This window comes from Cydia amplana, chromosome 22 (genome assembly GCF_948474715.1).
Source record: "Cydia amplana chromosome 22, ilCydAmpl1.1, whole genome shotgun sequence".
NCBI classification, from domain to species: Eukaryota; Metazoa; Arthropoda; class Insecta; order Lepidoptera; family Tortricidae; genus Cydia; species Cydia amplana.
In genome coordinates, this window is record NC_086090.1 from 238,336 (window position 1) to 310,424 (window position 72,089).

A 72,089-nucleotide genomic window follows, 5' to 3' on the forward strand; every position below is an offset into this window, starting at 1 on the left:
ACCCAAATCCAATATCCCCGCGTTTAACTGCGAAAACAAAAGGAAAAACACAAAAAAGAACCCATCTCACTTACAAGCCAATGAAGCGAGCAAATAAGCGAAAAATCCAATGTGGAAAAAGAGATAAATTGGAAAAAAGGGAAAAACGGCGCTGGGAAAGGTTGCGGCGGCCCGCGCCGGCCGCCGGGTTCTGTAACACATTGGTTGTAGTTTATTTAGGAGAAATATTTTCTATAAATAATGTTGTGGTTTAGTAAATAAATCATCAAATATTGATTTCTTTCGAATAACTATATTTTTATGACGATATTAGACAGAAGTTATTCAAGTTAATATAATAACTTTAATAGTTCATATAGTAATAAAATAAAATACGTAGGTTACTATAAATAAACTCTTATTAGAAGCCGTGTCCATGACCTAGTGTGTAGAAACATACATTAAACCTTCAAATCAAATCTTATAATCATGTCGTTTATAAGAGACTGATTTAAAACATAATATATAGTGAATAAAACAAAAAAAAAAACACTAGATTTGATTGCTTAATTCAATAATTTGACAGTTATACATTAACATAAAAACATTCATACAGAAAAAACACTTTAATTTAATTTTTACTCACGTTAAAAACGCGGTGTCCTGCCTGCGTATCCCCAAAGCAGAGAAAAACATAAAAAAGGAAATGAAACCTTTTCAGAGGGGCTTTTGTAAAAAACCTGCGCGTCGCGATTGAGGGATTACATTCGATATTCGGTGTTTGCCGTCGCGATACGTTTTGTATTGTTTTTTTGATCTATCAAGCGATACATGATGGACAGGAGTGACATTGCTGGCATAACAATGTTTTTTTTGTCTATTTTTAAAGTATCTACAAGGTCCTCGCTTCTAGTGCAATGTTACTATATAGCCTTTCGCGAAATGTGTCAAAACTAACATGCGAATTATTATTGAATAATTTTACGGTTTAGACTCACTCGCGCGACATGTTTTGGAGAGCCTAGGTCTCCTTTCTCAAGCACTAACAGTGCGAGCAGCGTTCACGACGGCCGTGTATCGCGTAATACACAGTACACAGCACGCGAAACATGCAGGCTCCACATACATGACATACAGGCTCTCCGAAACATGTCGCGCGAGTGACTTAAAACAAGTGAGTCTAAACCGTAAAATTATTCAATGTTAGTATGTCTCACAACAGTTTAAATTCGATTATGCGAATATTCTTATATGTGACCATGGAGAAATATGATTGTGACCAAAGAAGGCGCATTTCTTTGGGGTACATTAAGAAACGGACTAATGTTGTATACAGTGTGTAAATCCAATACGGGCGAATATTTAAACGGTGGTTAGCATAGGACCTAAAAAGTATATTGAGATAGATTTTACTTAGAAATGCATTGAAAATTATAACCATACAAAATAATTCGGCCCGCAATGTAATACACCACACACGTTACGGGATACGAGCTTTTTAAAGTAACTGTCAACGCTTGTTGGCAGTTACTATGAAAAGCTCGTATCTCGTAATGTCATTATCATCTTGTTTCTTAATGTTTACAGTACATTGCTGCTCGGTACATGTGGAAAAAATTAATCACGGGGTTATAATTAAGTGTAACTTAAAAAAACATTTTAATTAATGATAAGACGGGTAAATTCTATATCTGGTTTAATTTATTGCCCGTATTTGACTTACACACTGTATTATAAATATCTTCCTACTAAATTAGAAGCACTATATACTTTGGAAAAGTACCAAGGATTTTATTAAACAAGTTGTAGATGACACTATGTAAGGTAAAATTCTATGTACTTATGCATATTTTATTTTTTATTTCACTGCCAGTGTGAGCTAGGCGCTACCAGGCGTGGCTCACTCCGCGATTTCGTCGCTTTGCTACGTAGCTAAAAGTACATCCGTTCCGGCCCCAATTTTGGGGAAAGCCATAAGCCGCGCGTGGCGCTGTCGCCACCTAGCGGCCATATCTGTGCTGATCGTAATAGACGCGTTTTGTTAGAGAGTGAGTCTTCAGTCTGTACTTAGTACTATTATTTATTCTGTGGTGCGGGCGTAAATTGATTTTAACAAATAGGTACCAAAAAAAGCGGCTCCTACACTAAAAGAAAGGGTAGGGGTGCACTTTTCCTTAAAAATATATCTTAGGTCTTACTTTTAAAGGATATGTTATTTCTCACCATTATTCACCCAGTGAAATAATTATTGGAGGAGCTGGGAAAGTTCACTTCACAAATCTTAAAAATGTTAGTTTGGCTACTAGTCAACAGATGTCAAATAGGTAATATCATCATTATTTATACAAATAATCAGAAAACATTACAAATAAAACGATTTACGTTTACAAGCATAAACTTCTTCGAATATTCAATGACAATAAAGCAGTAAGTTTTTAACATTAGAAAGAATAGGAAATAATATATTGTAACGTTTGATTTTGAGTTTCCGCTACTCGCCAATAGGTGGCGCTAGCAGCTTATAAAATTGTTTCCTATTAAAGTGCTTCAATCGTTTTTCAACTATAATCTGAGTTTTTTAACATGTTATTTATATGTATAAATAGTACTTTAAATTTTTAGTTGTGAAATGATAATAGTGAAAACGCGTTATCACTTATCACTGAGGCGATACGAAAAACTAGGCTTACTTAACTAGGAAAAACGGGTTTTTACGCTGTAAGTTTAAGGAATAAGTTTGTTAGTACTTACATAATATACCGACGAGTGTGGTATCAAATTAAGACGTTCGTTATTTCTTCCAGGTTTTTTAGGTATATTTATTAAGTATTTATATAAAAACCAGTAATTTTCTAAAAATCTGAAATAATAATGGTCCAATAAGAAATTAAAAAGTTTCAATAGTAATAAGCATTCCCATGAATATTTTTGTATTATAAAAACAAAAGTGCTTGAAACTTGCCAAACTGCACAGCAAGGAGGTGTTTGCTACCCACCACGTAAAATGGCTTATAATATATGTTTCTAGCTTAGTGCAACAGCTGAAAACATGATCGTTGGGTTAAGAGCCCATCAATGTGCACACTAGCGCCACTACTAAATAATCGTGATTATTTCAATTTAACAAAAGATATTTAAAAAAAGAGGGCCGCTACCGACTGTATCTTGTATTAAAGTACCTTTTGAATATATCAAACTAGTTTCTATGTTGCTGGATTCGTCAATCTATAAATTCAAAACAAAAACTGCCGTTTTAACTTTGGACGCATGGTACTTTAATACAAGATACAGTCCGTAGCGGCCCCCTTTTTTTAAAATATTTCGTTAAATTTAAATAATCACGATTATTTAGCAGTGGCGCTAGTGTGCACATTGATGGGCTCTTAAGCTTATCCTCTCTGCTTTTCATGCCTCTGGTGACTCTGGTATACAAACAGTTTTTTAATGAAAATAATCATAAAGGTCACATTTTGATACAATGCTGTGTTATTACCGCATTTAACACACATGTGACATCGGTAACTGCAGGGTATAGGCTAAAATTACCAAACATAAATTAATAGAAAAATCGTACTATAAAATGTCAGATTATTTGGAAGAATAAGATGTATTTGTTAATTATATTAGTCAAATTAAAAATAATATATAATAGTTTTAAGGAAAAATGTGCAATAATTGACGGACATAAGTGTATCTTTGTATACATACCTACTTGGCAAAATAAAATTGAAATGGAATGGAATGAGTTGCCTCCTGAGTTATTTCCTTTGCACTACGACATGGGGTTTTTCAAGAAGCGGGTACTTAGGGTTCTCAAGGGTCGGCAACGGTTATGTGGCTGCTGTGATGTGGCTTATGTCCATGGGCGACGATGACCGCTTCCCATCAGGCGGCTCGTCTGCTAGTTTGCTGACTATCACATAAAAAAACGCAAGAGTTAGAAACGACGAACGAGTATGTACCTACCTAGACGATCTTACCTGATAGGTCTTACCTATTAATTTTATAATATTCGGAGCATAAAAAAATAAAAACAAGCAGCAAAACAAAGTCGCTGAGACGGAAGTAAGCGGGTATCGCGGACAGACAGACGCAAACAAATTAATTTTAATACTCACCTGCGATCACGAAAAAAGGGCTTTTCGGGGCTCACGAGGTTCCGTGAACTCATTAACTCGTTTATTAAGAGGAGAGAGTAAATCATTGCGGAAATAAAAAAATAATATCTTTTGCCAGCAACTTTGACCGACTGCGTGCGATGATGATAAACAGAAACTTAATAAATACTACCCAAATATTACTTTTTAATTAAAACCAAATTGATCAACATTGTAATTATCCTTAAAAAGTTAAACCATCGAGTTAAAAAAAAAATATATATATCGAATGCAGACGCATATATTATTATATTTTTAAATACCCACTTAAAGACTCCCCTCACTAAATATGCCTTAACGTTAAATCATAACCCGTACGGAACCCCACAACCTCCGCACGGAACCCCGCCACCTCCGTACGGAACCCGCGAGCTTCCTTCCCGGCAGAACGGGAACTCCGAAAATAATTAGGGACCCGGATACTTTTCCATTAATATTAAAAACTTTAATGAAAAAAATATTAAAAGGTTCCGAATTTTATCCTTTTTTCCATTAGGGATGATACCTTTCGTGGGCCGTCCTGTTGCATTCGTATGGTAGACTTATAATATATGTCGATGTTTAAAAATAGTAGGTAAATACGAGTACCTACCTAGAGGAGGTAAGTACTCGTATTTATCTAACTTGGTACAGTGGCTTAAGCGTGAAGAGGTAACAGACAGATAGTAGTAGATACTTTCGCATCATAATACCTACTCGTACGTATGTATGATCAAAAATTCAGTGTCAAATTTATTTTCGTCGTCTTGTTTTTGTCCCCAAAAATGTGACGGAGTGGAGCTTTTTATAAGTATGAGATAAAATGTAGTTTTTAATATTTCTCATAAGTACAAAATATAATTTACGTACAGCTAGAAAGCCTAACAATAGCACTCACTTTTTTTTTTAATAAATAAAATACATAAATAAAAGCATGACAGAGTGGTCATAAACAAGACAACTAAGAGAATTTTAACCCATTTCTGACAATAAATTTCTTATTACCTATCTTATAAGTAGATGTGTATCCTCCTTGGCAGAAAAATATAAATCTGAATAGGTTTGCGAGTGACACGGCCATTACAGCTCCCCCAGGGGCGGGGGCGGGTAATTGCACCCGAGGATTATTATTTTTACGGGGGAAGGAAAAACGAGGGGTGGCAAGACTCGCCGCGGAAGACGGGCTCGGGAGAGAAGGAAAATATACGTTTTGTTTCCTACCTTAGTTAGTGCTTCTGGGCATTTTCCGCAAATCGACAACCATTGTGGCTATTTTGCGTGAAACGAGGTAGCGCTACTCTAACCACCCCAGTTAAGAAGTCTAGCAATGTTTTTAGGTTTCCTACCTTATGACAATACCTACTAATATTTGGGCTTAAACCTGCGTTTACACCAGAGCTGTGCAGCCCAAATATAAAAAACGTAACTTTACGCGATTAAGTCCCGTATTGTTTTAAAATTATAAGCCTTAAAAGATACTAAAATTTTGTATTACAATTATCTCGTGTAATAGTGTAATCGCCACTTTTTGAACCATTAGGAGTTAGCTACAAACATTCTTAGAATATATATTCTAGTACCTATCAGTGTATTCAAATACCTAATAGGTATCAATCCATATCCCATCAAATATTTGACTGGAATCTACTACAGTGTCTATGCCTGATACCTACTCCCATACAATATACTTTCAAACACAAACCAAAACCACTACATATCTCATAAAACATCATTCTTCAAACCAACATCCAAATATAAAATTCTTCCAACCCCCAGTTCATTAAACCATATTCCCCCGCGCAAAAAAGCCCCTAATCCGAAATTACCTATCTCCGAAATTCACTTAGAAATTCGCAAAAACTGAACAAAACCACCCTGTGAGAAAAGTCCACCCTCCGCCCGTGGGGTGTATTTTTAGGGCCTTTCTTTTACCTGCACTGCCCAAGTCGCTTCGCTGGTTTTTATTTTTAAGCGTAAGGGATATGATACCGGCCGGTATTAGGTATGAAATTATGTTTCCTGTTCACATAATTAGCGTTTTTTTCGTCTCGTATATTAATTGTACGTTTGCTAACATGCAATACAAGGATTGTTGATAATAATTTAAGACCTAAAATTAGGTGCTGTATACTTGATGATATAAAGAATGTAGTTTTATCTTCTATATACCCGTACTTCGTTATTTTAGCATGATGAAAACAATCTTGACTCGTCTTTTTATCGAAAATTACTGACAAACGCTTAAAAAAATTAGTTTAGAAAGCAAATAATATAAAAGATTGTATATGATTTATAATTGTAACATATTTGCTGTGGCTATTTTTCAAAAGTGGTTTTTAATTTAAAAAAAAACATGTCAAAAACGCTTACCTTCTTTCTAATGCAAAAAAAAAAGAACTATAGTTTTTGTGATGATTTACTCCATTCAGGACGTGTTTTGTGAATGTAAATGATCTGACAGTAAGCAGGGGCATATGTTATAGATTGTTAAATGTGGTACAATTCTATATTCAAGATTAGGAAAGTCAGACTCTAACTAACGTAGCTACAAGAAAACCTGTCCCATACGTATACGAGTATGTAATGTCTATTGAAAACGGGGTATCTACCTATCCTGTCCGAAGGATGTTTACTCTATTAAGTACAAACAAAATCTTCCGGTTTTCGAACATTATTAGGTATTTACATATTATATTGGTCGCCAAAAAAACGCAATTGTACTATGAAAGGATCATTATAATAAGGCTATACTTAATATCTGCCTGAATATTTACACAGATTTAGGAAAATCCTTATTTTTTTAATACATTCCAAAGACAAGAAGCGCAGAACCATAATAATCCATATCAACGCAACGTGAACGTATAAAAACGTAAGAGAACGCGCGCTATCGCGGGGGTCGAGTAGGTGCGAGTATTTTATAAATAAAGAAGGGTATATTTTTGAGATAAGGCAGATTTATAGAAACGAGTCTTCGCCAGCGGCGCGTCTACCCGCCGCCGCCCACGGCGGCCACCTTAGCATGGAGGCGGACTTTTCATTTCTCTTCTGTCATAACCTCCGTGTCCGTGATGGAATTATAAGTAAGAGAGTTTTCACGTTATCCGATCCGATGTCGGATTGGACAATGTGAAAACACTCTATGAATACAGTCCGGTAAAACGGATAAAATAAGGGTTAGATCTGTGGTGAGCTCGTAGCACATCGTATTACAACCGAAGGTTTCCTTTACGATGGCTCTTGAAGTTGAAACAGTACTGAGATAGCAGGAAATCACAAAAACAAATGTAGAACTACTATAGAACCTTGTCGCTTTGTCTACTAGATGCAAAACATACATCACTCAATAAGCACGTACAGTTGCCGTATTAGAATATAAACAAATGGATTAATTATGAGTATCATGACATGGTTCTAAAGTAGCCTAGGAATTAAATTGGTTGGCTGTATATGGGAACTGTCCCGTTTAAATACCTATGGCGTTCATAAACGGCTGCTAACTTAATCAGTTGAAGACCGTCGTGTGTCCCTATCTGTCGTTATGCCATAGAGAGGGACAAACGACGATCATCAGCTGATTAACTTAGCAGACGTTTATGAATAACACCATAGTCGTTATACTCGTAATGATTAATTTGTGCCAAAAGTCCGTCTCCACACCGCCTGCCCCCATTCCCTTTGTCTTGCCGGGCGTATTTTTTCCCCATTACATTTTCATTTTATTTCATATTTCTCCTTTGGGGTGGGGATAATAAAAATTTTCCCTTTATTTATGGCCCGGTTAAGGCTACGAATATGTTTTCCCTACATTTTGTAATGAGCCAAATGATTGGGGTGCGTTTCGCAGATTGTGTTTTTTTCTTTATGTTTTTTTTTAGAAGCTTATTGGTGCGGCTTTGATAAGGTTAAAAGCGCATTTTGTTTTAAGGGATGAATAATGAAATGAATATATTACGTTTTGAAAGGGTTTTATATAACTTAATGCAAAGATTTTTAGGACAAAGGTTTGAAAAAAAGGAAGAATACGGATGGTAGATTACTTCTTAATATTAAATAATGTATACTTATTTTTGTTCGAATTAAAGTTGTTTCAATGTCGTATTATGTCGTATTTTTAAATCAACTACCTCCGTTACCAATTAATATTCTATTTATGCGGTTTGAATTTTCAAGTTATTATATTAGTATACAAATTTTTATATTAATGTATATAGGTACATATACGTTAATATAAAAATTTCTAGGTTTCTAACGTACGTGAAACAATCAATGAAATTAACTAACCAAGAGTGTCTGTAAGATATCGCTTAAAGCGACAAGACCGCCTATTGTTTCAAGTTGATATATACGTACTTGCATACGTTTTGTGTATTATTCTACTATAGGTACAACGAAATCGAACTATAACTGTCATCGGCCATACTTTAAATTATGATCAATTAAGAAACCTGTAACTTAAAACAACAACTATAAGTAATGAACTATCCCAACGCTTACACAACACATAATTGATAAGTAAAATCGAACCTACGACCTTTAATTATAGGCGCACTCGTTAACAACTACACCATATTAGAAACTATTCAACTTGGAGACAAACTTCATAACTCCTTTCTCAGCTACATCTTAACTTTGTGCAAATGAATATCATGAGCAATTGACTATAATACTATCAAATATTACGCATGTGTGGCATCTTTGTAATAACTCTACAGCATAGGCTACAGTGTTCAGGGACCATTAGGCGAATAGTATATTTATTGACAATCATTGTGGTATAAAACAATGTAGGAATATTTTATAATATACATAGGCAAAGTGTCATTCTATGGAACTTGCTAACTATGTAAACGAACCGCCATATTGAAACTGTCAAAAAATATGAATTTACTAGTGACTTTTCTTTACATAAGTAGTTAGCAAGTTCTATAGAATAACACTTTAGGTAGCTAACGTTCTTAAGGTCTGGTACTATCTTGAAAGATTTGAGATTTTTTTCACAAAAGCTATCTTTAATGTCATCAGAAATATACTAATGTGTTATTTTGATGAAGTTGCCTGTATATAAGTATATTTACGCAAAACACAATCAAAAATAATGGCGAAACAACGGCTCCGCTTAAAAACGCATCAGCAAAAACGCCTAAACATTAACGGCGAAAATTACGGCTTAAAAACATTAATAACCGTCTTCCCCCAAACTCGTCCTTCATTAAAACTGTAGAAAAACACCCCCTCCCTCCCCCCTCCCCGAGGGGGCCGAGGCCAGTCTAAAGAACAAGAAATATGGATCAATAAAGAAATAGCTCTGTGCCCAATGGAGACCGGCACTCACACTTTTACACGTTGTCTGAACAGGGGTCGGTATGCACACATGGACAGGATTTACGGCACACAGGCTTGGAGAGAAAAATGTTTGTTTGTGTGGGTACTGCGTCGGGCGGCCGCAAGAAAAATACGGGAGACGCGGAAGGATTTTTGAATTTGAAACGCGATGCGTTTGTTTTGGAATTGTAACGGCTTTAAGTATTGATATAACCTTATTAATGTTTATATTTTTAAACTGGGTTTCCATAACATTAATGGATGAGAAGTTAATTTATGTTACTGGAGTAATTTGGAAATATGACAAATAAATCTACAGATAGTTTTGCAATCAACTTCTCAATAGGTAACACACTGGGTTATAATAATATATTAATTCCTTTTTTTCATATCTATAATTTGTTTATATTATTTATAGAAATAATTATGTAGGTACATATTATATGTTTTATTGCTTATACATAATTGATTATTTTTTACTGCCATATATTGATTTCTGAGGCACCAAAATATTCTATAGTTCCCATTTTTGTTATTAGTAAAATGATTACTTATAATATATTTTTAGTCCAAATACTGGTTATCTAACTAAGTTATCTAACAGTATTATTACATTTCACTGTTACGTAATACAACGCAAAGCACCAAGCAGGCAAATGTTTCATAAAAGCAGGCAAAATTCCAGGCAGGATTGTCCTATCCTATCTCCCAAAAATAGCGTTTATTTGTTCCATTACGGAGATAGTTCGCAAAAAACATTAATTCTGCCGTCATGTTGGCACACGTTCCGTGGCACAGTGCGAGCGAAGATAACCAAACAGAAGATAACCTAGCCTGGTAAACTGCTGACTTGTCACTCTTGTCAAAAAAATCTTGTGAAAAATGCAGGCGCAAAGGTTGGATCTTCCATAAAAAAAATAATTTCACGCTTTTCTACAGACATATTGATTTGTCAGACTATGCTTTGGACTCTTTGGAGCATTCCACAAAATTGTCCATGGTTGTCCCATACAAACGCGAATGTTTCGATGCTTTGCAGGTATAGGAGCTTTTTTGTCACAATGAATGTAAAAAATGCTAATACTAACCTAACCCAATATAAGATATAAAATGCGTTTGTACGGAATAGTTCATGCAGTATCCCTTTACTTGAAGGACTTGTATACTCTAAAAGATATGTAAAAAACATTAATTATGCCGTCGTGTTGGCACACTTTATGGTCAGGGGCCGGTTTCTCAAGAGCTTGTAATACAAGTGGAAGTCCCTTTCTAACAAAAGCTGTTAAAAAAGTGACATCCACTTATATTAGAAGTTACAAGCATTTGAGAAACGGGCCCCAGGTCGTCGGTGGGATATTGAGAGCGAAACAATACCATATTAGCTTACGTTTATTTCAAAGGAATATTGCATAGAAATATCGCTTGGTGACTGACGAGACGAAGATAAGCTCTCAGAGATTACTTTACTGCATTTTCTTAACATTTAGGTTTAAAGTAGCCACAGGATTTGAGTTTGACAAAACATACTGATAAGCCACTAAAAGAAAGTCTAAAGCGATAAATATACCATAGGGTAACAGGTAATAGAGATACACAGCCATATTCGAACTTTAAGGTACCTACGTCAAATATTAGATATAGTAACGGATTGGATAGGCATGTGTGATGTGACGTGCTTACACCAAATTTTAACCGAAAACTTTAGGATGCATTCGCTCCAAACGCTCGGACTTTTAGTGATAAAATACCTTCGGCGATGGCTACTCGTATCGTAGTAGGTACGAATACCTAAAATTTTACCAAGAAATATCCAAACCAGACTTTACTTGTACTCCTAAGTAAATCACCTCATTATATTTTATTTATTAAAAACGCAAGATAATCCTAAATTACGTCACGTTCCTTCAGCCAAATGTGTCAGCATATATCTGACCACCACACCCTGACCCTTCTACCAGTAACTTTCATACAAGCCGAGGACTCAAGATATAATGGACGAGTTTGAATGTGAATGTTTTGTTTGCCTCAGCTTAAATGAAGCAAAAAGCTTTAAGAAATTATGACGGTTAGAGTAAGGGGGGGGCATATTGTTCGGGCAAGATGGATGGGGAGACATTATGTAGGTTTATGCGTTTGGCTGGTTATGTATTCTGTAATGTGCTAGGTCATATCTTGGTCTGGTGAGTAAGGAAGAGTCAGCTTAATGTCTTTATTTTGAAAACAGAAGCTTTTCCCGCGGTTTCGTCTGGGTAGAATTCACTGATCGTACGCAGAATCATCGTTATATTAAATGTCAATCCTCTGTCTTTTAAACTGACGAGTTTTTTGCAGCGGGTTTATTAGCCACAGCAATAGAGCTGTCACATTCAAAATTTACTTCAGCTTCTTGGGAAACAAGTTCACTACTCCTGATAATTATAGGTTCTTAAATATTTAACAAAGCTTTGATTAAAAGCAACAGTAGTAACACTGATGTTAATAGTAAATTAATAGTACATTTTTCGATGGCAAAGACGTAACTCAGCAGTTTCGTTTCTGAAGCCGAATACCTTACCTCCGTATAATTTAGTTTTCGATAGTGGGCTAGTTAACTTCGGCCACTTTCTGGCAAAGGACAGCTCCGATGCCTGTGCTGGTGGCGTCACACTGAAAGACGAACGGCTTTGTGTAGTCGGGACACGTCATCACCGGTGTCGATGTCAACAGGGTCTTTAAATTTAACCAGCGGGCTAAGCACGGTCGCATTTTTATCGCCTGTCACCATATATGTGTGTCACGTTCTAACAAGTATGTAAGTGCTAAAGTGACAGGAATAGTGACAAGCGATAAAAATGCAACCATGCTGCCACCGCAGTGTGCTATTATTGGGCATTAAGGATATATCCTTTAATATATTAAACTTTAATATATTAAAGTTTGTCTGATTTTTGTGCAGTAATTAAAGCAAGACGGGAACAAAGACAGTACATAGCGAGTTGATTCAATACACAATGGAGGCAGCGAAGAAATATGTAAAACGCGGGACCCGCGGCGATGCGGGACGGACTCGGCGGGGCCGCAGCTTCCCGGCGGCTTATTTATTTATTTACAGGTCTAGAGTACGTCTAAGCTAATGCTGCACCGAATTGAACAGAAAAATGAGGGATAGTCACGATACACGTCATATTTTAATAGACACTTTACATTTATTGCTACACTTCGTTATTGCAAATGCAATTCAGAGTTCTCGGTTTCGAGAGACTTAAAAGGAGATCCAGGGATCGAATCTAGGCAAGGAAATTTATTTTTGTATTTATCAGGGACATTTTATTCCCGAAATGTGGATCTTTTTCTATGTATAAAATTGACAATTGTTTATTCATATAAAAGTTTGTATTATGGATAAAAAAATCTATAAAAATATGCAATACCTTTCCAATATACTACCTACTTTACAAGAATTACATGCTTCACAAATTGCAAACGTTTTAAATTATTATGTACCTTGTCTGTTTTCTGCAGAAATATTAATATAATTTCAATTACTAATCAATCAGCACACTGAACCGTTACTTAAGTGCTAGTCTGTTGATACCACCAAACTGAACAACTTTAGTCTTTTAGTTTATTCAAATTTATAAACTGGCTTTATAATTTAATTTTTAATGACACATCTTACATCTTTCCTTATATCATAAATAAATCCATTGACCTAAAACTTCGATACATAATAAACCCGTAATGTAAAAATAATAAAAATGTAGCAACGAACGTAACATCGAGGATATTTACGACAGTTTTACGAGTGACATAAAATTCAAGCGCGGGTGCCGATCGATCTTACGAACATTGTCTATGGCTACTCATAAACTTGAGTAGATATGTCATAGTTTCAGTAATGTATGTAAACATAATCATATAGGATAAGTACATGATTTACTTCTGTCATATAACAAATTGTAAGTCAAAAAAGGAAACTCCGTCCGCCGGACGATATCGGCCTGTCAGTTGTTCGGAGCTGTAATTTTTTTGTTCTAACTGACAGGCCGATATTGTCCGACGGACTGTTAATCAGTGGGCCCCTTTAAAATCGGTCCTTTCACTTAGAAATAAAAACTCGTTTGGAGTTATTAATATTATGGGCACAGTCATATTGATTAAATTTAAGAGCATAATTCTCTACAATAATATAACAAAATATGAGTAATACCTATCAAAGAGAATTTAAATAAAAAAAATATCTTTGCTAATATTATTTACCTAAGTATATGTTCTGTTGTATTGTCATTTAATATTGTTTATTTTTAATCAACTAAATAAGAGTAAACTCCACTCAAATTTTTACCAAAACCATTATCTACATAGGTTCATTTTAGTTGCTTGAAATTCTAAGGGGTCTGTGATGGGATCTTGGTCCTAACATAAAATTATTCACATTAAGAACGGTAATTATATAAAAATAAACACTGCCCGAGTCCGTGCCCCTGAAAGTGTCCGGAGCGGTGGGGGTGGGGTCGGGGGGGTCCGACAGCGTTCCTTTTTACGAGCCGCGCCGCCCCAGCGGAAACCAACCTTTTCTTACAATATATTTTCTTAATGTTTTTAGACTGCACTTTTATAGCTGAACTTTCAGTTGGTTGAATTTGCACTAATATACTCAGTTGTATGTAATACGACATATTCATTGAAAGAGGTTATAATGAAATTCCCGAATATTAAAAAAGATTTCAATTCCTAAACTTTCCAAATCGGAACAATATTTTTTTTTTGTGTATTAGTGTGCTTTGTTTGCCTTCGATATCGATAATATATCATCTTGAGGCGAATTCAAACCTTATTATCTTGGGGTGAGTATGCTTTCGGTTAAATTCGACAATGTTTATATTAGTGTCCGACCGAAGGTTCGGTTTCGGTTTCGGTTTCGGCCAGTTTCGGCCAAAAAATCATGTTTCGGCCGTAGTTTCGGTTTCGGCCAAAAAACGGCCGAACCTTTCGGCCGGGCCGAAACATACGCAATGGTACTTCGTTCTATGAAACTAAACTATGTGACAAAGACCAAAAGTTGTGAAACAAGTAGGACAACAATATTAATACATATACTGATTTATGTATACAGGACATTAATCGGTTTATTATTAAACACAATTCCACTAATGATGGGGCCACTGAACGGTCGACGCAGTCTTAAGAGGCTGTCAATACCTAAAACGCGCACACTGTCTAATTGTATCGTAGTAAATGAGATAGTACTGTCGCATGTTACTGGGCCTGGGCAAGGGAATAATAAGAAAACTCATCATCTTCCTCGCGTTATCCCAGCATTTTGGCCACGGCTCATGGGAGCATGGGGTCCACTTGGCGTCGGCACTAGTTTTTACGAAAGCGACTGCCATCAGACTGTGATCCAGAGGGTAAACTAGGCTTTATCGGGCTAGTCCGGCTTCCTCAGTGGTAAATATCAAATGATATTTCGTACATAAGTTCCGAAAAACTCATTGGTACGAGCCGGGGTTTATAGTGTTTGTACCTGCGACCTTTGGATTGAAAGTCGCACGCTCTTACTCACCGCTAGAGGCCACCAGCGCTCAAAGGATTATTTGTGTAATATTACTCGTTAGCGGTTTAGGTATAAGTAAATGTTTTGACAAATTGATTTTAATTTCAGACACATAAGTCAAGAAATAAAGACATTAGAACCGTTTAATGGTGATTTTAAGACCAATCTTTGCAATTAATTTCTATCGAGCCGATGTCGTTCAATCATGTATCGAGTGCGGCCACGGTCTTAAAATATAATAAATATTAACATAGTATAAAATATATTTTTTGCTTTACTAAATCAAATAGTTTTTCTTAAAAGGGGCTACCTGCGGTTTTCATCTATTTTTGACAAGTTTTGAATCGTATCTCCTACTTTTGCACTACAGATAGATTTTTATAAGACAAACGGCTATCGGTTCTTCAATCTTTATCTCCATTTTTGTCTACCGGATTTTGAAAGAAATTGATACTATTTTATGATTTTATTTAAACGTTGTCTAAAAGAACACTTTTTTCCTATCTAGATTGCTGTGAAGGATATTACTTATACGAAATCTACATATTTGGGTTCGTCTTTGACGTGTCGTGAAACGTGTCTAAGGTTTTTATTTTAAACTAATTAACACAAAAGTTATGGTCAGAAAACCAGTTTTTTGGCCTTCAATTGTTCAACTTTGATGCCAAATATCTCGAAGACAATGAACTTTGAAGTAAATATGGAATACTATATCGCTTAAAGCCGTTGCTGTTAATATGATAAGCTACAAAACACAAGAAAACTAAGGGATTCAGATAGAAGGTCATTGGCGTGACGGAGCCCCTTAAGTAACATCAATTTCAAGGACATTGGGTGTTGACAGCCCCTTAATATGAGTTTAAAAGCGGTTTTATGACATTTTTTCAACGATTTTAACAAGTCTTCAAAAGTTTCGGTTTCGGTTTCGGTTTCGGCCGAAACTAGAGCCAAAGCCGAACATTCGGTTTCGGTTTCGGTTTCGGCAAAAAAACATGTTTCGGTCGGACACTAGTTTATATATAGGTACCTATTCATAACAAACGAAGACCCATAGCTGTGGCTAATATTCATCAAAGGAAACATATTTTCTATACCTAATATTCTGCCGTGCTAACAACATACGCAGTAATCGCAGTTGAAAAGTTATGCAATTGTTTATCTTGTTCTCTTTGAATAAGTTCCTTATTTAAACGATGATTTTCATGCAAGTACTGCACTTACTATTAGCAGGGCAGTATTAATATCCAGAGAGGAGAACAGGGACTACATTTGTATTGAGAAACGGTCACGTCACGTGACTTTATCCCCTTTCCTCTTAAAAATATTTTTTTTTTATAAATTGTGCCTTTTGTTGCCAACCCCTGCCGCAAGAAGGTGTGAGCGCGGCGTCGCCTCAAGAATGCTACAATTTTCCCGAGTTTTCCATTTCTCGCCCCCCCCCCCCCCCCCCCCCGGTGGGGGAAAAAAGAAGTGGTCTCGCGTTGCCTGGCAACCGGCGGGAGGGGATTTTTACCCTTTTTATAAGTCTTAGGGTTTCATTTAATAAAGAGTTCTTCTTATATTTATAAATAATTATATCTATAAATATGGAGTGGTATTATTAGGTATATGTGTATTACGTTAATGTATAGAACAGAATTCTGAAGAGATTCTATAATGATAGGGCTTTACTTAAGACTATCATTTTCCTAATGCTTCGATGTACGAGTACTTAATATAAATAGTAATAAAATAATATGCTTTGAAGATACATGTAGGTATAATATATTTTTAATATCCTGTGGGAGATAGTAGAAATTAATTTAAATTAAGTATATAAGTTCCATATTAGTTCTTCGTATTTTCTCGCAAATAATTATTAAATTTGCTACTTAAAACATCAAAATATTAAGTACTTAAGTCAAGTACTTACGCGTGTTTAGGGGTTTAACAAAATAACACCCTCATTTTTGCAAACGACGATTAAAAAAGAATCATTAAGGCCGCGATTAATCTCTTTACAATCTCCACAGTATCCAGCATTCCTGTGTTGGTAAGAAATTTAAAAATTATAACATCAGCCTATATACAACGCTATCCTACCATCCAAAACGCAACCTTATTCGTAACGATTTAAAGCACAATTTAAATTGCAGAAACGAATCGCTTACGCTCTTTCATAATCAAAATTACTCTATCGCTTCTCACGTAAGGATCAGTTCATGTTTAAACGAAATTGAACTTTATATAGAGGTAGTTAAGGTGTGAAAAAGATTGTATCAAAGTAAGTATAAGATTTTGCGAAATTAGCAGATTATACGGGGTGTTCCAAGACAGTGTTGGTGCAGAATTTCCCAAGTGTTAGTGGCCTCCCTACTTCTTTGCCGTGTTAATTTACATTTTAAATTGCACTTACATAGCTGAGCGGACGCTGTTTTGTAGCGGCCTGTATTATGGAGCACGCTGTATAAGATGGATGTACAATGAAACTGCTGAGTAACAAGTTATTATGGTTATTTATAATGCTGAGGAAGTTTGATGAGTTTCGTGATTTTACGAGGAATTTTAGGTTATTTATTGTTGATCTTTCTTTCTTGATACTTATCTGTTAATAAATGTTTAAGAATTATTTTAGTAAGAGTGTCGATAAAACTTACTAGAATACAGGAATCTAAGAGTCGTTACATAATTTCAAAAGGATGATTCACGCTAGAGCGGTCCGGGTTCGGGCCGAGGCGTCTGACACTTCAGTTTTCTAAAGAAGCATCACGTGATCACCGAAAACCTACTAAAGAAAACAAAGTGTTTTAAACCCTCGGCCCGGGTCCGGACGGTTCTAGCGTGACTGGTGGTGTTTTCGCTTGACCACCATTATGTATCTCACCTGAAACATAATAAGTGTTTTATTTTGTTTTCATTTGATTTTAGTTTCTCCTTCATTTTCTTTCGATTTGATCATGTTCTATGGATTCATAGCTTATAATATGCTTATATGTAGGTATGCTTGGTTATTTACAGTCAGTAACAACAAATAATCATTTTTTACATCGTGTGTATCTAAGATATCATACCGATGATATCACAGAGGGCGTCGCGGTTGACGGTCGAGTTACTAATTCAAGTTACTCGTACTTGCCAGTAAGTGGAACTTAATGTATATTATCGGTATTGTTAGGTACCAATATGTATAATTTTACATGTATTATGTATATACATCATAGATATATATGGGTACAATAGAAGTGATCAAATGTGAAGATGACTCGAGTGAAGACAACTCGCCAAGGATTCCGTAAGTTGACTTTTTCTTTTGTTATTCATAATGATCACCTACCTAAAGTTAATATAAATTATAATATGCATATTTTCCTTATCTTAATTACTAACACTGAATACAATCTTAAATACAATATATGAATGAAAAACTGAATTCTTTTTGAACAAAAGACTCGTTAGATATTTGGAAAAAAGGTAACCTACGGTAAACGAAATAATAGGTAACCTTAAAATAGGTAACGATTTTTCTTCCTTAAAAAACCTATACAATTACGTATGTGTACAGAACCATAAAAACGTTTCAACATGCACTTTCGTCATAAAACTGCAATCGAACGCAGCCAACGGAACATTGCCCAGAAAAATGACAAGTTTCAAAATAGCAGTGCGCGCCGAAATGACAGTGGTCACAAAAATGACACAGCCCGCGCAATGGGCACGCCTGGCGAGCACAAATCGCTGCGAAAAAATTATAGGAAAAGTTGAAATTATAGGGAATTAGGCAGAGAAAGACACACATACATTAATGGTTACCTTGTTTTATTATATTTAATAGCTTTGTTGGTTATTTATTCAGGTATAAGTTGTGGATATGGGAGGGACCTAGTTGCAAGGAATAAACTTTTATGCAAGAATGACTTCATATAAATGACTAGTTATAAATAGAAATTTAAATCTGCTTTTTGAGAAAAATTATAGAACAGTTGAAATTATAGGGCATTAGGCAGACATGTAGGTTATGTAGCTTATGTTTAACGTATGGGAGGGACCTAGTTGCAACATAATACCTAAGTAGTACATGCAAATAAGTGTTACAGAAAAAAGGGTCAAATAGGACATAGCTTAGTTTGAAGTTTGAGGATTTTTGTGTAGCAAACAAGTACACTAACCACCTGGTACTTAACTGATAAGTTACTGCTGCATGCTGCTTGTGGTTGCTTGCAACTCCACAAGAGTCACATGCGCGTTGCCAACTTATAAATACTATAACTACGGTCCTCTTTGTATATATAGCCATGAGGCAAGAGTATGAACTCTACCTACCTATAATATTTAAAGTCATTACTATGGACTTCCACAAAATAACACCTGATTAAATAAATTATTTGTACATCAACAATAGTTTTTAACGAAAACAAATGATTACGATTAACAGAAAGGTCACAAATCCTCTAAATCAAACTCGGATTAGACAAGGCTTACAACTGTCACTTTCACTAAAAATAACAACCCCAAACCCAAAATACCATATATATCACGTCATGCCCATCATAATTTCTAATCACTATCAATAAATATCGACAAAAACATCTAAACCATCATAAAAGAAATCGCTTCCTTCCGTCCGAAGCAAAAAAGGGTTAGAATCAATACAAAAATCGAAAGTGTTAAATTACAAATTACAATGGAATTCAGACCTTATCTAAAGGTTGTTAGAGTTTCAAATTCTTTGATAGTTTGAACAGTAGCGACTTTCGATTTCTTAAGTCTGTCTTGACATATGTCACAGCATTATGTTTGCCTTAAGTATCGGACTAAATAAGGGTGGTTTGATTTTAAATCCTAAGTTAAAGTAGTAAGGTGGATAATAGTTTGGGAGGCGAAATGGCCAGAAAGGAAATGTTTTAAATTTCAATAAGTTGCGTTCGATAAATAACAGATCGACACCTAGTTTGGGTCAAAGATTATTTGGTTATTGGTCAGAAGGGACAATTGATAGTTGGTGAAATTGTCCCAGCCCAGCCATCACACCTCTTATTAAGTCTAGTTTATAATTTGATGGTCATTTTGAAAGAGCTCAACGAGGAACCCCCATGTAACACCTCTAGATCCATAGGTTACGGAGACTGCTTACCATCAGGCGGGCCGTATGTTTGTTTGCCACCGACGTAGTATTAAACAGATACTCTATTAAAGTTATCAATTGTCTAGTTCAGTTATTTCCTACTGCGGAACCCTACACTAACTAAGCATGGTCCGACATGCTCCTGGCCAATTTTTAAAGTTTAAAATTGCCATGTGCTTCAGTTCACTCTATAGAAAACGAGCTCGATTCAGATTTAAACATATGTAATGGTTTTGATACGAGCTTGAAATTAAACGAAAGTCATGAGATGTTCGCCAATCACCAAGACGATCAAAAATATATCAAAACCCGTAACCAATTACTAAATATGAAGGCCTACCGCGAACACCGAAATTCGCAACATCTTTCTCTGACACTCCAATTACACCTTAATTGCAGTAAACGCGAAAGATGCCCGTAATTTGCGAATGGTAGGCCCTCTGAATCGGGCTCAAGCAACGTTAGGGCTCATTTAGACGGTGCGAGAACTCGCATGCGAGTTTCATTACATTGCGTCGTTTGATCAGTCGGCTGAATTGATGTCACCTTGAATGGTCCGCAATGTAACTAAAATCGTATACCTACGAGTTCGCGCGCCGTCTAAATGAGCCCTTATTTTTTGTCGCTTCTGCGTATAATAATCTACATAGTCTACTCGTCGTGCGACCGTAGCGTCCGGTGCCGTGGCGCGGACAACTGTCGACACCTGTTGGAGTGTGACACAACATCATGAATACAATTTAGAGTATTGGATAATATAAGTACTTCTGGGTCTACCACGAGTTTGGCACTGACATAAACGCCATCGAGAACGTAATTTACTTTCTATGCATATCGCTGCAAGCGAGATATATAGAAAGAAAATTACGTTCTCGATAGCGTATATGTCAGTTTTGACAATGTCAGTGACTCATGGTACGGGCTCTTATAGGGGAAGAAGTCACGTGACCGAGAGAGAGCAAAATGGGGACTACATTTGTATGGAAAATATACAAATGTAGTCCCCATTTTGCTCTCTGGGTATTAACATTATAAAAAATATTTTTAAGCAGTTTGATGAATAGGTTTACCACAGCTATGCCTCTGCGCTCTTTGACTGAAATTAGTTTTCCAAATACATATTGCTAAAGATTTAAAAACATCGTTCATTCTCACTCAACCACTCAAAATGGCTGCGAATTTACAGCAAATCTTTTTGATTAATATTAATAGTAGGTACCTATACTTTTTTGTTTCTTCAAAAAGATTATCTTTAAAATAAAAAACCGGCCAAGTGCGAGTCGGACTCGCGCACGGAGGGTTCCGCACCATCAACAAAAAATAGAGCAAAACAAGCAAAAAAACGGTTACCCATCCAAGTACTGACCCCGCCCGACGTTGCTTAACTTCGGCCAAAAATCACGTTTGTTGTATGGGAGCCACACTTAAATCTTTATTTTAATCTGTTTTTAGTATTTGTTGTTATAGCGGCAACAAAAATACATCATCTGTGAAAATTTCAACTGTCTAGCTATCACGGTTCGTGAGATACAGCCTGGTGACAGACGGGCGGACGGGCGGACGGACGGACGGACGGACGGACGGACAGCGGAGTCTTAGTAATAGTTTTTACCCTTTGGGTACGGAACCCTAAAAATAGTTTAAATGCTTCGACAATTAATAGTCAACGGACAGGATACACCCAACTAGACACCATAACTAAACCTTCGAAAACCATAAAATCAACGGTCCGATAACCAGCAATAACCGATAGACAACCATGACCAACCCTTTGCCATATGGCTACCATAAGGTAACGAAACGAAGACCAGTGTGGCAAACAAGGGAAATATGACTTTAAAAAGAAAATTTTTAGACAGTCGCCATCAGATAAATCGGAGCGGCTAAGGCACTCACAAATATATGAACACGCCTCTATCGTCAAGGCGTTTAGAGTGCGTGTTCTGATAAAGATAAGATAAGATGAGATAAAAGATAGTTTATTCAAGTAGGCATAATTACAATGCGCTTATGAACGTCAAATAAAGCTAGGTAGATAACCCTACACCTCTGCCCCGAGAAGATTTAAATCCCCCCTCAATGGGATTGGATTGGATATTGTGAACACTTTGGCCGCTCCGATATATCTGATGGCGACTGTAGTACTATCTACGTTAAACTCTGTCTCTGAGAAAAACGCATTTAACTGATTTGCAAGACTGAAGTGATCCCAGTGTTCCGTGAACAAAGTTTTGTACGGAACACTAAAAATGGTCCAATACAACGATGCTCGTCATTTAGAAACTAATATTTAATGTTTTTTAATATTTAACCTGAGTTACTGAGTCAACTGTATACATTCTCGATACCTAAAATGACATCATTAACTTTTTATTTTAAGTTGTATAAAACGTGACTTTACAAAGAGACGGTCAAAGTTAAGCTGAATTGTCGTCATATGGACACTTTTTGTGCGATTTGGGTTCCGTTGAATAATTCAAACGTCTATCCATTAGATCAATTAGAATATAAACTAATAAATATATTCTAACGACATGTAAGCATCATGCATGGCAACTAAAACCCCAGCAGCAGGCGTTCTTTATTTACGGTGACTGCTTAGGTGGGCCGTGTGTTTGTTTGCCACCGGCGTGGTATTAAAAAAATTGGGTCGTCTGATACTGTTCCAATTGATGAAACTTTCTGAAGTTTTTAATAAATAAATATATTCATGTATTTAATTAAAATTATAAAGCTAACTAAAATAACAAATTAAGTACCTACTGTACCTAGGCTAGGTAATTTTAAGTATTATTTATGATGTCTATAAATTACGTATTTCACGTTATTTTATATAACGAATACTTACATGAAAAAATCGTATTATAAATAATCTTCAATGATAACTCTTAATTAAAGATAAATACAAAAAAAGTATACGAAACCTCGCTGTAAGCCCTCCCAAAATCATCAAAAGAAAGTTGCGCGTGCGCCGGTCAGCTAGGGTCATCACATTGTTAACGCTAGGGCTGCCGAGGGCTATCACCTGTTTGTGGTTTGGTTAGAAAAGGGCCATTGTAAGTACGTCTTGATATAAAAACTTTGTTTGTTAAAGTTATCGTCAAGGGTTGAAAAGGATTGTATTTTTTGTAAGCAAATGGTTTTGTAAGCACCGCACTTGAGGCACGTATCAAATTATTATAATTAAGGACTTGAATCGTATTATCAAGGTTTTTGTTTATTGTAAATTGTAAGTAAGCTCTTTTGAGCCCATAAGAATCCTCTATTGGGTGGAAAACTTTATTTTTGTTTTATTTGTGTCCTGTTAAACGCGATTTGTTAAAATAAAATATTGTAGGTATGTACGAGTATACAGCTGAAAGGAAATATTCGGTCAAAAAATAAAACTATGGTGAATAAAAATCCTATAAATCTACGATTAATAAAAATAATTCGTAGACATAAATGGACAAATTAACGCTTTATAAAATGTACAAAAATCCTGTCATAAATATTTAACTATTAAATCACAGCTCAATCAATGCTACAAATAATAAAGTTAATAGTTATACGCTAATATTCAATAAAACTCTAAAAAGCTCTTTTTAACCCTTATAGCCAACGTGTTCTATGCCGGAAGCGCCTGAAACCGGTTATCGCTGGCTAGATCCGGTTCTGGGTCCGGTTCTGGACTATTGTCCACGCTGGGGTGTCCATTTGTCCACTCGCTAAATAAAGGGCGAGCTATTATAGGTGAGCTGACCAGTGTAAGTCAGTATAAAGAACACGAGTTGGAAAGATCTCTTTTTCATAGATTTCTGTTATAGTAAGTAAGCATCTGTCCGCAACTTTGTCTGCGTGAAATGATCACCAATCAGAGTTATTGACCATAATTCAACGAGTGGACCTTTAATTAGTATCTACCGACATTACGATACAAGTGCGAAAAATTAAAACACGATCGAAGGGAGTGTTTTAAATCGATACGAGTTGCGAATTACCTATTCGCACATGTATCGTACAACGTTTTACGGTACATATATATGGCCCTTTAAATTTTCGATATAGTGACGTAATGTGCTAATTATCGCACTAGGGCGGTAAAATAGCACCATATGTACTGTAAAATTTGTTTATTACCAATAAAAATTTGTATTCCACAGACTTCGAGGTCTCATTACACTGGTTCTCGACTCATACACCATTACCCAATATGAATACTATATCAAACTATACTGACCCTACAGCATTGACCAGCAGATGTTGCATTTGCATACGACAATAGTTTGGTCAGCCATAAGGGATTAGCTGCGACAAAAGAATTCCACAATAAACTGACCAACCGGTTTTCTAGACAATAATATCAATAATCGCATTCAGACATTCATGGGGTATGCAGGAGCTACACCAAAAACATTTTTATAAAGGAATTTAATAGTAGTTTATGCAACAGTGATATAATAAGGGTTCTTAAAATTCAAGGGTCGAAGTTACAAAACGAGACGTAGTCGAGTTTTGTAAAAAAAGACCCGAGAATTTTAAGAACCAATTATGAGCTGTTGTATACATTACTTTTTCTATGACAGCTGCAGCAAAAAAAAAAAAAAAAAGAGTTATTATTAAAAAAAAAGAGTTATTATTAAAAAAAAGAGTTATTATTTAAAAAAAATTGAGTTATTATTTAAAAAAAAAAGAGTTATTATTTAAAAAAAAAAAGAGTTATTATTGTAAATGAAAACATACCTCTTTCAATCAAGATGATCGGAACTTGTATCTTTAAAAAAAATAAAGCAGTTGTATTATACTCATAAGATGACTGCTAGCAGTCATCTTATGAGCCTATAGACAAAGCATTCAAATGACATTGCTTTAGATATCACTGTCAGTCATTTAATTGACATATTTAAGTGCTGGAGTAGAAAAAAGAAATTTAATTATTGTGGTAGTTCATTTATTTTTTTAATTGTTATAATGTAAAATTTATCCTGGTATTTAATTGTTACCTATATCTATCGATGTTGATACTTTCATTTAAATATTTTATTGACATCTGAAGGACCCGTTAAATTCTACTCACAGAATAAATAAATCTATGTATTGAATTTGAAATTTTTGAAGATTAGAATGCAAAATACATATATATATATATATGCATATAAGTGATATAACATGGTTTCATCTTTGGTAAACTTTAAATTCTTAGTGATTGATACGAGAGCAGTTGTATAATAGTAAGTAGCTTTCCTTATAAATATAAAAATACTTACTTTCTTGGCTAACGTGATGACCCAAAATGAGTCTTGGCCTCAACACAAGAGCACGACACTTTACTTTGCCCAGAGCGGTATCACGCCAGCTTGCTCCGACGCCAAGTTCACTGAAATCTACAAAAATATCTAAGCATAATACATGAAGCAAATTTTTAAGTAGTAACTAGGTTATTTGCTAACGTAAAATAAACAAAACTTATGTGTAATCTCAAGGAACCGTAATCTAAATTTCGTTGTTTACGTTTTGCATGTCTGAATTTATAAAACAATCGATAAAAAGCGACTTTCGTTTGATTGGAGTTTTATCGAGTATTTGCGTGATTACTGCCTTTTGTATTGCCGATGTACACAGGGGTAGACTTGGGGTTCGTTTACTACATGCTTTTCTTGGCTTTCCTCTTTTATTTCCAACAGTTTTGCCTTTTTAACCCTTTGAACGCTGCCACTCTGTCGTGTGCGGCGCGTCATAGGGGTCGTTAAATTCTTACCATGTGTGCGATTACATGCACTAAGTAAACACATTATTTTATGTAGACACCCAAGTTTTGGATATAAAACAAAATTCTAGTTATTTCTCCCTAAATCGCCTCCTGTTAGTATACGCACACGAAATGACAGACCGGCGACAGGCGTTTCTTAATACGTAATATTTTTTTTATTGCGCCGTTCTTTTGGCATTTTTTAAATATTTACTACGTTGGTGAAAAACAAGCGTACGGCCCGCCTGAAGGTGAGCAGTACCGTAGCCTGCATCTCCAGAAGTGTTACAGTACGCGCATTGCCGACCCTCGTTGAGCTCTGGCAACCTTACTTACCAGCAGGAACACAACACTATATGAGAAGGGTATAGCTTCTAGCTAGTGTTATTTTATTTGGCTGCCGTTTTCTGTAAGGTGAAGCCTTCGCCACTTGCCCACATAGTCACTTTTTAGGGTTCCGTACCCAAAGGGTAAAAACGGGACCCTATTACTAAGACTTCGCTGTCCGTCCGTCCGTCCGTCCGTCCGTCTGTCACCAGGCTGTATCTCATGAACCGCGATAGCTAGACAGTTGAAATTTTCACAAATGATGTATCTCTGTTGCCGCTATAACAACAAATACTAAAAATAAAATAAAATAAATATTTAAGGGGGGCTCCCATACAACAAACACGATTTTTTTGCTCTATTTTTTGTTGATGGTGCGGATGCGGAACCCTCCGTGCGCGAGTCCGACTCGCACTTGGCCGGTTTTATTTAGCACATGACCTATATTTCAGTTTATATACGTATGCTGTTATAAAATACCTGTAAGTAGGTATATTCCCCTAAGACCCCTAAGTTCTTCCCTGTCGGAATACGCAAGGCCACGTAATGACAGGCCGGCGATAGGCGGTTCTTATAAATTGTTTATTGCCCCGTTCTTTTGTCGTGGCTTTTACTGTTGTTTACTTTATTTACGGCCATTTTGCATTTATTGAAGATTCACGGATTAGACTCCGCGAGTTTGTTTTTAAGAAAATGTTAACTGGGTTTTTTAATAGGTAACCTATAAGCGTACGGCCCGTACGGGGCTAGATTATCTTTTGCAATTATTGCATTATATATCGATTGCATTAGAATGCATTATTAGCTTCTGAAAACATTATTTTTACCTAAAATTTCTAAATAGATATTGCGTAGTATCTTTTCGTGCCTATATTTAGATATTTTACATCCAGAAAATGCGACGTGGTTAGATAAAAAGCTTTCGTAGCAAAAAAATCTTCAGAAATCTCGCAGGTAAAGGATGACTCACGGTAGACCGGGCAGTGCCCGGGCCGAGCCGTCCAACATGTCATTTCCTATGACGTCTAATTATCTAAGACAGTGGTTCCTAACCTTTTCAGTCTGGTCACCCCTATGACTAACTAGGGAACCTGATTTTACCCCTCCCAATAGTAATAAAAAATAAAACATGTACGTTTGTTGTATTGTCATATTAGGGCAGCTTATTGCCCCCGCAAAATACCAGTTTTACCCCCACGGGGGTAATTACCCCCAGGTTAGGAACCACTGATCTAAGACCTAAGACCAGCGCTGGCTTTATAGCTAGCATTATGTTGAGTTGGGTCCAATAGTCAATAGTCAAAATATACTTTATTCATGTAGGCCTAGCAAAGCAACAAGCACTTATGAATCGTAACATACTTATAAATTATCTTAAGCTAATTATCAGAGCAATTTATTGATGTTATTATTCCATAAGAATATTGGATTATTATACAAATCAAATTAAACAAAAATTTAAGAATTTCACAAAAGGATCGTCAAACATGAAAAAATTTTTTTAAAAAAATACTAGTCTAGAATGTTTCTAGAATAAAATCTAAATGTCCATTTCGTGATGCACACTTATTGTTATCTTCTGTTCTTGCTGTTGTTGTCTGTACATGTTCGTACATGTTTTGTGATCGTCACGAATAAAAAATCTTTTATCTTTATCTTTTATCTAATTGTGCGTCTAATCGGTGATTAGTTCCGAAAAACTAATTGTTACGAGCCGGGGTTTGAATTAAACAAGTAACTTACTAAAACAAACCTCGTAACAATTTGTCCCAAATATCGCAGTTTACATTAGCGAGGCAAATTTTTGCAGCCGGATATCCGCGCTCAAACTATCGCAGGATGCCCGGTGTAAATCTCGCATAGAACCGGCGCACACCACAACGGGGCGATGGATAGTAGAATCAGAAAAAAGCAAAAAGGAAAATGATCTGTATCTCTATGGCTCTTACTTTATTCGAGAAGTAGAGAGGCACTGCCGTATTCGAACTTCAAGATATTCACAAGAGACGACACTTACTAGATCCATTCTAGATACGTTATAGTTTAGATTTCAACTAGTTCTCTTTTGCAGCGCAATTCGGGCAACAAATGTCACTTTTACGTTACATAAAGTTAGATATCTATTAGATGTGAATTGGATCTCTAAGCCAAATCTTGTAGAAATAAGAAAAGAAAGAAAGAAAAAGCATTTATTAGCACAATAACAAACTTAAAAACTAACAAAAGAGAACACAAAATGAGAGGTTGCGCTAAATGGTCCTCACTCAGCTAGGTGTCACGGTATGAGCCACATGGCACACTCGAAATCGTTCAAGAGTAACTTCAGAATCGCGCAAACGTCAAATTTGACAGGTTAGATCTTAAACATATCGTTATCGTATCTTGATGATGTCTGAAAGATATAAGCCCTAAGGCTCCGTAGACAACATGCCAATCGCTAACGCACGGAGCGAACGAAACGCAACTTTCACTGTCACACTAATATGGAAGAGTGATAGAGAGACACAAAGCGATTCGATGGCGAAGCGCTAGCGATCGTCACCTTGGCTAGGCCACCAGAGCAAAAAAGAAAATTATGTCTCTTTATCGTTCTTACTTAGGTAATTCGAGAAATACTTAGAGAGGCAGATATCACCAAAGCCACATTTATATAAATACGTACTGTATACATACAACTACGATATCTACATGAAGGTTTAATGCCTTAATCCCTTAACAGATTTGATTTTTTTTTCTCATCATTGCTAACTTGATATGTAGTACTAAAATGCAAAAAATATATATAGTGGTAATTCTTGCCTTAAAATAATCATCATCATCTTTATAGTTTTAATTTTCGAGTAGTGAAAGATTCGACAGGTTAAAAACCGCCGAAACAAACCAGAAGTATTTGCCGCAAGGTGGTTTGAACAAATGTTAAAGACTATTATTTGTTTGTTTTCTTAACTTCACGATTACGGAGAAATCTCGTGAACTTTAACTAGAAAGACAGTTTTTTCAATCTTTTGCTTGTACCTACAGGAAAAGTCACAGGTGTTCCCTTCCTGTGGACATCATACAATAAACGGATTAAAGCCTTTATTATTTCTTTATTTGTGTATTTTTTTAAGGAATGGCCAGATTCGAGACTGCACAGAATTGGGGAGACTGGAGAAAGCGGGGGGAGGCCTTTACCCAGCAGTGGGACATTATAGGCTTCCAATAGGTAAATAAATAATAAAATTAGTATGGTGAAAGGCTTAGAAGCATGTATCCAAATCGTAAATCTTTTGTCCTAATTCCCACTGAAAAGACGCCGCATTTCTCGACCGTTTCTGACCCATACACCCCTGCGGGTGTGCCACATATCTCGCGGTGTGTTTTCGCGAATTCTTCCCGCTCGCCTCGCGTGCCGCTCCGCTTCCGGTTCCGGTTCCTTCGCCAGCCATTTGCAATTCGGCTGTAAACTGCCTCTTATTTTACTTGGAACTCTATACTAATTTAATAATTCCCATGGATCATGACACATTTTATTGCTTACATCAAAGAATTTTAGTACGATATTTCAGTACGATTTCGTACCTTGTCACAGTGACAATCAAATATGAAAGTCGCTAGAGTCTGTGCTCTGGAAAGAGAAGAGTCGTGGAATGTATGGGGCCCTGCCTGCATCGTTCTCGTCTTTCCTGTAGACATCACAAAGTTAAGGTAATCTAAAAGCTAATTTTTACGCTGCACCCTTACAGACGGTATACATTTTTCCTGACACGGCTCGTTATATTTTATTGTATTGTCCACAGAAAGACCTTTTTCTAAAATGTGTTTGACCCGCATTTTATTTGATCACGAATTACGATAGATAGAAAGTACCTAAACAAAATATTGCTACAAAAATTATAAATAATTAAAAAACCAATGTTTTGGAAACAAAAATCCCTTTTAAGTAAACTAGTACCATTATTTTTTATATCTACGGTAGCCCTCGTAGCTTAACTAGGTTTTTAAGGTTCCGTACCCAAAGGGTAAAAACGGGACCCTATTACTAAGACTCCGTTGTCCGTCCGCCCGTCCGTACGTCCGTCCGTCTGTCACCACTGTAGCGATGTGCCGTTACCGTAAATTACGAGAACAGAGAGAATCGTCGGGTAACTTTCGCGGTAACGTTCTCCGTACGGGTAATTATCGAGAAAGTGGTCTAAGTTAAAAAAAATTTAAACTTTTTTTTACAGTATTGATTCTTATTTAGGTAATACAATCTGTATAGAAATTTTCAAAATAATCTGGCAAGAGGAACTAGTTTATTACCAAAATTACCGTAAATGACCGCCGTAAATTACGGGCAATCTTCCCCGCGAATGTTCTCGGGTAATTTTTCTAAGAGAAATTTTAACTTTTATCAATGAATTCAATTATGTATCTAATTAGATGTTAGAGATTAAATACACAATAATATTAAATTATTTTACTAATGTTTAATAAGTTTCATTTGATGTGCGATTTAAGTGTTTTTATTGAAAGTAGGTTGAATCAAACTTGCCTAACGAAAAATAAAGTGAGTTGTTTATTATTTTAGCTTAAATGAATAAAATTCATCTCATAGTTATGACAGTGATTTTAAATACCTAATTTAAAATATTGTGTAATCTAAAAAAACATATCTTATACCTATAAACGAGCAATTCTTATATATTTATTTATATATATTTCGGGGATCTCGGAAACGGCTCTACCGATTTCGATGAAATTTGCTATATGGGGGCGATAGAGGGGCGAAAAATCGATCTAGCTAGATCTTATTTCTGGGAAAACGCTGATTTTTGAGCTTTTATATGTTTTCCGAGCAAAGCTGCTCGGTCTCCCAGATATTATATTTCAATATCATATGTAAGCAAGCATTGATGTGTAAGGTAAAGTTTGATTTGTAATGACGTCCATTACAACAAGTGTGTTTTAAGATACAATTTTATTACGTCGCGTGTTTATTTTAAGTTAAATAGGCTTATATTGTAAACAGGTAAACGCTTATCAGCTGGGTTTGCAATGTACCCAGTTACCGCAGTAAAAAACACGTGGAAAGTGCATTTTTGTAGTGTGTGGGTACTAACGGATTAAAATAGTTCCTGATGGCCCTCAAGATCCTGCATTTATAGCGCTCGACTTTTCTATGTCCTGTTACTTGTGTCGATAGCGCAATGAGCACGTGAGAGGATCTTTCAGAGTGGTCCTTTATTTATGACAAACTAAAAGAAGGCATAGGATGGTCCGGTCCGGCCACATTAAACGTTTGATAGTTTGCCAGTTAAATCTCTTAAACATCCCTACAAAACACGAAGTCCACACAGTCTGCAGCCATTCATGCCCTTCAGGGCATACTAAACCTTCCATCGCTTCACCTACACATACAGCAAGAGGCCATCCCCCTCAGCGGTTAAGGTTGCCAAACCTCAACGACCTCAACATATGGTCTAACCTCGGAGCTCGGTACACAATATGCCTGGAAAAGGTTTACGATGACTTTCCAATGCTCAGACCAGGCACGGATCGGATTCATAAACAAACTATCTTTGACAAAAGGTACAAAATACAATTATACGAGGACTACAATCACGGAGGACTTAATACCCGTGAACTGAAAATCTTCACTGATGGGTCCAAAACAGACAGTGAGTCGGGCTCTGGAACCTTCTCAGAAGACCTGAACGAGTCCATTACCACTCCGCTAGGAGCCCATAACTCATATTCCAAGCAGAGTGCATGGGCATCAGCAATGCGGCGGCTGCCATCACTGCAAGGAGGGTAGTAGGATCCTCCATCCACATGCTATCCGACAGTAGAGCACTCTTAATCGCCCTGAGCCATATAATTATATCAAAACGCATCAGGTGCGGAAGCGATTGGCCCGGAAACGATTCTCCCGATCCACTTTAGCAAGGTACGCTCACTGCTGCTAGAACGTACAAAGAAACAGCACACTGGCTAAACCAGGCTGGAGGCCGAAAGGCCATGCCTGGTATCAATAAAAGACTCACGAAGTCGCTCTTTCAGGATCCAGCAGGAGGAAGGGTGACCCTTCCTCTTGAGGGGTTGGGTTGGCTGGACTAGCCCCCACCCCCCGTCATGAAAAAAGGCGCCCGTCGTCGAGTTACGGAAATCTGCCCGTGCTACAATACAATATCCTCACAACATTCCTGGGAAGACGAAGACCTCCAGGCACATGGTAGTTCAATATCAAGAGGGAGATGAAAGCCCAGAACCTAAACCCTATGGTAACATTGGTAACCCAGAATAAAGCGGTTTGGCTCCGCCGCCGTACACAGAAGCCCAGATAGAGCTGGGACTAATATAAGGAAAAATAAGACTAGAAATTATTATACCAATCAACCACGTGTCAGATAACATAAAAATAATAATAACACAGAATAATAATAATGTAAAAAACATTTAAGTACTTTAAAACCACAAAACTTGTAAGCAAAATTCAATCCTAATTTAATATACTACATGGGTAAGTTACCGTAAATTCTCGGTAATTTACGGTAATTTTCACTAATGAGAATTACGGTAAGTGCGTAATTTCTCGGCGGCACATCACTGGTCACCAGGCTGTATCTCACGAACCGTGATAGCTAGACAGTTGAAATTTTCACAGATGATGTATTTCTGTTGCCGCTATAACAACAAATACCTACTAAAAACAGAATAAAATAAAGATTTAAGTGGGGCTTCCATACAACAAACGTGATTTTTGACCGAAGTTAAGCAACGTCGGGCGGGGTCAGTACTTGGATGGGTGACCGTTTTTTTGCTCGTTTTGCTCTATTTTTTGTTGATGGTGCGGAACCCTCCGTGCGCGAGTCCGACTCGCACTTGGCCGGTTTTTAGGGTTCCGTAGCCAAATGGCAAAAAACGGAACCCTTATAGATTCGTCATGTCTGTCTGTCTGTCTGTCTGTCTGTCCGTCTGTCCGTCTGTCCGTCTGTCCGTCTGTCTGTCCGTCCGTATGTCACAGCCACTTTTCTCCGAAACTATAAGAACTATACTGTTGAAACTTGGTAAGTAGATGTATTCTGTGAACCGCATTAAGATTTTCACACAAAAATAGAAAAAAAACAATAAATTTTTGGGGTTCCCCATACTTCGAACTGAAACTCAAAAATTTTTTTTTTAATCAAACCCATACGTGTGGGGTATCTACGGATAGGTCTTAAAAAATGATATTGAGGTTTCTAATATCATTTTTTTCTAAACTGAATAGTTTGCGCGAGAGACACTTCCAAAGTGGTAAAATGTGTGTCCCCCCCCCCCGTAACTTCTAAAATAAGAGAATGATAAAACTAAAAAAAATATATGATGTACATTACCATGTAAACTTCCACCGAAAATTGGTTTGAACGAGATCTAGTAAGTAGTTTTTTTTTATACGTCATAAATCGCCTAAATACGGAACCCTTCATGGGCGAGTCCGACTCGCACTTGGCCGCTTTTTTTTTTGTGTATTTTTCAAGTTGTGGGTCCTTGCTTCCAGTACGTGCGGCCCACAACTCTTACTAGAATTAGACTAAGTAAAGTCCGCACCGACTCCAACAGCACACGCAGTGCCAGCGTAACTAGGGATTGATAAAACCATAGCTCAAATTATGCTGGTCTGCCCACCGGCCCATGGATAACTTCACGAATGGAAGTCCTGGACGTGAAGGCGCTCCCGTACATGTTTTTGGAACTTGGATTGTTTGCCATTTGGCGCGGAATAGTAGTTAAAACATTTTAGTTAGAGATTTGCATAGTTATTCCAACCAATTTAAAAAAGGAACGTGAAATAACTTCACATTATATCAATTTTCGACATTTTAGATTTTTCACATTTTGGTTGACTGGTAGATAATGCTATTATAGGCATTAAGTCCGCTATTTGTATATTATTTTTATATTTTGGGCAAAAAAGTTTAAATAAATAAATAAATGATTTTAATCAGTACACGAAATAATCCATCATATTTAAGCAACTGATACCTAAATACTGTAATGCGCGTATTACAAAAAAAAAACAATTAAGTTATGACTTTTCATTTCACTGTTAATATATTATCGACTCCATAGCTCATGACACCGTTTCCTCCTACGTCATGGTACCATCATCATCCGATGTCCAGATCCCCCCCCCCCCCCCAATTTGAAATGACGTAATTTATGAATAGCCCCCGTGCTATGAAAACTCCGAAACCTGATATAACTGCATTTAACTAAAATCGAACTCTAAGCAAATTTTATTGGACCATGTCCCATTGGAGTGTTTTAGAATGAATATGGCGTGGCCACAATATATCTTATAACAATAGACGCCAAACGTTCTGCAAATCAATGGTCACATAAATAACTAAAAATACTTAATAAAGATAATAAAATAGCCTCGACTGACCATCTGCCTGTCACTTGTGTAAAATAGTTCCGGATTTAAAACCCATGACACAATAAGAGTATCTCAAACAGTATTTTAACGGCGTCCAAGCCTAGGCCGTACGTCGCGTCGGTAGTGACCCTGCCTGTGTGGTCCCGGGTTTAGGGATTTTTTATGTTTTCATCACAGATATATATTTGTTCCTGAGTTATGAATGATTCCTATGTATTTCTATATCTATGTATTTATTCTATATATATATCGTCATTTAATACCTACAACACAAGCCTTAATAAGCTTACCTACTGTGAGGCAAGCAAGATTGTACAGCACATAAAAATAAAATGTACAATAAATATACCCACAAAATAAAAAAAATCGTTATAATATGTACATAAATCAAATCAAATTAAAACACATCTCTCTCCAACACCACAGCAGAGTTAAAGTACTTCCAAACTTATATTGTACCCTAATTCCGGATCTAAAACTAAAATTGCACAATACCGTTTTGTCCAAAACCGGTAGCCAGCAGCTGCAGGGTTAAGGAAGGGTCAACCAGCTTGACCGGTTCGGACAATGGGTGACCGGCAGCGAAAGGGTTATTATTAGAATATGGTCAGTTTGGCGATAGAGGTGTTACGTGAGTGTTGTGCTTTTTTGTGTTCGAGTTTCATTTTAAAGGTTAGTTAATTAATTTTTCAAATCTAAATTAAAATTTAGTTTTCAAGATATTTTGCGAAAATCTTTGCGTTTTCTAAGATATGTAAAAGTTTTCACTTTTTTATACCACGTCGATGGTAAACAAGCTTACTGGCCTGGTAAGCAAAGTTCGTAGCATATGGACGCTCATCAGGGGTAGGTATTGCATGCATGAGCGTTGACGACCGTAGAAGTTATGTCCCCGGTAAACCAAATTTCGAAGTATTTCAAATTCAGCTAATACGCTGCCTGTTACCTAATGGCTACTCCGTTTAGTTATATCCTCTAAGATCCGTATACATATACATTTGACGTGCTCCTCCCCCGCAAAAGTTGGCAGGCTGTTTTGTACAGAAATTTAGAGACAAGGCGTCTCCGTTTGGTTATAACCTCTAAGGCATAGATAGATAAACTTTACAATTGGTATCTGTACTACATAATATATATACTACATAACCTACCATACCATTATGATAACACCAAGCTGGCACCCGATTTAGATTTAACAACTTGTTATGGTTCTACACGTATTTATTTAAATATATTTATTTATAATTAATAATATAAGTCTTTATTGTATTATACAAAAGGTTAATGGTATATAAAAAATCATACAAAAATAACTTAAATAAATCTAAATATTAAAATATTTTAATCAAAAAGACCGGTTTTGATATTTGTGATTGGTAATATGCAATGTCAAAACCATAGCTTTCATTACGATTTGAAAGAGATGTCGAGTTTATAAAAAAGATCATGTCAAAACGTACTTACGTTATCTAAACATTCCATCTAAGCCCCTTTATAAAAAACTCCTTTATCCCCATTCCAAATTCCCACGCCTCAAAAAAGGAAACACTTAACGTGTTAAAAAAGCCCTTTTTTCGCAAAAAACTGTCCCCAATTATCACTCCCCGCTCCTCGGCAAATAGAATTAGGCGAGAATTAAATTACCCGGGAATTAACAAGGATAATACCGGTTTTTCCTCCTTTTTCTCGTTTTTACCGGTTTTTTACCGACGCACGTTGACGACGGGGGCGTTCCAATTTTAAAAGACAAACGGTTTTGACGGAGGTTGGAGTCGTGAATTTATTAATTTTCTTTTCGGTGGATGTAAATTAATAGGTAACATGTTTTATGATTCATGTATGAATGTCAGGCTATTTGAATTTTTCCTTTACACATTGCGCTTTTTAATAATCGTGTATTTGATATTCCAAAACTTTTACAACATCCTAAATTACCTACATTAACTACCTTTATTTATTCAGAGACCATACTTTTATATCCGCAACGCAGGCTTCGTCAGGTAAACACAAATTTACAATCAGCTACAGGCATCGTCACAAAAAACTACAGCGATAAAATCCGCAACAGGCTTCGTCAACTCACTCTAAAAATAGACATTAATAAGAAACAAAAAAAAACCTACAAATAAAATACATCCTCCAACTCACCGCCAGCAGGCAGTGTACCCAGCAGTTAACTACCTAAACTACACATTATAGTTATTATCTCTAAATTACCTACATGTGATCTTTGAAGTGTTTTGAGATGGAAAAACGCCCCCCCTCTAAATTCTTAGTGCCATAGCAAGTGCCTAGGTCTCTAAATTCGGGTCTCTCTTAATCAATCACGGTGATACTGTCACTTACTATGCCACTACCATTTCAGTTCAGGCACCAAATAGATATCAATAGAACTTCATAAATTCATAATAAATTTTAAAATCCTACAGGGTATGTAGCAATAAAGGAAGGAAAGGAATTATTTGTTTTACAAGGGGGCAAAGTCGTTGTTTAACCGCTCGTGCTAATATTGATACCCGAGCAAGCGTAAGATTCCAAAATTGAATCACGAGCGTAGCGAGTGGTTCGAAAAATGGAATCTTGAGCGTTGCGAGGGTTTCAAAGCACGAGGGTTAAACAAAATTTGCCCCCGAGTGAAACACAAAATTTTTCACCACACCAACCCGAAGCAAATATTAAATGTAAAATATGAAACAAAATCAAACCAAATCAAATCCAAATGAATGTTATTAAATATTTATCATCCAAAATCATCATTTAAAAGTCAATTCTATCAGCAATCATAAGAAAACAACTCAAAATTTGCATTTGATTACTTTGCCTCACATGTGAATAAAATGCAACTTTGCTATCAGTTTTTGAAGTGCAAAGTAAGCCTTTCCGACCTGGTGTGGTGAAAACTAATTTATAATCATATTTTTCATGACATAGGTACAATAAAGCTGGCTGTAATGTCTAAGTTAATTAAATGTCTACCTATACAATAAAACATGGCTTTAACAACAAATAGCTATGTGTAGGTATATGTATACATAATTACGCTCGTAATGGCCGTGAAGCGCAGAAAAGTTGCGCAGCGGCAATTATAGCCGATATTCCTTCTAAACGACGTTACGAGGACCTTTGGAAATATAGACATGCCTTCTACTTAATAGCAACTCTTCTTCCTCGCGTTATCCCGGAGTTTTGCCACGGCTCATAGGAGCCTGGGATCCAAAGTCAAAATATACTTTATTCATGTAGGCCTAGCAACAAGCACTTATGAATAGTAATCAGGTGTATATATTATCTTAAGCTAATTATCAGAGCAATTAATTGATGTCAATATTATTCCATAATAATATACAGATCAAATTCAAAACTAAGAATTTCACAAAAAAACCGTCAAACATAAAAAAAATATTTAAAAAATCCGCTTGTCAATGAATCCCCAGAATTAACGTAGGCACTAGTTTTTACGAAAGCGACTGCCATCTGACCTTCCAACCCGGAGGGGAAACTAGGCCTTAAACTAACCTAGGCCTAGGCCTTTAACTAGGCTTTCTAATAGCAACTGATATTATGAAATCATAAAATGTATTCGTGATAATGTGATTTAAATACATATTCTAATAACAGAACATTTCCTCACGATTAAAACTACAAAAACATAAATATTTAATACCTCCATCGTCAATTCTAACAATTTAACAGTACCGAGGGCTTAAGAAAGCCCCTTTAAAATGTCAAAAGAAGGCGCATTTCCCTCCGGGGGGCTCCTTAATTATATCTTTTAATGTAATGGTGGGGATTTTTCACCCTCTTTATATTTTGTTATGTGCTAGGGGAGGTACTTGGAAGGGTAAGAAAGGGTGCTTTTAAAAATGTCTGCTCGTCAAAGTATTGATTCAATGATACTGTAGTGGATCGAGTAGTATAGTTATATTTGTAATGAAAGATAAGAAACAAACTAGCCGCGGAAGGCAGAAAAGTTACAGAAAATGAAAAAAAAAAACGGTATGACGCTGTTTTTTTAAGATTTAAGTAAGAAACTAAAATATAAGTACCTGCTTTACATTTAAATTAATTGGTACCTATCACTAATATTTAAATTATTAGGTAGTGCCTAAATTGCCGTCTATTACCATGGCCAGGATAATGGGAAAAATGGAGTTGGCATAGTCCTGGACCCTCACTTCAAAAATAGAATTGTTCATATTGAAAGAAAGTCGGATCGTATTATTGCAATTAAGTTAGCTATGGATAATCAATCAATATTAAACGTCATATGCGCCTATGCACCCCAAGTGGGTTGCAAAGATCTGGATAAAGAAGCCTTTTGGGAAGACCTAGACGAGGTGATTATAAATATATCCGACAAAGAAACCAAACTTCTTCTGGGCGATCTCAATGGTCACGTAGGCGCTTTCAATAGTACTTACAGTAGTTTTCACGGTGGTTATGGATATGGCACCATAAATAAAGAAGGGGAAAAGATTTTGGGATTTGCTTCAAGGCACAATTTTGTTATAATAAATACCGCGTTTCAAAAGAAAGATACTCATCTCATTACCTATAGCAGTGGAGGAAATTCATCTCAGATAGATTACATACTTGCAGACAAAAAATTGAAGTGCGGTTTCAGAGATTGTAAGGTGATCCCAGGAGAGTCATTAACGTCACAACATAGGCTTCTAGTAGCGGTGCTCAAGTTGCCAAAGCCCATTAAGATGCTAGTGGATAGAACTCCAAAAATAAAATGGAAAGAACTAACTGGCCCAAAAGGCAAGCTCCTCCTCAGTAAAATGCGCGACTACCTGGCACAAGACATGGAAACACGGTACCAAAATGCTGACTCGATGTGGTCCAAATTCCAAGCCCATTGCACAAAGGAAGCAAGAACTACACTGGGAGTTTCGAAAGGAGGCGTAAGCACGAACAAAGACCCCTCATGGTGGGATGATAGAGTAAAAGAAGCCCTTAGAAACAAAAAGGATCTTTTCAAAATCTGGCAAAGCTCTCGATTGGACCACGACCGAGATAAATACATGAAGGCAAAGAAGGATGCCAAAAGGTGTGTGGCACAAACCAGGGCCGAAGCACGAGAGGGATTTTACAGGGATCTTGAGAATGCCAAAACGGACGCAGATATCTTTAAGGTAGCTAAAAATAGAAACAGAGCTACATTAGACGTCAAATCCAATAAGTTTATTAAAAGTAAGAACAATACACTACTTACCTCTCATGAAGATATAAATGGCAGGTGGTTCGAGTACTACAACGAACTACTCAATGAGGAGTTCCCGAGCCAGGAGTTTAATCCCTTACCACCAGTTCAAGGCCCAACTCACGAGGTTACTATACAAGAAGTTAAGCAAGCCGTCAATAAAATGAAAAATCGAAAAGCGCTAGGCCCTGATGAAATTCCGGCCGATCTTTGGAAGGCTGTGGGACCATCGGCAATAGAGTGGCTAACTAAACTTTTTAACATAATACTGGAAACTAAATCTATTCCTGAGGCCTGGCGGCAAAGTCCCATTTTACAAGAACAAAGGGGACATAACTCACTGCTGCAACTACAGGGGGATAAAACTAACCTCACATACTCTTAAACTGTGGGAGCGCATACTAAACAAACGCCTTATGGACATCTGCGTAATTACACCGAATCAATTTGGCTTTACCCCATCAAAATCGACCACAGACGCAATACAGACCATGAGAATATTGACGGAAAAACATCGCGTAAATAAGGAGGACTTGCACTTTATATTCATAGACCTGGAAAAGGCGTTCGATCGGGTACCGAGAAGACTTGTGTGGCAATCAATGAGGGAACATCTAATACCCGAGGACTACATACGCTTGGTTCAGGACACATACTCCAACATCCGCACGAAAGTCAAAAGTCCTACCGGATTGAGCAAAGATTTCGCGGTCGAAGTGGGAGTCCACCAAGGATCAGCGTTAAGCCCCCAATTATTTAATATAGGGTAAAGGCACCAGTAGTCAGCCTTATAACGACTTTTTAAAGTTTGAACGTTTGGCATTTCTACAGGATTAGTCGGATAATTAAACAAATGACATGGTTAGATCAATTGTTTATCATAGTTTTAAAACAAAATATTTAAAAAAATAACAATCCTCTTTATAATATCTCTAATTAAGTTTAAACAAAAAATGGCACTTTTCTCCAGTAGTCAGCCTCCAAAATCCAGTAAGCAGCCTCTGTGTACCCAGTACTCAGCCTATATAAACTATTCATAATAATTAGGTCAAAATCACTAATATTTATATCAAAATCAACGATATTATAATATTTATTTTTTCTTTATAATTTTTGTTATCGTTAGGTATTGTAGTTAGTTGTAGTTTTTAATTTTAGTTTATAATTTTTTGCATATATCAAAATCAACGATGTTATACAAATATCTATTTTTTATTACTATTTTAGTTTATTTGTATCTCCTTGGATATCACGGGCCTATAATCCCGGTTTTTTGATAGGCTTGCGTGGGGACACAGATTCAACACGTAGAGTCCCCTTGGAGAGCTTTTATGTCATGTAGAACTATTTTAGTTATTGTTATTGTAGTTAGTTGTAGTTTTTAATTTTAGTTTATAATTTTTTTGCATATACATATGTATTATTTACCTACTTGTTTACTTATTTAATAAATAAAAAATCTTATAGGTACATACAATTCTTATGACACGAAATTTGTTGGCCATAGGTACTTAATTAACTAAAATTATTCTTGCAAACTAAGAATCGCAATATTTATTTTCTAATAATTAATCCGTCAAAAATTAATGAGGTAAATCAGGTAATATATAATTATGTTCCTAGTAGGTATTCGGTAAAAAATAATTAATCGAGTCTATGCAGATCTAATTATCATTAATAAACAAAGTCATATACCGACCAGGAAACAGCAAAATGATAGTTATGTATAGTAACGTCAAAAATATGTATACACTTTTGAACCTTATTTCAATGAGATAGGGTTTAAAAATGTGGACATATTTTTGGCGACGACGTACCAAGCAAGGCCAATGGCTGAGTACTGGATCCGCGAAACCCAGTGCTCAGCCGCATTAAAACGTTATTTCAAATGCGGCTGACTACTGGGTTTTACTTTAAATTGACTAGGGCATGCCTAACTAAATTTGAAAATGTAAATTTAACGGTCCTAACGGTCGCATTGGCTCGAAAATAATAAAATAAACGAATAACCCAAAGGTCAGCCGTGGGGGGCTGGGCACTGGATTCTTTGGAAAAAAGTGTTATCCAGTGGCCAGCCCCCTCAATTTATAAGTGAAATATTGATATTTTCATTCAAATATAATGCAATTTAATAGATAAACTAATAAATAAACCAATCATTAACAAAAACAATAACTTTTAACATTAAAACATAGTTTTTCTTGCCTGTTAAGAGAACCCCACGTGCAGTAAAAAATATGGCCGACATGACACTATTGCACTCGTCGACAAACAGCACCTGTATGAACGAGTATATTTCTTCCCCCCGTTCCCTCACCGCACTTGTCGTGTGACGTATTAACCAATAAGGAATCAAAGCTCCTATTTGAGTACTCGCGATTTGTTTAAACGAATATACCAGATATTTATGACCAATAAACGGCTCAAAAGGCTGACCACTGGTACCCGGCTGGCCACTGGTGCCGTTACCCTAGTCATGGATTATATCACGAAACCCATTCAGCAGGAACTACCTTGGAACCCCCTATATGCCGACGACATCGCGCTTGTTTCCAAATGTGCCGAAGACCTGCAAACAACTCTAACCAAATGGATCACTACTTTAGAAAACGCGGGACTCCGAGTAAGTAGATCGAAAACCGAACATCTTGAATGCAACTATAGCAATGTGGCAAACAGATGCAATCTCTACTACCCGGATGGAACACAAGTACCAAAAGTTAACCAATTTAAATATCTAGGCTCGGTTATAACAAATGACGCGAATGTAGAAGTAGACGTTTCCCACAGAATCAATATCGCATGGCAAAAATGGCGGACACTCACCGGAGTCCTTTGTGATCCACGAATGCCCATACGTACAAAGGGCAAGGTATACAAAACTGCAGTGAGACCAGCAATGCTATATGGGGCTGAATGCTGGCCCGTTAAAGAAACACACGTCAAAAAGTTACATGTGGCCGAAATGAAAATGCTTAGATGGTCAGGTGGAGTTACAAGAATAGATAAGATACGAAACGAATTTATTCGAGGCAGCTTCAAAGTCACTCCCGTCTCCGAAAAACTTACGGAAACCCGCCTAAGGTGGTACGGCCATGTTATGCGGAGAGACGACGACCATGTCGTGCAAAAAGCGCTGGCTCTGCCTGAATGCAAAAAAGGTAAAGGACGGCCCCCTCTGACGTGGTGGACGAGTATGGCCAAACTATTAGAAAAAACCCAACTACCCGACCCGACAACTGAAGACAGATCGTCTTGGCGCCTAAAGATAAGGAGAGCCGACCCCACCTAATGTGGGATAAGGCAAAGGAAAAGAAGAAAAGAGGTAGTGCCTAAATTGGTATCAACCTTTAGAATATAACATTTAAAGCTTACGCGTTTTTAACACATAATTACATGTACAAAATAAATTCACGACAGACTCGATTGTTAATGTGATTTAACCTTTAGTATTTCACCTACATTGTATTTTCATTAAATATAGGTACCAGAAAATTTTACAAATGTCTACATCCAGATTACCTTGATAACTAAGTAATTATACTCATTTCACTAATCAATTTCTATTTACGATACTCTAAGCAGACAATATAATGTATAAACCATACAAAAGTTACCTTAACAACTAATTAAAAACTCATCCTTGTTTTACAACTTTTATTTTAGCATATAGGCCTAGCAACAAGCACTTATGTAAAGTGAAAACAAATATATACATCATCTTAAGCTAATTTTCAGAGCAAAATAAGTATCCAACAAGTTTATCGTCTTTTTAAGCAATCAAAACAAACCGAAGACCATACATTTAATCGTTGGACCAAGATCGCCGCAAACAGCCGCTGTAACCTGTAACCGTAGACGTCAAACGGAGGGAAATATTAATTTCACCGCCCCCGTCCGCACACACGTAAAAACGTAATACCTAAACAAAATTAAAGAACAACACAACCCCCCGTCTTAGCAATTTAAAACAGGGGCCTTCATTTATTCCTTCTTTCCCCCCTAAAAGGAACCAGCGTTTTTTGGGCGCCCATCTTTAAGAAACTCCGGGTAAAAGTGCGGGTGGACGGGGCTCCTGTTATGGTGGTTGGCGACCCTTGATGGGGGTATTGAGTCCCCTAAAAAGTTACCCTTCTTAAATCAAGGAAGCGGCGGAGAAAATTGTAATGTTATTACTTTTTTGCGTCGTTTTGATGTATAGGTAAGAGAAAAATATTGTTTTTATTGTAATGTTTCATAGACAACCAGTACCGTTAACCACCCAACTGTAGTCCAAAACTAATTTGTTTAGGTGTGATTATTTCTTGAATTGCCTAAGTAATACATATTTTCTAAGGTAAATATTTTCATGAATGGGAGAAAAAACCCAGATAAAACCAACACAACATTGATTAAGTATTCATGCTGAATTACGTATTTAACTTGCGAATGGTTTAGTTGAGTGGTTTTACAGTAGCAAATATTATGTTTCAGAGACCTACTACTTACTTAGTTAAATATTTAAATAATGACGCTCAATCGTTTTTTTAAATGTAATATGTACTTATATATAAAACTCTTATGTATTTATTTATACCTTATTGCACAAAAGAAATCTTAATGTACAAAAGGCAAACTTAATGCCATTATGAGGCATTCTCTACCAGTCAACCTGTGTATATTATGTTTATACATTTATTTAATTTGTTATAATTATCGGATAAAGGGACCTCCGTCTTGCGACTTGCATACTTTATGCCCTGTTATATTTTAATTTAACATTTGTATGTAGTACTTATGTAAAAAAATATTACGGTAAAAAGGATGATAATAGGTACATCATTTAGATAAATTACAATACATTTTTGTATAAATTTATTATATTTTTACAAAAAAATCTATTTAAAATGCTAAACTCCAACCGTCCAAAATGGAACTCGCCCGCGGAATTCGAATGACGAATCGCGGACGGTTTTTCTTGTTTCGCCATCACCAATTTACATTTACCGTTACTCTTAGATCCCAGCGTGACTATCGCCTTTATGTTAACATATATAAGGTTGTGGTTAAGCTAGCTAGTGTTTAGTAACTGTAAAAGATTGTAAAGGTATCTCCCCACTGTCTCCAGCAAGGATTTATAGTCTCCGCGAGGGAGGGAAAAATAAGAAAGGGAAGTTTTTCTCAGAAGGGGGTTCAATTAAGGAGGGCCGATTAATTATGCTTTCGGTTGCCGGGGATGGTTTTTAATGCAACCCTTCTTTGAGCACAATGGCGAGTTAAGAAATAATTTAGTTTTTGGTTACAGGGCAATTTTTGGAAAATAGGTGATTTTGATTGCTTAGGACTCTTTGTTATTAATATGTACACAAAAAAAAAACAATATAATCCGCAGCAAAGGCTTCGTTAGATATAATTGAAATTATTAAAATTAAAACACTTACATGAGTAAATTGACTGTATATTATCAAGACACCTTATATGAAACAGAAATAACTAAAATCAAACTAAATTAACATTAAATACAACTACTTAAAAATGAAATTAAGATTAAGTATATAAATAAAACTGTGTTTAAACTTAAACTAAATTAAAGCTAACAATTAATCTAAATATTTAGTTAATCTAAGTAATAAAATTAAGCTACGTATCTAGGTACTATTTATGTAAGAATTTTAAGCTGTAACATATTCATAGAATAAGAATTGTTAACAAATTCACTCAACGCAGGCTATATTTTTTTGGGAGAATGGAATATACATTGTATTATAAAATGTATTATTTTGTTTATTTACTGTATGCTATGTATGTATATACTATATATGTGTTATGTAGGTGTTGTAACACTATTTATGTTGGATGTAGCTCTAGATTAACTTGTCAAATTAAGTTAAATGTTGCGAAAATACCCAATATTTAACGATGTTTTAATTCTAGCTACCATTTCCAGCACACAAAGAATTGTACAGTCGACGTCAAAGGTTTAACACATCCTTTATAACAAGCATACCCCGAGGTTTTGGGTGCGGAAATGATTTCGTGTATTTATACTTGAACTTCGTTTATTGTAAAGTAGTTACCAAACTATGAATTAAAAAAAATTGGTATAGTCTGTCAAAGCCATTTCCGCCAGTAGAAAAATGTGGCCAATTTAAGTAAAAACTTTACGCGCAAAACCCGGTTATCGTCCCGTAGAAAATTTGAATTTCGCGCCTTTTTAACCGACTATGCAGACTTCAAACATAATTATCAGTTGGTAACGCATATACCTACTTAAATACTCTAGGAACCCTAAAAAGGATAATATTTTATTTCATCCTTTTTGAAGTCGGTAGGTATTCCTTTTTTTTGTAAAAAGTATTCTACTGACAAAGTTGTTTGACAGACTATAATAAGGTGAAAATGTAAACATTGCTTTGACCGACTATACATAAACGCGTAGGTACCTCTTTGTTTCCTTAGACCTTCATTAATATCATTAGTTACCCGTTATCATTGTTCCCAAGTACTTTTTCTTAAACACGACCCGACTGACCGCGGTACCTATTCGGAAAACAAGATCCGTTCTAGAGAAGAGAACGATACGATATGTACTAGATACCTGGTAGTTTAGATTTCAACTAGATATCTTTTGCAGCTCAATTCGGGCAACCAATGTCGCTTTTACGTTAAATTATCGTTTAAGATCGTTTCAAAATCCTTTTGAGATCTAAAAATAGGTACATAACGAGACGTTTTAGACATTGTGGCAATCGTTCAAGAGCATCTCCAGAATCGCGGAAATGTCAAATTTGACAGGCTAGATCTTAAAAATATCGTTGTCGTATCTTGGTGATGTCTAATAGACGTCTACTTCAAAATCCGAATATGGCTGCGAGCCGTTGACCCAAATTCTTCAAATCAAAACACACATGGAGGTGAAGGACCTTCATACGAGTACGTGCGATTACGCACTTTAACGTGTGCTATATACGGCTTGTTTTAGCTTGGATAGGGATCTACATGTCGCTATTTATAATTTATGTTCGCGATATAGGGTAATTTAGTAAATTTCATCTGAAACTTTTGTAACCTAAGATGTCTCCTCCTAAAATATCATAGGTTCTTATCGATAGGGCAGTTGAATAAAAGAAAACACGGCATACGATTAAATTGTTTTAAAGTATTAGGTCTATTAAAAGCGAAAACATCTTAATAAGTTATTTCCCTGTACAGTTGTACCTATACCTCGCCGTGTAATAGGTCTCTACGCCTTTTCCAAAAAAACCGGCCAAGTTCGAGTCGGATTCGCGTTCCAAGGGTTCCGTACACAGATATAGGAAGGAAGTATAAGTATATAGTATTATATGCTCTGAGGTTCCGTACATTAAGTCCGACTCACGATTGACTGCACATTCCTAATAGGTTTTCCTGTCGTTTAGGTATAGGTAAAGAACTACTTTGTGTATTTTTGTCAAAATTTTAGACTCAGTAATCTCAGAGATAAAGGGGGGAATGGTCGGACAGACAGATGCACGAGTATAACGTAAGTATAAGGGTTCCGTTTTTTTCCTTTTGAGGTACGGAACTCTAAAAAACACGCGTTATCATTGAATAAACTACTGCATCATTTATTTAATAATGATCGTACGAAAGCAACATTACCAGCCAATTCCATCAACAGCAAAAATAAAACCATTCTATCCCAACAACGAACAAAAGCCTATTCCAAATTCGAAAACGAAATTCAAAACTCAATTTAAATTCGGAGCGCAATCGAACTCACAAAAGCGCGCGAAATCTTATCCCCCCCACGATATCTACGGAAGGTACGGCATACTTTTATTCTTGAGGGGCTAGCTCCCGTCCACCCCATTTAAAAGAAGCCATCTTGCTCACCCCTCCCCCTAGGGGGATGGGGTGGAACCACTTTTCTCGGCGAAGTGTTATTTTAATTCTGCCAAATACCTTATCGTTTCTTGCGGAACTTTTGATATAATTCCCGACTGAGGTGTAAAATTTTGATCGTGCGCCGTTTTTAATAGCCGTTTGAATGTGGAGTTTTACGGGTTTTGTCTGTAGATGGCGACAGTTTTGTACGTAGTACCTACTGAAAACTATTACAAAGTAATATTCCGTATACTATTTAATATTTAACGAAATTAGATACATATGAATAAATATTATATTATTTTGTTCTAAGCATAGTCTGGCAGGTCTCGTGTTATAAATTGTGTTAGTTAATATCAATGCTATCAATAGTAGTTTCTTAACATATTTATTCTTTAACCCTTAACGGACCAGATAAAAACAATACACAGTTCATGTTCAAGTTTCATCGCCTCTGTAAAGTCCTAAAAATCCTGCACATAAAAAAAACAAAATTTGATGTTATATAGAATTTGATGTCATTTTTGACAAATAATCTGTAAGTGTTCCCTATAAAGGGTTAACTTACGAGGGGCGTTCAAAATATTCTCGGTATTGATATCTTACAACCTCTTCTAAAATTTCTTTCGTTACTGGCCGCTAAGGTTTATTCATTGACATTAAAAAAAAGTATAATTCGAACCGAGATGTTCTTTTGTTTTTCTGCAATTGCTGAACAAACATGAACATCATGTGGGAATTGACAATGTTAACTAAATTAGAACATCGATGCGTGATAAAATTCTTGACAAAACAGGGTAAAAATCAAAAAACCATAAAAGAGGAAATGGATTGTGTTTACCGTGAGTCTGCTCCTTCTTTATCTACCATTCAAAAGTGGTCAAGCGAGTTTAAACGTGGAAGGGAGAGTGTTGAAGACGACCCTAGACCTGGCCGGCCTGTAGTAGCTACTTCACAAGAAAATATTGATAAAGTGGAAAAACTTACATTGGAAGATGGTCGAGTGAAGGTAAAATCTATAGCACAAGTAACCAATCTCTCTATTGGTACCGTACATGATATTATCCAAGACCATCTTAATATGTCAAAAGTAAGTGCAAGATGGGTTCCGCGAATGCTGACTCGGCTTCAAAAAGACATGCGTGTAGCTTGTTGTTCCGATTTTATTGACCTGTGCGGTGAAAATCCTGATGAGGTGCTGCAAAGAATAGTTACTGGAGATGAAACCTGGGTTCATCATTATGACCCAGAGAGTAAACAAGAGTCCATGCAGTGGCACATTAAGGGTTCAGCTCATCCCAAGAAGTTCAAGGTCATCCCTTCAGCTGGCAAGGTCATGGCCACGATATTTTGGGATTGTGAAGGAGTATTACTGATCGATTATAAAGAAAAAGGTGTAAATATCACAGGACAGTACTACGCTAACATTCTACGTCAATTAAAGGATGCAATCAAAGAAAAGAGGCGAGGAAAGTTAACCAAAGGTGTTATGCTTCTGCATGACAACGCCCCCGTCCATACTGCTCATATTGCCAAGGCAGCTATTGTTGAATGTGGGTTTGAAACTGTTACTCACCCACCGTATAGTCCGGACTTAGCCCCCAGCGACTTCTTTTTGTTCCCCAATCTTAAAAAGGATCTGCGTGGAAATAAATTTTCCGATGATGAAGCATTGAAGGCGGCAGTGGAGGAGCATTTTTACACCAAAGATAAAAAATATTTTTATGCAGGATTAAAAAAAATAATTGATTGATCTTTTAAGTGTATGAACATAGGGGGGGAGTATATTGAAAAATAAAAATATCAAACTTTTCGTACTTGTTTGTTTTCATTCTCATACCGAGAATATTTTGAATACCCCTCGTATATATTTAGTACTATTAATTTTATACGGCATAAAAATATATTACCATTATCGGTATAATAAATAGCATTAGAACATTTAGAACCGAGTCTAGAAATAAAACTAAAGCCAAGCTAAATTAAATAAAAAAATAAAAAAATTGGATACCTACTTAGTTCATAAATAACGGATACATAGCCATCGCGCGACATGTTTCATGTTTGTACACGATACACGGCCGTCGTGAACGCTGCTCGCAGTGTTAGTGCTTGAGAAAGGAGACCTAGGCTCTCCGAAACATGTCGCGCGAGTGACTTGAAACAAGTGAGTCTAAACCGTAAAATTATTCAACACCAAGTATGTGTTTGAAATATGAAAACTTAAAAGCTTATATGTTATAACCAATATTAATAATAAGGTTATAATAACTCTTAAAGTGTCAAATTTGGACTGACATTTACGTTTTGTGTACGTATGTTTTTGCTTACTAAAATATCACCTAACCCACATTATGTGGGAAGTATTGATTTTTAAATTGTAATTAAATTTCTTCGTTAAACTAAATACCTACAGTAAACTAATTATGATTGCCTTGTCAAACTACGAGTGGCCTAACTAAACTAAGTTTTCCCGATGAACATTTACCAATAATCTCATTATTAAAACCAATTTTGAAGTGATTAAATTCGACTTGTAAATATTATCACACTGTCATCATCAATATCATCATCATCTGTTTCAGTTTAAAATTATCAAGTTAAAAAGCTCTTCGCAATAAATAAACAAGCGACTGCTTTATAAAGCAATAACTAAACGCTTCCTACCGATTAACGGCTAACGGCAGCCATCTTTGAAAACAAATGCCGAACGAAACGCTTAACCGTTCAAAATTGGAACTTTGAAATAGTAGAAGGCATTCCACTCAGGTCCACTAGCGGCGGTCCAGGTAAATGTTCATTTCTATGCAAATCGTTAGCGCTGGATTTAATCAACGCGCGAACTTAATGAAAATTCGGTCTTTTTAAAAGGTGGCGTAGGAATAATAGGGTAGAGTAGGTGAGTTTATATACCTGAGAGGGATAAACATGTACTGTCCTGTTAAACTGTCACTGTTATTAGATTGATATCTAAAGGGTGTAATTTAGATAGTTATCGTGCATTTCGCTTGTACTTGTGTGAGCGAGATGCACGATAACTAAATGACATCATTCAGATAATTCCAATGTCAGTGTAGGCACGTTCGAATTAAGCTGCGACCCTGCGTGTTTCGTTTTAAGGAAAATTTTAAAATACAAGCGGAAGACAGTTATATTATCAACGCTTTATCCGTCTATTATTAGATACAAATAATCTATTGAAAATATATTTACCGTTTATTTTATTTTATTATTTTTATAACTAATATTTTTAATTGTTTCAGATTTTTGCAGCGCTGCGCGGCGGTTAAAACTGTAAAAGTGTATAAAACTGAATAAAAATTCATTAAATCAAAATAAACTTATATCAATCTTGTTTTATTTTAAGGTTACCAAAAGAACACACCCTTATTAATCTTTTCATCTAACTTTTAACATCTCACAAACTCTTACAAAAGGGTTATCATATCGATCTAGATTAGGAACCTAGCCAAGCTGACAATCGTAAATAGAGAACAATCGAAATAAGGTATGTAAATAGTCATGCGACTTTTCGTAGCTGGTCATCCCGATAATTTATTCCCGATACATTTTTACTTTTCGTTTGTCGATGTACCAACGGTTGTCATTTTGGCTAGGCCCCCAGGTGTACAAGCTATGATAGCTTAAGGAATAACACCAAAAATTGCTCGGAACAAAGTTGGTATGTAAATATAATCCGCATTAAATGAGAGTTGCTATAAAAACTTGTAACAAAGGCTCTGCACGTGAGTATGGAAGTCGATTATAACTCGGCGAGTAATGGGCGAAAGAATCCAGCCTGCGTTACTACGAACTCTAATGACTGCATTGTACAATCAAATCGCAGTACGTCAAATCGCTAAAGCACAGAATAATAAATAATAGTACTATTAGGTACATAAGATTAACTTCTCTAAAAAAACATGTCTATTACGATAGATATGACCGCTAGGCGGCGCAAACGCGAGCAGGCGTCCGTTCCGTAGCCGTGCGTGGCACCTACTATGGCTAGACACCAACATTGGTGTGGGCCATGTGTGGGCCGCATGTACTTGTACGGCAGCGACGCGACGAAATCGCGGAGTAAGTCACGACTGGCTAAAGTAAGAACACTAAGCACGAGGAATTTCGTACATAACCCACCATTTCCTATATTTACATGACATTTGATTTGATCTAAAAATCGGTTTTTATCCGAATAGTATGTAATTTGTAATTCAGAGTCACACTTGCTGAGCCGAGGAGCCGATCGGTCAACCAAACTTTTGTTTACATACGTATATCGCACAATACATATTTGTTATTCAAGATGCAAAGTCGCCTCGGGTTGGAGAAACGTTTACTTTTGACCACAAATTCCAATTTAAAACTACTTATACCATTTTACAATTACAATTCGTAAAGCTGTTTCACGTTTACCCACCATTTAAAACTACCTATAACCCCGTAATTTTTGTTTCAATTCCACAAAATATGTATGAACACTTGTTCATGTTAAAAACAATAGTAAACTCGTCACGAGGTCATCATTTTACTTTCAATATCCACTTAGAAATTTTATGAAATCAATAGGGAAACCGTAAGTAAATAGAACCTTTTTTTCTCTCCATACAATTCCAATTTATAACTATACCGTTTTCCAATTACAATTCGTTTAATCGCTCAGCGTTTTCCCCACCCATTTAAAACTACACCCGCACTTTTTGTTCGAAAAGTTCTAAAACCGTTAGTAACGCCGCGCCCGAAAAGCCGGTGAGATCACGTATCCCGATAACATTACCAAGTTTTCGCATTAGGCGAACTTTTATTACACTTATCTGCGAGCAAAAATGTTGCCAGTTCCGAACTGAGTGATGGGCGGGTTTTAAGGCTTTTGTTTTTGGATAGTGTTTCGAAAAACCGTTTTCGGAATCGGTAAAAAGTGTTTGTTCTAGTTTGTTCGGTGAATTTGAACATTTTTATAATGAGATGGGAATATTTTTAATAATGGAGGAGGCTGGTAACTGCTAAATATAAATAGCGTGTTAGAAACACGGCATATTTTTATATAAACAATGTCAGAAAAAAATCAAATAGCATTTCCCCATCAGTTGATCGAGAATATATTAACGAGATTCTTAAGTATTTGAGACACGATATGATCTGTATAAACTCTTGGTGATTTAGATAAATACCTAATATACCTAAGAATTTATAGAACATTAAAGTACCTAAAGCAGTCGAGGGTTATTTTGATTGTGTATAAATAATACTCATAGTTTATTAAAAAATGTAAATTACAAGTCAGACTTACATGACTAAAATATACCTATAATTATACATTTGGGAACGATACATGGATTCTATTAACAAATTAATTACTAATTATTACAACATAATTTGTAATTTAATTATACTATTTTATTATTTGGTTTTATTTCGCTACTCATTTATACATATTTTGAGGTCAAATACTTGCACTGAATACTTTAAGTTAATACTTGCAGATATATATCTCTTGGAGGTTGTCTGGTCCGTATGACTTAATTCCTTCTTTATAAGGTGACGTTTGGATGTGAACTGCAGCTGCAGTCCTGTTGTGGCGTCGTTGTTGCAGCCGGTGTACCTATCAATTTCCGTGATAAAAGTTAAGTTTGACAGTAGGTATTATTATCTTGAAGTTATAACCAAAGAGTAAAGTAAGTATATAGGTTATAACTGTGAGAGTGGCGGGGTCGACGATAATTCTTATAAGAAATCCGCTCGCTTGTTCTTCCATTCTATCTCATCTTATACGATTAAGAGAACAGTCATTAAGAGCTTGTTTCTTTTAAGTTTGTCTATCTATCTATATCTTTTACGTTAGAATATTGTCTCTTCCAACTGCATTATCTCCCCTCTCTTAAGTTTATTCTCGATTCTTCGCTAATAATATTATTTATATAGGTAGGTACTTACTGAAAGCAAAGATAATGACCGAGCGCCGGGTTCAAGACAATTCTTATAAGATAATTTCTCTTTCTTTTTTCCATTTTAAATAATTATTAGAATAACAAAAGTATACTCATTTGTTCTAAGATTTCCTATATCTTTAAGATTAAAATAAGATATCTATCTTAGATACAACAGCATTTCCTCCCCTAACTCTCTTAAGTTTATCCTCGATTCTTCGCTATATTATTTATATAGTTAGTTAAAGCTAAGAGAATGACCGGGCGCGGGTATACGACAATGCCTATAAGAAAGCGGGCGGTGTGATAAAATTTGCATTCGGCGGCTGCAGGCGGGGTGGCCCGCCAAAGAGGAGGAGGCTTCTGTTTACCAAGAAACTTGTATAATGTCGGCGGCCGATCGTACTATCCGCCAGATCATGAAATTCCTAGGCATATCGTGAAACGTGAAAATCATTGTCTAGTTACCTTAGTCGATGGAATTTCACAAAAAATCATCATCATCATCATTGGCCACAGTAACTCAAGAGGTATTTTGAGGGAGTAGCTAGAGCCTACATCGACTGCGAATATATATGTATAGTATAGACCAATGGCTGATCGGCATTTCTTGCCGCATCGATCACAGATGTGTCTCGACTCCTGGAGTGGTCAAAATCCGTGAGCTGTTTTTTGTGTTATGTTATGGATGAACAATCATTAACAACTCTACTACTCTTAACTTAACTACTTTCACATTTATAATATTAGTAGGAAGGTACTTGGTTAGAATAATTAAAAAACGTATACACATCTTTTCCATGTTTATGTAGCCAAGAGTGGGAGTTGTCCAACACCCGCGGGGGTGGGGGGTGGGGGGGGGGGGGGGTCGAACAGGAAAAAGGAGGGAAGGAAAATTTCCATTTCTTGCGTCTTTCCAGCGGGCTGATGAACGGGCAGGAGCTAAATTATATTTTATACGGCTTATTTACTCCGGGTGTATTGTGCGGAGACTACAATGATACCGTATATACATCTCTGTATGCTGTTTACTCTTTAGGTTTACGGTTTTCGAATGAATAAAAACGGGAATGTTTAATTTATGCAGGTTTTCTTCAACCTAAACTAAAAGTTCGACAATCTGTTACATTGCTAAAGTTACAAGTGGCAATAGGTTATGCTGTCCACTTAGAGGCGAGCCGTTTACTTGTTTGCAACTATCGTAGTACTAAATTATATGTTATACGGCTTATTTACTTAAATGCCTGGCTGGACGTCCTAGGTACCGCTGGAACGACGTAGTTGCTCAAGACCTGCTCAACCTCTGCCAGGGTGACGCGAGATCGCAAGACCGAGAGGCATGGCGTGATCTGGTGTCGGAGGCCAGGACTCACTTTGGGTCGTTGCGTCACCGTAGGACGTAAGTATAATAAATAAATATTATAGGACATTCTTGACTAAGTCCCACAGTAAGCTCATGAAGGCTTGTGTTGCGGGTACTCAGACAACGATATATTATATAATATACAAATATATACATATGTACATAGAAAACACCCAAGACACAGGAACACAAATCCCACACACAAATAAATGCCCTTACCGGGATTCGAACCCAGGATCGCAGCTTCACAGGCAGGGTCACTACCTACTAGGCCAGACCAGTCAAGTATGTAACTAAGTTTGTATTTGCTTCCGGTGAATTATACGTATCTGTACTCTTTTGGTTTATGGTTTTCGTGTTGTATGTGTAATACATTTCCCCTGATGAGGGCGCCATTGGACGGTTGACCCAGTCTTAATGTGAAGAAATGTATACATATTTATGAACTCGACTGCACCTACGGCTATTTAATTAACTACAACGTTACAAAGAAAATCTTACACATTTTACAACAGATGCTACTTCATAACTTGCGCTTATAGGATAATTTACTCGAACATTAAACGATAGGGTACCTGGTACCTAAATAGATAAATTAATCAGAATAGATACGACTAGTTTTATATTGCCTTACCATCTTTACTAAAGATAGAGACAGATAGCCGGCTATCGTATCTCAAAAATTAATCATTTAAATTTTTGACAATAAAATATTATCTTATCTTATCTTAACCCTGGGCTATAACCGCGAAAATCGAAGTTCGCAAATTGCTTGCATTTTTCTCTGTCACTCTAATTACGCCTTCATTGGAGTAAAATAGAAAGATTCCCGCAATTTGCGAATTTCGGTTTTCGCGGTAGCCCCTCTATCGCCCACTGCTGAGCATAGGCCTCTCTTCTTGTACACCACTTATCCCGACCCTGGGCTAGTCTCATCCAGATGCCCCGCGATCTTCCGAAAGTCGTCCACCCAACGAGCCAACGGACGCCAGGCGCTTCTTTCATCCGAAAGCGGCCACTGAAAATGTCTAATTATGACTGTGTAAGTACATATATTGATACAATTATGCGTCACACTAAAATAAATATTGGCAAGAACAGCTAAAAAACCGGCCAAGTGCGAGTCGGACTCGCGGACGTAGGGTTCCGCACCACCAACAAAAAATAGAGCAAAAACATCGTGTTTGTTGTATGGGAGTTTGTTGTAGGGGGATGTTATTTTTAGTATTTGTTGTTATAGCTGCAACAGAGATACATCATTTGTGACAATTTCAACTGTCTAGCTATCGCGGTTCATGAGATACAGCCTGGTGACAGACGGACGGACGGACGGACAGCGAAGTCTTAGTAATAGGGTCCCGTTTTTTACCCTTTGGGTACGGAACCCTAAAAAAAATATTACCTAAATGATAACTGTTTTGATTCATGTAGTTGTTTGATTCAATTATTTAGTAGGACTTTCCATTGCAATGTTTATAAACACGTAAGTCTACCTGGTTACGGTGAAACGATTTCTTAGCTGGACGTCCAATAGGCAGTTCGTCCATAAGTTATGCGTCCATTTCGTGATTCCATAATCCCTACTGAGCCTATTTTGCTAAACATTCCCGTGGCGCAAGCGAGCCCGAAGAATATAAGCACTACGCATTATAGGCACTACGTAACATTGTTTTTAGAAATCCTTTACTTTAAAATTTACAAAGACTGAATCCACGGGCTCAGCTAGTTTTTATATACCGGCATAACCTCTAGTGAGTCTAGCGGTTAACAACAAAAAAAGCGGCCAAGTGCGAGTCGGACTCGCCCATGAAGGGTTCCGTATTTAGGCGATTTATGACGTATAAAAAAAAACTACTTACTAGATCTCGTTCAAACCAATTTTCGGTGGAAGTTTACATGGTAATGTACATCATATATTTTTTTTAGTTTTATCATTCTCTTATTTTAGAAGTTACAGGGGGACACACACACACATTTTACCACTTTGTAAGTGTCTCTCGCGCAAACTATTCAGTTTAGAAAAAAATGATATTAGAAACCTCAATATCATTTTTGAAGACCTATCCATAGATACCCCACACGTATGGGTTTGATGAAAAAAAAATTTTTGAGTTTCAGTTCGAAGTATGGGGAACCCCAAAAATTTATTGTTTTTTTTCTATTTTTGTGTGAAAATCTTAATGCGGTTTACAGAATACATCTACTTACCAAGTTTCAACAGTATAGTTCTTATAGTTTCGGAGAAAAGTGGCTGTGACATACGGACGGACAGACAGACGGATAGACGGACAGACAGACAGACAGACATGACGAATCTATAAGGGTTCCGTTTTTTGCCATTTGGCTACGGAACCCTAAAAATGGCAGTCAAAACTGAATCAATGGTGTTAGAAAATAGAATTTAATTTTGTTTTAATATCGAAGAAACCAAACAAAAGCGTGTCTGTTTCATTTAATAATGATTTATTTCATTGGAGGTCATGTGTACTTACTACTTTGTTTTATTATGACCGTGGGACGCTAGAGGATAAAATTTCATTTCAGCAAGCCAAGCAAGCGTAGTTATAAACTTCCGCTATTCGGCAACAGATGGCGGTGGCGTCGCAATCGAGTTCAAACTCAGGAAATAATTCCGATGCCTTTTAATAAACTTTTCAGAGTCCTTGCAATAAAATGATTATATTTTTAATAATGTGTCAAATAAAAACAATTTATTATAAGTATTACGTTTTAATACCTATTCATAAACAAGCAAGGTGATTCGAATACACACTAATACTTGCTAATACTATTTAGGCAAATTGATACACAGAATTAATTAAAAATAAGTCATTTAAGTAATAAGTTAATAATTTTAGTTTAGTATTGTATACGTTCATTTATTTGTATACAGAATTTCCCTAAGAAACCCGAAATTAGATAGTTTGTTAACACCTGTATTTCACTCAGACCTCGATAGATGGCAGGTGTGTCGAAACTGTAAGTAGTTAAGATAGTGTGACCTAGATGGCAGTAGTAGTCCGAACTAACTCTCGGTTGGATTTAGTCCTTTATAACAAGGGGCATAATATTTAGCACCAAGATTTACTTAGACTTTATGAAAAATTATGAAATACCATTTTGCGGAATTTCTGGCATCCTTCTACCATTTCATCTTCATAATTATTTTTAACGGGACTGTCTGTACGATACCGTACATATAGGGTGACAAAATGTTGAAGTTGTTAGGGCCCGGCCACATGTCAGCGGTGCGGCGCCGCCGCCGCCGCGCGGCGCGGCACCGCAGAAATCTGCGGCGACGCCCGCCGCAACGCAAAATTTTGCGGTGCCGCGCTGCGGCGCCGCAAAGCGGTGCGCGGCGCCGCGCGCGGTGCCGCAAAGCGGTGCGTTTCGCCGCGCGCGGTGCCGCAAAGCGGTGAGTTTCGCCGCGCGCGGTGCCGCCAAGCGGCGTGCGGCGCCGCGTGCGATGCCACGCTGCATAGTAAAGAATAAAATTCGACTACCAGTTGTTTAATCAGACATGGATTCCTTCACACGTTTTCTGCTCTTGCTGTTGTTATAGCGATAGCGTTTCGCCAAAAACGCTGCAAATGGTGTTAAAGGTATGAAAATCGGTACGATTGATCTTTAGGACATTTGAAACAATTTGACCCGAAGCACCAACAAATAAAAAAAACGAGAGGAGTTATGACGTCATCTTTTTTTTGTTTAAAAAAAATAAAAAAATCGAGAATAAAAAAAACGAGAGGAGTTATGACGTCATCTTTTTTTTTGTTAACCCAAACTTGGTATGTTTTGAAAATTATTTTTATTATAATTAAAAAAAAATGACTGAAATGTAATGATATGCTATTTTAGGAATCGGCTCAGAAAGCCCTTTCGTTTAATACCACACACGATAGGTTTCAAAACAGTTTTTTCAAATTCCATACAAAAAAAGATAACTCATCTCGTTTTTAGGGTTCCGTAGCCAAATGGCAAAAAACGGAACCCTTATAGATTCGTCATGAAGTCATTCGTCTGTCTGTCCGTCCGTATGTCACAGCCACTTTTCTCCGAAACTATAAGAACTATACTGTTGAAACTTGGTAAGTAGATGTATTCTGTGAACCGCATTAAGATTTTCACACAAAAATAGAAAAAAAACAATAAACTTTTGGGGTTCCCCATACTTCGAACTGAAACTCAAATTTTTTTTTTTCATCAAACCCAGACGTGTGGGGTATCTATGGATAGGTCTTCAAAAATGATATTGAGGTTTCTAATATCATTTTTTTCTAAACTGAATAGTTTGCGCGAGAGACACTTCCAAACTGGTAAAATGTGTCCCCCCCCCCCCTGTAACTTCTAAAATAAGAGAATGATAAAACTAAAAAAAATATATGATGTACATTACCATGTAAACTTCCACCGAAAATTGTTTTGAACGAGATCTAGTAAGTAGTTTTTTATTAATACGTCATAAATCGCCTAAATACGGAACCCTTCATGGGCGAGTCCGACTCGCACTTGGCCGCTTTTTTATTTAATGGTGCTTCGGGTCAAATTGTTTCAAATGTCCTAAAGATCAATCGTACCGATTTTCATACCTTTAACATCATTTGCAGCATTTTACTGAATTTCTCGGTGTACTGCCAGGGCTATTAAGAAGGCGCAGAAATAAAAAAACAATTGAAAAGAAAATTTTGGGTGAACCAATATCTTCGTATAATGAATGAAGATGCAAATCATTTCAAAAGAAAATACCGGCGCGACACCGCAGAAAGCTGCGGCGCCGCACGCCGCTCGGCGGCACCGCGCGCGGCGAAACTCACCGCTTTGCGGCACCGCGCGCGGCGCCGCGCACCGCTTTGCGGCGCCGCAGCGCGGCACCGCAAAATTTTGCGTTGCGGCGGGCGTCGCCGCAGAGCGGTTTGCGGCGCCGCAGATTTCTGCGGTGCCGCGCCGCGCGGCGGCGGCGGCGCCGCACCGCTGACATGTGGCCGGGCCCTTAGCGCTAATCACGACACGTTGTATCTCACGCATCTACGAAGCATTTTCGCTACATACCAGGAAAGGAAACCCATGTTATCGGCTACCACTTAGCGCTACGACCGTAGCTCAGTGGTGAATGTGTAACGGTAACCTTTGCCTTGTTCATATTACCAAATCATTTGGAAGTGGAAATATACAGCTATGTTCGAACAATAAGATAGGTACGTCAAATATTAGATATTGAAACGATAATATTTGAGTCATCCTTTACGCGGCTAACGCCCTGGACCTCTAGGCTAATACCACATAGGTACTATACTATTACCACCTCATATACTAATATGACGTCTATTTTAGTTTATATTTTATAATTATAATAGTAGTGTAACTACTTTAAAATAGAGATCCACATAAAAAAAAATTGTTAAATTAGTTTGAAAAATATATTATACCTATGTTTAAAATTTCAAAAGTCCTACCTCTAATTGTTTAGGCTACGCGTCTGTCAATATCTATTAACGAGTCTGTTTTATTATAGAAAGCCTTTAAAACGGCCTTTTAGACAACTTACCATGAAAACGTCCACGCAATCAAAAAAAGCAAACACGACTTATGTTTAATACAAATTAATTTCCTAACTACATTACCCGCCGTGTACCTATCAGAAATGAGCATGATGAAATACAGTATAGTTAATTTCAAGAGAAATTAGGAACGGTCACGGTGTGATTTTAGATTTAATAAATCCGTCATTGCAAAAACATCATTACATCACTTCGCTGGTGATGAATTAAAAGTAAAAAATAACAATGATGGTAAATTTTTTACTTTTAGTCATTGCTTTGTGGGCTGTTCCGGTCGACCCGGAAAGTAAGTTTTTATTTGATTCTAGAAAAAAGTCTATAAATTTTAGGGACAATCAGGCTAGAGCGCGGTTCAAACTTTACAAATTGATTTCATTTTGACTCCTGATGCATTCATTGGTCTGTGTGAGTAAGATGTGCTGCAAGTGATGTCGAAACGTGACAATTCATCAAAGTTCGAACCAGCTTCTTTTGTTTGAACTAATTTTGTGCAACCAGTACAGTCACCCTCAATAGTAGCAGATGACTACGCGCCAAAAGTATCTACCATTCAATAGGTAGCTATCTACATAAATTAATATCTCTCTATATGTAAAACAATTAAAACTATTAATGTTAGATAATATTGGGATGTTGTTGTATGCGTTACTTAATTTTGACTTTACCTATGTGATAAAATTATAAACAAAATTTAAATAATTATCACACTAATCTATCATCCCACTAGAATTTAAACCAAAGATCGCTAACTTGGTTTAAATTCTACCTGTTCACCATTAACTTAGTTAACTGCGTAGAAGCCTAAAAACCATAAAAATTCATACGTGTTACTAACATATTAAACATCTTTCAGAATACGACGTGCTCATAGTCCCGCTTTCAAATTCAGTCCGCAAGAAAGCATTAGAAGTGTACCTCCTACCACGAGCCTTGAGCATAAAAAAATACCCCGGTGTCCCGCGGCTCGATATTGAAGACGTCGAAGAGCCGACTGAAGCTCCTGATGTAGATAACTTTGATGGTTTAAATCTAGACAGAGACGATAACGCACATGATAACATAGGAGCATCGTATAACGTAGAAGATGATTACGATGCTGAAAACAGAATTGTGGGTGGTACAGAAGTAGATATCAATATGTATCCGTATCATGTTGGGTATGGTACGAATTGTGGCGGTGCGATTATTGGTTCGAAGTGGGTACTGACGGCTGGACATTGTGGGTAAGTTTACGAGTATTGTTACATGTTTAAGTTGTACCGTTTTTTTGGTAATGGAATTTTGATTTGATTTAGTAACGGTGGCCTCTTAAATTAAAAGAAAAACAGATTGAAGTTTATCTAGGTTATTGAAAATTGGGATAGCTTTATAAAAGTTTTCTATCCTATCTACTGAAGGATAAGTAGGGACAGTTTTAAAGCTTGAGATTACACTAAATTTTTTGGTTCCTGATTTTTCTTCTACAAATAGCAAAAGACTTGATGCTTGAGTTTTAGGATCCCGAAATCTACAAGAAATACATTTTCATAAAGTATACCATCACAATATTAACATGGAAGGTTTTGAGGTACTTCCACCCAGGAGTATGAGATGAATGGATTTGTATTCAGTTTGGATAATACGGTGAAACAGTGGTGAAATGTTATAGGAGTGTGAAAGACAAATTCCACGTGAACAGAGTCAAAAAGGTCTTTAATTTTAAACAACATAACTAACAATTCCTTTTTCCTTCAAAGCAAGAAGGACTACATAAGATCCGGCTCAAAGTACCTCAACCGCGGAAAGCGGACCCAGGTCCTCAACAACCACATCCACCCGATGTGGTCAGCCAAGAACAAGGAGCACCCCTTCGACTACGACTACCAGGTCCTGGAACTGGAACAGGAGCTGAACTTCGATGAGAACACGCAGCCGATCAAGATCGCGCATATCGAGGATATGGTCGTGGGGAAGATGGTGACGGTCACGGGGTGGGGGAATACGCAGGAGAATGTAAGTATTGGTTATGAGATTGAACACTCGAGTTTGTAAGAAATGGGTAATTTAGTATTGAAATTATCATGAAAAGTGAGCCTATCGTACAATCAAAGCATCAATAGTAGCGGATCAAATAACCAGACAATATAAGGTAGTCTGATGGTGATGGCTGATGTTAGTCATAGGAACCCTGTAAAAGAGTTCCCTTGAGTTCAATGAATACTGGTTGATTATGATAATACCGCACTTTATGTACTTGATGTTTGACTTTTGTAGTTATATTGTATTTGTACAATATGGCTTTATAATTAAAAATGAACTAGGAAATGTTTAAACTGAGTCGTGAGTTTGTAATTGCTAAATCACTATCGCGTGAAATGTGACAAAAGCAGTCCCGACCAAGCAGTCACAAAAAAGAAGTACACGTATACATAGTTAGGTTTTGTTTACGTACTAAGTGCGCAACGCATTTAGTAAACATAATTAGATACTTGTAAACACGAACTATGACGAAGATAATGAAACAGCCCGTGCCGAAGGCGGAGCTAGTATTAAAACAACAGGCGAAACTAATGACTTCGTGTCCGGAGGCGTAGCCAATGGACGGAAATTAGCGACCATGTTCGGTGGTACTTTACTTTCTTATTAATTACTTACACTAATGCTTAACGTTGCTGGTTATGGTTCAGTGTTATCCACTAGTCGCCCAGCTGCCTATTAAAAGTCTCCCATTCCATTCTATTTTGAATCTTTACTTTGACAAATCAAAATTGTGTTTGCCTTGGCAAGTTGTGAGGGCCTAGAGGTTATTAAAAAGTGTAGCGAACATGGCTATACATTGTTTGTTATTTTTGTATATTTGTAAAGTTTTACGTCAAACCACAAAATGGATAGTAAAAAGTACAGAATTCTCACTGTCTAACAAAACCGATGTTAGACAGCAAAAGGTCATAAAATCACTTCAAAATCAAAATAAAAATAGTTTTTTGCACTCGCGTTAGTATTACAGTTCTTATAAACTACTTAGTTTATTACAGATCCACATGAACTCTGCAAGGTCATAGTAAGAGTAGGTACCAGGATAAAATAATGCAACTAGTGAGGGCGTTTCTAACGTTAAGGGCTATTTTCTATGCATATAAGCGAGTAATTACCCGTTTTCTAATAAGCTTTCATATATGGTACCTATATACATATATTCGGTTGTGCTGAGAATTCGTTTTAGAAACAAAATGCATAAATATGATTAAAATTCTTTGACAGAATCCTTATCATACTCGTACACAGACAAAATATTAACCTGCTTATTGCACACAAGCTACAATATTGTAACAATTTTTGTTTTAAAGCTGTGCACGAAAACCCACTCACGGAAATTTCGCGTAAACAGTCAATGTTAAACTACTGTATGTTTCCAGGGTCCATACTCCAGCGTGTTAAAAGCAGTGTCCGTGCCTATCATCGGAAAGGACCATTGCCAAAAAGTGCCTTTCCCCTACTTCAGAGGTGCACTTACCCCCAGGATGTTCTGCGCTGGTTATCAAGAGGGTAAAAAGGATGCTTGCCAGGTATGATTCAGATTCAGGTGTTTTAATATACTCGTATAACTAGTGTCTGTAAACGAGTGCCTACGCCCATTCTTGGGATTAGTTGCCAAGCGGGCCCCAGGCTCCCATGAGCCGTGGCAAAATGCCGGGACAATACGAGAAAGAAGAAGGAAGAAAAAAAAACTAGTGGCTCTACGAGCTGAGAACCACATGGATCCGCCATTATGATAAGTTTTCAAAAATTCATGCAACCTGCTCACAACATCTCATGAGAACCGGATGAAAATGCATCATGTAGAGACCAGCTAGACGTCCGCGCGCATAGGAGAGCATTTTTGCCCAAGCTAGAACAGTTGCTACCTTACCTTACCTTAGCTTATTCAATATAGCTCAGTCAATAAATAATAAATTTGCAATATATTGTAAAAATATGATTTTTTATCATGTTCGTTGCAATGAAGAAGAAAACAGGACGCTGCACGGCTGCATTAATCGATCTCGGCCACAATGAGCTGAATGGGGCAGTGCAGGGCAGATTTAAAGGGCAGAACGCGTTCTTACTTGTTAACACAAACACCTAACATCTCCCTCATTAATCTTTTATTGAGTCGGTTTGGAAAGAGAAGAGTCGTGGAATTTATTGGGCCCCATATATTCCACGACTCTTCTCTTTCCGCACAGCCTCGAACATTGAAATTCTGTTAAAGGTGACAGTTTTTCCAGGGAGACTCAGGCGGTCCAGCGGTGTCCTACGACCGGCTGATCGGCATGGTGTCCTTCGGCTACGGCTGCGCCACGCCGGGGTCTTACGGCGTCTACAGCAAGGTCGCCAAAGTGAGGGACTGGATCAGGGGCATCACTGGGCTCACTTTGGAATAAATTATTCAATTGTCCTCCAATTTTAATACAAATCTTAGATATTTTACTCATGCTTCCGAATAAATGAGCAATACATTTTCCGAGCTTGGTCTATCTGCACCACGCCAAGATCATACGGCATCTTCAGTGAGGTCGCCAAAGCAAGGTACTCAATCAGGGGTATCACTGGACTCACTTTCGAATAAATGATTAAATTATCCTCAAAATCTTACCGAAAAAATGTTACATATTGTGTTGTTGTGTGATCATCGCCTGAAGTTTGTTTCAATCAGTATTCATTAAATTAATGATTGAGTCTGCACTTTCCCTATCCTCTGCCAATACCTTTTTAAGATCAAGTAGCCTCCTACTTATATAATCAATATATGGAGTTATAATGCACCTTTCTTTTGCTACCTTCAAAATTTTGATTATCAGTTTTGGAAATTAACCAGCTTCTGTATGGCAAGATAAATGTCTTTTACACTAAACACCTAGGTGCTAGGGGTTTTCAATTTACTCTACTGTATTAAAAAAAATTACCCTTGGATATACGTCTTTTCCTCATTTGTATTACCATACCAGTGATTTTAAAATTCTCAACTGCTTAGATGACTGTTTCGTTTGTGACAGTTGTTGATACAAAACGGCAGTCGAAACTTTTTTATTTATTTATTGTCATACAAAATTGTCATCCTAGTGATGATGAGCCTGCAATATTGAATGGTGCAGACCGAAAAAAAATCTATATAATACTTAAATAAAGTACCAGAAGTCAGCGCGATGGATGCTTATCGGATTTTTCAGTCGATAAAAGGAGGAATCAATAAACGTGAATGCTGTAAATATGTACTTGGATTTAGTTGTATGTTTCACGTGCTTCAATACGCAGTTTACTTTAGTATATGGGTAAGTTTGTTGAGTCCAAATTACATTTATTTAGCGACTATAATCAGGCGACAAATGAAGCTCAACAATCTTTAAGAAATTAAGGACGGTTTACCAAAAAAGTTAAAATCCCCCTTTTTAATTCAAATTCAAAATGATATTATATCATATTACACATTATTAGGTGGAGCTTATAAGAAGATGGATTTACATGTGACACCCTGCAGGGGCACAGCAATATACTTTAGACGAACATGCATTTTAATTATCATTGTTAATCAAATATATTGTCATAAGCAGTGTTGGCCGAAAGTTAATGCAAATTGAAAATGCTGGCCATTAACCATTATAAATTGAATCGTAAACTATAATCGTCCGATACGGTTTAAGGTTCAATTTATAATGGTTAATGGCCAACATTTTCAATTCGCATTAACTTTCGGCCAACACTGGTCATAAGTAATTTATAATGGTTACATAGAATTTTAGGTGGCGAAGAGATCAGCATAACGCAAGCTCCTTACCAGGTGAACTACGGGGACATTTGTGGAGGAGTCCTCATACACAGGCAATGGGCTTTGACCACCGCTCACTGCGGGTAAGTTGCAGTTACGAATATAATCATCATTAGCCATGTACAGCACCTTTGCAGATGATAGTTGCAGCGTCGAAGCAAGTATTTTGAGGAGGTAGTCTACAGCCTGTATAATCCAAAAGCCAATCGACATTTCTTGACAAATCGATCACACGAATTATGAATACATATTAGAGACACATTATTTGTTTTTTAAATGGGACTTACGTATAATTAATTATTAGAACAGTTTTATGGAGTAATTTATCTGCGACTAGAAGAATAAAAATACTTATTGGCTTATATTTCAGAACAGAAGAAACCTTTATAAGAGTTGGAAGCAAATATCGCCAGAAATCTCGCAAAATCAACATCACTTCCCACATAGTCCATCCGAAATTTGCCAAAAGACATGAATTTGACTTCGACGTTCAGTTGCTTAAATTCAGAAAGTTGAGGTTCAGTAAATTCGTTCATCCGATTGAGATAAGCGATGGAGAATATGGGGATTACATGTTTGTGACCGGTTGGGGGTTTACGAATGAAAAAGTAAGTAGGTACTTACGGGTAGGTATTGCCTGCTTTATTATAAACTTATTAACTTATTTACTTCTTGCACGCTCCGTATAAGCGTAGGTACCTACTGCTTATTAATAAACCTACAGTCACCTGATATTTCTACTCAGAAAAGGACTATACATTGTACATATAGGCGGCATATAGAAGCCACACGCCATTGTCAGGTCACTTACTAAGACTCCACTGTCCATCTGTCTAAGATCTGTCTGTCACCAGGCTGTATCTCTTGAACCATGGTCCATGATAGCTCTATAACAACAAATGCTAAAAACAATAGGTAATGGTACGGAACCCTTCGTGCGCGAGTCCGACTCGCACTTGGCCAGTTATTTACTATTACCTATATTATCTTTCAGGGCTACTTCAACGACATCCTCTGTCGGGCTCAAGTGCAAATGGTGCCGAAGCCAGAATGCCAAACGGTACCTCAGCCCTGGTATAACTACAGTCTGACTTCTAGAATGTTCTGCGCTGAAGGAGAAGGGGAAGACGCTTGTCAGGTGGGATTCCAAGATATCTTTACTATTTTATTTTATTTGCCAGGTTTGTCTCAATAAAATATCATTAAATCATTTATTTATTTTTAGTCATAAATCTTATTCCTAAACAGCTAGAAGAGAAGTAAATCAGTAAAGAGAGAGTACGGTCAGAATCAATATTAGCGGATGAAACAACGCGCCAAAAGTATCTGCCATCCTGGAATACTTTTCCAAAAAGAGATGAAACTGTACAGTTTACGATCAAAAGTACCTGTAACAGTATACAGCATGTGGCCTGTAACACGGGCGAATATTTAAAACGTAAATTCTACTCCTCAAACAATAAAACTTTTGTTCAACAACTTTTTGAAATTATGTAGTCTTAAGATTGTCCCTTTTTCAAACAAACTAAATAATCTTTTCAATGTACTTTAAATTCCGTCTAATTGACATTGCCTGTCAGTCTTGTCGCCGTACAGGCATAATTCGTTTCAATTTCGTAATACATTGCGTGTTTGAATAAATTTTAAAGTGTTTTAAAATCCAAACCACAAGTTATTTTGAAAAGTCGCTGAACAAACATTGTCTAGTTTGAGGAGTAGAATCTACGTTTTAATTTTTCGCCCGTGTTACAGGCCACACGCTGTATTTGTTCTGTGATGCTATTTGTTTTTGTTAAGTTCATCATCATCAATTTCATACTCATGGTGGCCTTTGGGTGAATCCAATCTTGGATGTTGGCCTCCCTCTTCCACTCCACTCCTCTAGATCTTGTGCCCGACTCACCCAGTCCCGGCCTCTGAGTCGTCGGATGTCGTCCACCCAGCGCTGCGGTGGTTTGTGGGCGTTTTCTAAAATAAATATCAAAACCCGATTCTCCCAGATCCTGGTGTTTTTGGGTTCTTTCGACTCAGAATCACTAGCATATTCAATCTTGGTGATAAAAAAAGTTGTCCCAAAATTTTGTATGAAAATTGTACATTCCACTACGTCACATTACATACAAGTGAAATTTTTTCTCATACTAAAAACGTGACGTAATGGAATGGACACTTTGGGACATCTTTTTTTAATGGTAGGATGGAGAGTGCTGTCGACTCTGAGTAGAATGAGCCCAAGAATGTCCAGATTTAAAAGAATCGGGTTTTCGATATTTATTTTAGAAAAAGCCCTTGTTCTGCCTAGTTCATTAGAGAATAACTACTGGAGAAGAGCGCTGGTTTGCAATCCGGAGGTCGCGGGTTCGAACCCCGGCTCGTACCAATGAGTTTTTCGGAACTTATGTATGAAATATCATTTGATATTTACCGGTCGCTTTTCGGTGAAGGAAAACATCGTGAGGAAACCGGACTAATCCCAATACGGGCCTAGTTTCCCCTCTGAGTTGGAAGGTCAGATGGCAGTCGCTTTCGTAAAAACTAGTGCCCACGCCAATTATTAGGATTAGTTGCCAAGCGGACCCCAGGCTCCCATGAGCCGTGGCAAAATGCCGGGACAACGCGAGGAAGAAGAAGAATTAGAGAATAACTACTTTTGATGCTGTTGATGCCGCCATTGTTATAGATGGAGCTATTGAAGAAACATATTTTTATTTACTTTTGTAACTAGATTGTTAATTTTTTGACAGGGTGACAGTGGCGGGCCAGCCGTCTCCTTCGGCCGGCTAGTGGGCCTCTCTTCATTCGGTTACGGCTGCGGCCGCGTGCCAGGGGTCTATGTTAACGTGTCTGACGAGAAGATCAAAAGGTGGCTGAAGAAGCATGTCGTATAAGGAATGACATGCTAGACCGGGCCGGGACTTCCGGCGCTTCGTTTTCTATGGCAGCACCACGTGATCACCGATCAGCCGTCATAGGAAATGACAGGTCCGGGCCCGGCCCGGTCTAGTGTGAGACATCCATAAGGTCAAGGTCAATGTGGGGGACATGTATTTGATTTGATAGATATATTCCTTCTACTGATATAATTTAAAGTTATGAAGTTATAGTTATTTTTAAAATGGTATTTTATTTGGTGGAATCTATTAAGAATGTCTGAAGAAGCATATTAGTAAAGCTATAATGGAATTACCTATTTGATTTTGAGGTCCGTTAAGTAATGGAAACTCCTGCTACCAATGCAAAAAAAAAATCATTTAACCGATTTCCAAGACCGAAGTGATACCATAAGAGCTCTCGTGAACAAAGTTTTGTACGGAGCTGTGAAAATGGTCGAAATAAAAAGCATCATTGGGATACGGTGTTACTTTACCATCCAGAATGAAATTTTGGCATCGATGTGGTGTTTTTATTAGAACACATTTGTTTTAATTTTTGAACCTTCACGATATTGAAATAAGGTTTCGACATTTTGCTTCGCTGGACTAAAACTGAATATAAAATAGATTCAGTCTACGATACGTGTCACGCATCAGCCCTATCTAGAAATCCAGACTGAAAACTGTCAGCACTAATTCGCAATACTAACAGATAAATGACCATAGGTACACCATATGCATTTGAAAATAAGGTTTACATTTCATCAATTACCGGCACAAACTATGGTACAAGACGCACTCGCCAAATATTTCACCTCCGAACCTTTTTGAATCCCGATCCACATTATTAATACTTAAACATCACTTGGCCAACCAAATATCAACTCTGATACTTTAAAATCAACGTTAAATCTTGCTTGAGCGATTCGAAGCGAAGCTCGCGAAACAAAAACGACCCAAGTCGTCAATTCAATCCAATCAATTTTCAACTTTACCCCACTCTGATACGATTGAAACTCCTTTGTAGTAACATGTTCGTAATGTGTTTTAGGGTAAATGCATTGTTGTGAAAATGCAGTGCCTGCATTATTGAGGCGGGTGATTCTGCGATTTGTGTGGATAGCGGGAGGTAGCGGGTTCGGTTACCTGCCCGCTGAAATTTAATTGACGTTTGATTTTCTCTATAGTTACCATACCGATTGACAGTGGAAATTGGAAGTACTGGTCGATCGTAAAGGTGTGTGGCTTTCACACTGTTAGGTCTATTATGGGTTCGATTCTCAGTCAGCAGCAGCGAACTGCAACGTTTATCGTGGCCATCTTGCTAAAGTACTGTTGCTAGAATATAATGTGCTTTTAGTTAAGCAGATACATATTAGCAATTTCCAAAATAACCGCTTTCGAAGACACCCCTAATGGCTTAACTTAACCCTTCCCGTAGTCGGTCAAAAACGACCAGCATTTAGAGATCATGTCAAAATCGTCAAACACATTTGGACGATGCGATGAAAATAGCCATAAAGGGGGTGTTTTCGGACGCTTAGCAGCGTTGGAGCGTTCAAAACTAGTGCAACAGTACCAGTTAATAGGTTGTGACGTAGGGCGGATTTCACGTCGAAACTACGGACTGATTAACGTAAATGTCTTTGTAAGCGCCTTCTGAAAGCGTATAGTAGGTACTAGTACTAGTGTAAATTTCATTCGATAGCGTGACGTGACGTATGCGTTTGTGTTAAATGTCATTTTGTATGGGATTTAGTTTCCAGAACGTCCCGCTTGTCACGCCGTTCAAAATCTCATACAAAAATTCACGCTATCGAATGAAATTTACACTAGGGGTTCTGTAAATATAGCCAACTATAGTCCAGTACTGTATGGTTTACATGTTCAATAAGTTATTAGGTAAGTATCAATATCAATGCTATTTTTGGTTATGTCTGAGTTTTTTTCTTCCATGAACATGATATAGTTCGACGTAAACGATATATGGAGGAGACAGTAGAAGTGGGGTCCCGTTGTTTTCCATAAAGTTTTAAGTCATAATGTATTGTTTGTCATATGATCATTAGTCATAAAACTGAAACCGTTAACATTTCAGGATTTTCGTTAGGTTATCCAATAGGTAGGTTAGGTTAGGTTAGGTTTGTTTTATGGCAATCCTGAAAAGTGTCGCGTTTCTGAACCAAATGAATTATGACTAACGAAAATGTGGGCAAACAATACATTATGGCTTAAAACTATTTGGGAAACAATAGAAACCCAGTAGGAGTTACATAAAAAATATAGATATATTCTCTCTTCACCTTCATTCTTATAATTTTCAGTAGAGGATTCCTGCTCCGTCTTCGCATTCAAAAGCTTTGATACGTCGTCTCGTACCTCTGACTCTTATGGAGATAGCTCTTATCACAGAAATTTGGACTTTAACTTTCAGCCAGAAAATATTTTTTTTATAATTTTTTCAAATCCTGGCTCGTACCAATGAGTTTTCGGAACTTATGTACGAAATATCATTTGATATTTACCACTACCTTTTCGGTGAAGGAAAACATCGTGAGGAAACCTGCATACATCTGCGAAGAAATTCAGAGGTGTATGTGAAGTCCCCAATCCGCATTGGGCTAGCGTGGGGACTATAGCCCAAGCCCTCTCGCGCATGAGAGGAGGCCTGTGCCCAGCAGTGGGCCGTGTATAGGCTCAAATTAATATATTTTTTTTATTATTATTTTTTTTCTTCCATTGATACAAATATTTTGCCTTAGAACTGTGACATTAAAGATACGAAGATATTTTGTAAATATTGGACCATGGCTAGGAGCTTTTGGACTATAGTTGGAGGGTTTTGTGGTATGTAAAGGGATTGTATGATTTGTTAGACCGAAAACGTAATTGATTGAGAGCATTCAGTCCAGTGAATCTTAGCAGGTACAAGTAACGGACGAACGAAATGGCCGAAATGCAAATTGACAAATCGCGAAATGGACGAACTCCGTAATGATGAATCGCGAAAT

General features: G+C 36.9%; 4 protein-coding genes across 4 annotated transcripts; all 4 read left to right on the forward strand.

Moving 5' to 3' along the window:
- The first annotated feature begins 38,756 nt into the window (after positions 1–38,756).
- On the forward strand, positions 38,757–40,109 carry LOC134658485 (uncharacterized). Its single transcript, XM_063514170.1, has one exon. It carries the CDS (start codon positions 38,757–38,759, stop codon positions 40,107–40,109), a length of 1,353 nt encoding a protein of 450 aa, XP_063370240.1.
- Positions 40,110–42,200: 2,091 nt separating this feature from the next.
- Positions 42,201–43,016, forward strand: LOC134658486 (uncharacterized). The gene has a single exon (XM_063514171.1). The coding sequence runs from the start codon at positions 42,201–42,203 to the stop codon at positions 43,014–43,016; it is 816 nt and encodes a 271-aa protein (XP_063370241.1).
- A 17,543-nt stretch (positions 43,017–60,559) lies between these two features.
- On the forward strand, positions 60,560–64,869 carry LOC134658445 (trypsin-1-like). Its single transcript, XM_063514125.1, has 5 exons — positions 60,560–60,706; positions 61,274–61,643; positions 62,157–62,412; positions 63,816–63,965; positions 64,668–64,869. The coding sequence occupies exons 1-5, from the start codon at positions 60,646–60,648 to the stop codon at positions 64,821–64,823; spliced, it is 993 nt and encodes a 330-aa protein (XP_063370195.1). The 5' UTR covers positions 60,560–60,645; the 3' UTR covers positions 64,824–64,869.
- A 779-nt stretch (positions 64,870–65,648) lies between these two features.
- On the forward strand, positions 65,649–69,093 carry LOC134658487 (trypsin-7-like). The gene is made up of 5 exons (XM_063514173.1): positions 65,649–65,711; positions 66,172–66,288; positions 66,576–66,813; positions 67,200–67,343; positions 68,950–69,093. Exons 1-5 carry the CDS (start codon positions 65,650–65,652, stop codon positions 69,091–69,093), a joined length of 705 nt encoding a protein of 234 aa, XP_063370243.1. The 5' UTR covers position 65,649.
- The last annotated feature ends 2,996 nt before the right edge of the window (positions 69,094–72,089 follow it).

Excerpts from the sequence above, each read along its gene's own strand:
- LOC134658486 (XM_063514171.1), top strand. The coding sequence starts at position 42,201 with ATGGATTATATCACGAAACCCATTCAGCAGGAACTACCTTGGAACCCC.
- LOC134658485 (XM_063514170.1), top strand. The coding sequence starts at position 38,757 with ATGGATAATCAATCAATATTAAACGTCATATGCGCCTATGCACCCCAA.
- LOC134658445 (XM_063514125.1), top strand. The coding sequence starts at position 60,646 with ATGATGGTAAATTTTTTACTTTTAGTCATTGCTTTGTGGGCTGTTCCG. Across the intron at positions 60,707-61,273 it reads TGTTCCGGTCGACCCGGAAA|AATACGACGTGCTCATAGTC; the intron begins GTAAGTTTTTAT and ends AACATCTTTCAG. Across the intron at positions 63,966-64,667 it reads GTAAAAAGGATGCTTGCCAG|GGAGACTCAGGCGGTCCAGC; the intron begins GTATGATTCAGA and ends CAGTTTTTCCAG.
- LOC134658487 (XM_063514173.1), top strand. The coding sequence starts at position 65,650 with ATGTACTTGGATTTAGTTGTATGTTTCACGTGCTTCAATACGCAGTTT. Across the intron at positions 66,289-66,575 it reads TTGACCACCGCTCACTGCGG|AACAGAAGAAACCTTTATAA; the intron begins GTAAGTTGCAGT and ends CTTATATTTCAG. Across the intron at positions 66,814-67,199 it reads GGGGGTTTACGAATGAAAAA|GGCTACTTCAACGACATCCT; the intron begins GTAAGTAGGTAC and ends ATTATCTTTCAG.